Source organism: Pantherophis guttatus, chromosome 2, assembly GCF_059756535.1.
Source record: "Pantherophis guttatus breed Tessera chromosome 2, ASM5975653v1, whole genome shotgun sequence".
Taxonomy (NCBI): domain Eukaryota; kingdom Metazoa; phylum Chordata; class Lepidosauria; order Squamata; family Colubridae; genus Pantherophis; species Pantherophis guttatus.
The window spans coordinates 187,865,861-187,937,949 of NC_142064.1; the positions used below are offsets into that span (position 1 = coordinate 187,865,861).

At 37.4% G+C, this 72,089-nt stretch overlaps 1 long non-coding RNA gene across 1 annotated transcript; it reads right to left on the reverse strand.

Annotated features, from left to right (window-relative positions):
* Positions 1 to 13,481: 13,481 nt before the first annotated feature.
* Positions 13,482 to 56,062, reverse strand: LOC117656820 (uncharacterized). The gene is made up of 4 exons (XR_004589018.3): positions 55,777 to 56,062; positions 35,431 to 35,481; positions 33,948 to 34,113; positions 13,482 to 13,749 (listed from the first exon to the last, which is right to left on the reverse strand). It is a non-coding gene; the product is annotated as an uncharacterized LOC117656820 (long non-coding RNA).
* Positions 56,063 to 72,089: the final 16,027 nt, after the last annotated feature.

Genomic DNA, 72,089 nt, shown 5'->3' on the forward strand with positions numbered 1-72,089 from the left:
ACATTGGTTTCGGCTTTGATGAGGATCCTATCTGAGATGTTATGCACTGTTTGTTTCATGTGTGGCTGTGAGGGGGGAGGGGTTTGTTTCTGGCGTTCTTGAAGTCTTCGGAATTTGTTGGTGTGTGTGTCTGTCTTGAGGGTGGTCTGTGTTTCGGCTCGCCAGACGGCAAGTTCTTTGGATTTGTACCAAAGTGCCGGGTGGATCTTGTTGCTGAGTTTGAGGTGAAGTGTGAGGAGATCTTTGTTGATTCGGTCTAGGAGGAATCTTTTTGTATGAAGTTCATTTCTGATTAGGGCCAATTCTGTTCTTTTCAGGATGCATTTGGTGGCTGCAGAGTTGGGGTGGTATTTCAATTGGAAGCATGTGGGGATTAAATTTTGATCACGGCAGTTGCGTAGGAATGTGAGGTCACATAAAATGGAAGCTCTTTGGACTTCAAGTTTTTCATAGGTCCTGGTCAGATGGTGGATATCCTCCCCATAGAGGTACGATATTTGTTTTCTGAGGTTTTCGCAGGTATTTGTATGTAGGTTTTGGTTATTCGGGTTTTCTCCCATGTAAAATTGACAGTGTCTTGGCAACGTTTCGATGAAGTCTCATTCGTCATCTTCAGGCTGGTGTTTTCGGCTTTGTGCTTCTAGGAACACCAGCCTGAAGATGACGAATGAGATGTTTTTCTTTCTTTTTCGTAGATTTTATGTGTATTTCTCTTTAGCCAGGTTCTACCTACGTAAACCAAGATATTATGCAGCCCTAGTTCAGTGAAATCACAATTCACTAGTTTCTGGGCTTTTTTTCTTCTGGCAGCCAGCAGACCATTTCTGCCCATTAGGAGACTATGATAGATCTATTTTGGCCTTATAAGGCCTCATCACTTAGCCACACTCTCATCTCATGTATCCTCCCTGTAAAGGTACATATGTATGTGTGTGTGTGTGTGTGTGTATATATATATATATATATATATATATATATATATATATATATATACATATACATATACATATACATATACATATACATATACATATATATATATATATATATACATACATACATACACACACACATATATATATATATGTATATAATATATGTGTATATGTATATAATATATGTGTACATATATATATGTACCTTTATATGTTTTCTCAGGTTTTCGCGGGTGTTTGTATGTAGGTCTTTGGTTATTCGGGTCTTCTCCCACGTAAAATTGGAAGTGTCTTGGCGACGTTTCGACGAAGTCTCATTCGTCATCTTCAGGCTGGTGTTCTCGGCTTCGTGCTTCCAGGAGCAAACGAGTCCCTAACACGACGAATGACACCAGACCCACACTCACGAGAGCCACACAGGATGTCACCACCACACATCCACGCAGAAAGCAGACTCAAACCCACAATGATAATGAGCCACGACCAAGGACCAGAAGCCAGACCGCAGCTGCATCATTAGCCACTTTAAACCCCTCCAATCCATACATGAAGCAGACTGACACCCACCATGAAGAGCTCGCACAGCCACAAACACAAAGCCAAACAACAACAACGCAGCTCACAAGCTCAAATCCCCCTGCAACTCAGACTAAGCTGAGCACAACCAAGCCCCCACCCAAACAGAACACACACCCAGCCAATCAGAGCACAACCAACCCCCCATCCAATCAGAGCACAGCCAAGCCCCTAGCCAATCAGAACACACCTCCACCCAATCAGAACACAGCCAAGTTCCCACCCAATCAGCTCACACCCCCACTAGCAGTTAAAAGGAAGAGACAGCTGCGATCTCACATTGCTCCTGGAAGCACGAAGCCGAGAACACCAGCCTGAAGATGACGAATGAGACTTCGTCGAAACGTCGCCAAGACACTTCCAATTTTACATGGGAGAAGACCCGAATAACCAAAGACCTACATACAAACACCCGCGAAAACCTGAGAAAACATATATATATATATATATATATATATATATATATATATATATATATATATATATACACATACACACACACACACATATATATAGGTACCTATATATAGGTACCTATATATATATATATATATATATATATATATATATATATATATATATATATATATATATATATGCTACTTGCTGCCTAATACTCTGGGGATTATAATTTTATGCATAAGAGACATGAGTAATTTATGACTAGACAAATGAATTATTTTATGAGGTGGACTTACCCTATGAAAACAGCCATGTCAGTCAAATTTTATCAAAGATGAACGAAAAGTTTTTTTTCTGACAGTTCAAAACAATTTATCCAAATTGAAAGGATAAATATTGAGTGTTAGAGTAGATACACATCAGTGGGTTTAACCAGCCAGATTCCACCTGAAAATACTACTTTCATTAATTTTGTTTCTGAAATGTTCACAAAAAATACAGCTTTTTTTTTTGCTATAAAATAGAGAAGAAGAAATATACTACTTACATATTTCTGTCTCCTGCAACTCTCTAGACAATTTCTTTTCAGAAGAAATTATTAGGAATATGCAGGGATCAGGCAGTGTGATTCAGGGATATGATCTGCAACTCCAGAAATAATTGAGTCTGGTTTTGTTAATCCAATCCAAATTGCCTCCAGAATCAGGGAATAAAATAATAAAAACAGAGCAAAACTCTCCCATAATCTAGTATGGAAAAAATGCTGTCACTAGTGATTAAAATCTTCCTTGTATTACAGAAAGTAAGAGATTTTTTTAAAACTTGATCTTTTTAGATGAGAGTTCATAGTGATGAAAGTTGCAATGATAATAGTGAAAAATGACTTTACTGAAATTCAGGAAGTTAGATCAAGAATTTATGTGCAAGGGAAAAAAGATTTCACAAGGCATAATGATATTCCTTCTGAGTGCACTGGAGCTGATGGCTGTGGTTATGGAGTCAGTGTAAAGAATTAGTTCTCTGGGCTTTTCCATAAAATCACTGAATTGCACATCATTCTGCAGAGACCTTCATGGACAAAGAATTTAGAGATATATTGTCACATAACCAGTTCTGAAAAATACCAGGTGACAAAAAGATAGCAAATAATACAACAGACTCCCTCTCAAGTTATTTTCTCCTGAAGACACCTGTGGCTGTAGTGATTAATAGTAGTTTGATCAGTTAGGTTTGATATCAGATTAGTTATCAATGGACCCAATACTTGCCTTCTGTTGTGGCCTGCCGGTGGCCAGTGGAGCTGGCAGCAGAGTCAGACAGTGAGGAAGTTGGGGAGGAACATGGGCCCGTCCTAGGGGCTAAACAAATCTTGGACGAGGGCTCTGTGTCGGAGGCAGAGAGGGAGATAGACAGCAGCGATGCAGAGAAACAGCTGGAGCCCATTCCCAGTGTGTGCATGCTCAGAGCTGCCAGAAGACAAGAACAACTCAGAAAGCAGGGTCAACTTGGGAGTAAAGCCACACCTTGGAGATGATTGGCCCCTCCCATAGGAAACAAAAGAGGAGTGAATGGGGAGGGGGCTTTTGCAGGAAACAATTCGTACGTTCGGTAGTTTCAAGAGTGGAAACTTCTGTTCGTGACTGTAAGAGACTCTGTGCCAAGTTTTGCCTTACTTTGTGCTTGGAAACAAGTTATGTGGCAGCTTTCCAAATGAGGTAAGTTGTGTTGAGAAATATTCCTTTGAAAAACTGTTTGGACAAACCTTGCTGATTGTGAATGAAAGTAATTCACAGTCGTGTAAATAAAAGAGGTTTTGCTGGGACCAATTCCTGCTTCCTGCTTTTTAAGGGAGCCTTCCCATCTTAACTACTCAACTAAACACCTCCTACCCTATCCCCATTTCTTCTTCTTTGATGACATTACCCTCAGAAAATAATGAAGCTTCAGAAACAGATCAGAATCAGAATTTGAGGGGACCCGGAAGTGGTACATAATAGTTTCGATTATCTGTCTGTTCCGTTCTACTCTGTTTCTACTCTGATTTATTATCTTTATTTATTCTACTCTGTTTTATTATCAGATTTTAGTCAAATCCAATCCAATCTCTAGATAATATTCCATACTTTCAAAATTACTCCACACAATTCCTCTATGCCTCCATTCCAACCAGTAGTACCATGAAGCACTCAGAAAGAATAGTAGAGAAACAAATTAACAAATTAACTTTCATAAAATAAAGAAGGGAGCTGATTTTACATATCATAGTAAGTTGTATTGCTTTATGGCTTCCATTACATGTTAGCCTGAAAATGTACTTTTTCAACCCATGATGGTAAAAAATAATCTATTATTTAGTAATAGCAGGTAAATCAGTGAGGAAGGTGAAATAACAGTGTGGAGGGAGAAGAAGAGATTTTCTTCTCCTATAATAGGCATTTTGAAATTCTTTTTCCTAAGAGTGCCAACTCATTTAAAAAAAAATGAATTCCAAGGATATGGTTTCCAGTTGATGGTTTTGACAATTATGGCAAATATGATTTGATTTGACTTGTATTGATATATATATGCATTAGATTCAGTTTATAAGATAAGAGGAGACATAAACGAGTGAAATTTACTTTTCTGAAGTATCCCTGAGTGTGGCATAATAGGTTTTAATCCAAACTTACATTAATTTCTGATAGGTTTTGATACATAATGTAATGAGATCCGTCACCCACAAGTCATCTCATTGCGAATGAAATATGAATAGACAGTCACTTCATCTGGAATGTGGCAAATAGGTATTGCTCTTCATACAGAAAAGGACAGGAGGTAAAAAGAGTGTCCCATTTTATGTAGTGTTCAGTTTTCATATTAATATGATTAGGAGTATTTGCCAATGTAATCACAATGACCTTTCCTGCACTGAAAATACTTTGCTGGACAAGAAAATGCAGAATGAATTGTATTCTCAATTAAGCTAGATTCTAGTTTGCAAGGTCTTCCCTAGACTACAACTGTGCTTGCTTCTATAGGAAACTTGTCAGCCTTAGTGATTCATCCTGAGTTTTTAGAGAATTACTGATCATTGATTTGTCTTTTTTGAGGACACAACTAGATATCATGAGAAATATAAGATTGCCAGGATAAATGCAGTTGGGTGTCAAATCTGTCGCCCCTTTCATAATATGTGGACAATGTAACCTCTGTCCTGAGATAATTATTCTATGTATTATTTCTTTCACATACAGCAATTTATACTGGGGAACAAAATTGATCATATCAGGACTTGGGATACATTTTGTGAATTATAGTTTATAGCAACCGTTCTATTTTTTTCATAACTACTGTATAAAGTAGAGATACACAGTAGGTTCAGTCAGATTCCAAGCAATGATTCAAGTTCCATTCCTGTCAGAGTGGAAAGTTCAGAGTGAAACTTTCAGAGTGAAAATTCCATTCCTGTCAGAGCTGAAGAAGCCTCCTGAAAAAGCACCTTTGGGACAACCATGTCCTGGATGACTGAGAATCTCTACAGACTTTCATCCATTTATGTGTTTTCTTTTTTTAAAATAATGCCAAGCAATTTAAATTTCTCTACTGTACACATTTTAATTATGAACTTTCACCCTTTGCCTATACAACCATATATCACACTGGACCCAAATGGAAATCTGAGGGTCCTTCCATGGTCTCTGTGGGATGAGTTTTGCGACTTGACACTTGGTAATTATAGAACTGCTGAAGCCAGCATTCCCAGCAGTCTTGTAAGCTGCAATTTAGTCACTCAATTAATTCTACACCCCTGAAACTTCAAACAAGCGATCATTTTAGTAATAATAAGAATAATTCTATAGCTTCCATCTTGCCTTTGGAATCAAAGCTGTTCCTTTTAAAAACAAAAGGGAATTAATTTGAAAAACCATGTAAGGTAAAGCAATAACTTGTTAATGAGTTATTGATTTTTTTAATTAAACCTTACTGTATCATATTTCCAATCTAAATGAATACAACATTAAAGTAATTAATAGCATAATGATAACTAGTATGACTTGAAAGAGCAATTAATCTTTGTCACATAGTCCTCAAGAAGTTTTTATACCTTTTTAATCAGAGAAGGCTGATAGAAATTTCATTCTGAAAAGCCCACTCTCATGCCATCCGGCAGCCTGAAGAATAGCAAAAAGTAATCCATTCAAAGTTTTTTTTTCTTTTTAAAAACACTTATGAGGTCACTGACAGGCTAATGGCTGATTGTTGTATCTAAATATCACATTAGCCTTGTCAGATAAATACAGCTACGAAAGTATTAAAAACCCTTTAAATAAAGGGATGTTAGATATGTAAATTTATAGAAACCTTATCTGTAGATATCTATGGATATTCTCAGTCATCCAGGTCATGGTTGTCTCATAGGTGCTTTTTCAAAGGGCAACTGGACTTTGTGGAAGTCCTCATTGAATCATAGATGTTTTGCTTCTCATCCAAGAAGCTTCTTCAGTTCAGTCAGAACTGAGCGAGCTTCTTGGATGAGAAGTGAAACATCTTCCTCAAAGAAAAAACAAAGTTCAGATGCCTTTTGAAAAACCATTTTAAGACTTATCTTTATCTTTAAGACTTATCTGTGAATGCAGTTGTAAATTAAGAATTTGGAAATTTGTCAAGCGCCAATAGATGACAGGATTTCTCATTGACCCATTAAAAATGACATGGATTTATTTGTATGTGTCATGACCCTCCCATCAAGTGTAGTGTACACAAGGACTTTTTTTTAAGGATTTGCATCAAGTACAAATCACTGCATGTATGGATAATGACCATAACTCCTGGATCACACATAGTGTGTGTGTTTTATGTCACAAATGACATTTTCCAGCCCCATAAGGATTTCAAAACCTGGAGATAATTCACTGGAGGAAGGGGGATTCTGTCAAGAACAACTTGGCAGCTGCCCAACAAAAAACAACACTAAATCCATGCCCACATTTAGACAGAAATACCCAGGAAGAAATTGCTAAGAATTTGTTCTTCGTTTCTGTAAGCAATTGTTTTGGATTGAAAATAGCAACCATTTATTCAGAAGTTTAGATTGGAAAAAAAAAAAGCAATGGCATGCACATTACATATGGTTCAGATAAGGAAAAAAGAACTTTTCTTATTTGTCAAAATGGAAAAGATTTTCAACAAAGTTTCCAATTACAACATCATTTTAAAGGAAGGAAGAAAATGGGAATACAGTTATTTTTGTATAGTTTATTTTCAAGTTATTTTTAAGTGTCCATCTAATTTATCCTGAAGGACTTAAAACAGTCTTCTTGAGGTGGTGTTGTCAATAGTGTTTTATTGACAATAGTGGTCAATCCATAATAACTGGTGCTTAAGTCTGAATATTTATGGAAGGAGGGGTGGAAGAAAACTCCAAATGCCTTTTGCAGCAGAGCAATAAAGACAAGCATTATAACTTTGACAGGAAACACCTTAAAAGGAATAAAGATCTTGCAGTACAGAGTACAGAATGTGCTACTGCAGAAAAGAACCAGGCAATATTATCTTCCCTACTGAGTTATTCACCCCTAGCCCATTTTCCCATCTCTTTTTCTGTCTCAGTTTAAATTTTCTAGCCTATAACTTTAATTATTTCTACTTAGAGGAAAAGAAATAAAAGGAGAAAATTATCTTGTTTGTATGCAACAAGGGATGTAAAGTCAGAGGGATTTATTCACATTTCCAAGAATGGATTGTTTTAATGATACAAAAATTAGAATATTTGGCCACTTTCATGGAATTTTATTGCCAAGAAAAGAAATAAAATACTCTCACTCTGATGGGGCCCATTTAGGAAACCTTTGGTGTCCTCCCCTTAGTGTTTATGACCACTTATGGGCAACAAATCCTACAGAAATCCTTTTGCGAAGCCAGCCTTCTTACTGGATATTATGTATATTTTCATTTAAAATGGTTAGTACTTCTCACCAGACGGGCAGCTCAAAACATCCAAGGAGTCATTTGTTCATACAAAACAGACTCTGCCTAGGTTCTTTGATGCCTGCAGAGTAGAAAGCCTTCTAAAGAAGGAAGCGGCAAAGAAAACATGCTGCAGCAGCCCAACTGCCCCGTAGTCTTAAAAATGTGTCCCTTCAGTTGTATTGCACAACAACGTGAACTGATTTGAGATTTCTTGCAATCAGAACAAATCATTGTTTAATATTAGTTCTTTCCTTGTTATTTAATTTATATTCCATCGTGATTTAATGTATACCTTCAAAGCTCTACTTATGGAGGAATGTCTTTGTGAAAGGGTAGATAACTTGTAGCTAAGAATAGATTGAAGCAACTGTTTCTTTATTTGTTATGCTTGGCTCCTCTGTTTCTATGCATGCATAGAGATACACATTTAAAAGGAAAAATAGAGAGGAAGATCCCTTCCTTGTCTTAATAGATGCCCTATTTCCATTTGAAATACTGCCAGGGGTTCATCAAACTCAAGATAGAATTCCAAGATGCTCTTAACCACTCTTGTGTACCAGTATTTTAAAGATTTTGAGAGGTTACATTTTGAATATACTGTAATTTACTCAAATCATTTCCTTAGCCGTATATATAATTAATATGTATATAGTTGCTAGAGTAAGATCTGGATACTTTAGCAACTTCAGAGGCACCTAAAATACTTGGATAATAGATGCTGTATTTTAAGTAAAATCAACAATTCAATTAAGCACAAAACTCAGTAATACAATGAAGGTTAATATCAGCAAATGATTTGCCGAGTGTGAAATTGAAATATCCACTTGCAGCAAATCAGTAGGCCTATTTTTAAAAAATGTATATAAGAGTCTATACTCATGTTTAAAATTACCTGAATATGGAATTAATGTCAGCAGAGATAAGCATCATTACAAAAATGTAGGCAGTATCAAAACAGGATCACAGTTTCCTACTGATCTTGGTCCGATCATACTTAAAATATTGAATAAGTTGCTATCATTAAAAAACAATCTTTTGTCCCAGTCCGAAACCAATATTTTTGTTAAAGCTAATTTGACATAAAATACTTTAAAGCACGGGTGACAAACTCATGGCGTCATGTTGCCATCGCATGATGTATCACAACCTTTTTTCCCTTGGCGGAGCTAGGGTGGGCGTGGCCTGCACATGACACATCCCGGCCCATGGGCCATCAGTTTGACATCCCTGCTTTAAAGGAATAAGCCATTCAAATGCTAGAAAAGTCAACAGAGCTGGAAGTTCTGCAAAGTGCTTGGTATTTTCCACCATTAGAGGACTGTACTTTATGCCAAATTTTCCTGTCCTAATGAAAAATCCTCTCATTAGTCTTCTTAACAACCCCTTTTTGAACATGTTGATGTCGAATTTTATGGTACATGTGTCCACAACTGCATGCCCTGGAGATCGGTTAAGCTTTAACAAATCATTGTGGTATATTAAAAAGTAAAGACACTTTTACATTCTGAGAAGTCAATCCATTTTCTTTTATTTGGACTTGGATACTTAAATGTTATTAATTTCAGGACTAAATAAGACTGGTTTCAACATCAATCGTCTGTTTCTGGTGCCAATTTCTCTTCCTCTTATATGCAGTTGTTCTAATCAACCCCAGCTGGAGCCTGAATAAAATCATAGGACTCTTGAGGATTTCTCACACTCAATTACACCTTTAAATCACCTATATTTGCATTTACATATCAATGTATTTGACAGCTTCCATAACCTCACAGGAACAGATGATGCATAAAGCAATACAGCCCCTTTTTACATCTCTTTCATGGTTGAAATGGGGATGTGCAGTCAAGTAGGGAAGTGGTCATATTTATGATGCAAGCCAGTTGAAGCATTGAATTTTCTCCTTGATCCCAACTGGTTTAGATTGAATTTAAATAGTAATTACAGTGTTATTCTTTTAAATTTAAACTTGGATGTTCAGCTAAATTCAATCCTTCAAGTGTTTTGGGGGCAGTCATCAGAGTGAATATTGCCTACCTCTTTGATTCACTGTTGTCTTTTGAACATTTCTATACTTTTCTACTAGTTTATGTATATATGTAATATAATAAGAGCTGAGGGAAAATCCATCTGATGATCAGCTCTCTGATCAAGGTCAATTTCATAAATCTACTGCCACTTATTTCATTCACAACTTTTGATTTGCTTTAAGCTTTCTGGTACCCCAAGCTACTGTTCCCTGAATGAATTAAAGGCATTCTTCAGCTTTCACTGTTTCAAAGACAAATGGGCTTTAAGATGGTAAGAAGCACTAGAGATAATCAAGCAGCAAAAAACAGCTATAGCCAAGATCAGCAGATACAAAGCTCACTAGAAGCAGAATCTGCAATTTCAGCCAAAGCAGAAACATTTTCACCTATTGATGGAGAAACTGTAGTGAATCCAGACAAAGGAAAAAAACAAAACAGTGCAGCTCTGGCTGCAGCTATGGGACAACCCAAAGAAATACAAACAGAAATGCAGTTTTGATAAACAAGATGGATAAAATAAAAAAGCTGAAATGAAAAAAAAAACACCTTATAATACAGCAGAAGAGGTAGAGAAAAGGGCAAATAAAGAAAGGTAGAGATGAACAGTGAGGTTTTTGGTTGAAACAGCTGACTGGTCTACACTCACTCATTGCCAAGCAATTTAACATATTGCAAGGAGATGAAATTGAAGATCTTATAAAGATACTGCAAAAGAGGTAATAGCAGGCAAATTTACCAGCCGATCAACAACTTTCAAATTGCTAATTGGTCTTGTAGCTGATGCAGCCCAACAGCATTCAACAACTGAAAACAAACTAGGTTTGTTCTGATTTGATTTCCACCTGAACAGAAAAGCAACCACCCAAACAGCAGGGGAAGAAAAGAACGGTGGCTAGTCGACAAGATGATTTTGGAAAACTGCATGGGAAGATTACCTTCAATGTAGCTTGAATTAATTATAAAAAGGCCTTCCCTCCTCTCCTCTCCATTAAAATGTATTTTATATATTAATAAGGTGGGTAATTTGGAACCAGTCAATGTCAATGCAGCCTATTTCACAAGGTGGCTTTTGTGGCAGAAAAAGGAGGGGAAGAAATGTGGTTGATATCACTTTCAGTTTTTAAACAAAAGATAGGATGGAAATCTAACAAGCAAACAAACTAAAAACAGTGGCAAACAAAAAATGCTCCAAAATGAATAAAAAACTTAAAATTGCATTTAAGATAGGAAATTGACTCAGTTACAGTGGTAATTTTTTTGATCCTCAAAAAATCCCAATCATGAAAAAAAAATGATTAGTCATCTCCATAGCAGGACCTGAAAAAGGTATTTCACTGAAGATGTGAGAACAGGAGAGTAAGAGATAGGCCTTCCTGGAGCTAACTCGAATTAAGACATGTAAGTGAACATCTAAAATTGGACATGGAAAGCAATTGGCGAACAAGATAAGACAAATGGTAAATATATGATCATAGGAAGCTATTATTAGTTTAAGTGTGTGCTAATTATCAATTGCCACGTGCCAAAATCATGATAATGTAATATGGATACACTATGATGGGAACAAGGTCCTGTTGTAACTTCAGTCACTGAACAAACAGTAAACAAGCTTCAAGTTTCTCTTTCTTTCTCTCCCTCCCTCCCTCCCTCCCTCCCTCCCTCTCTCTCTCTCTCTCTCTCTCTCTTACACACAGATTCAAAGTGGATATTACTGGATACAATGGAAAAAAATGTTTCTTGGATCCTTGATCTGGGACAGCAAAGATGTCACTTAATTGTGCCTTAACTTTAAGTTATCTAAATATTACTTTTTTTTACAAAGTCCAAGTTCCATTTATTTTTTCCATAATCATAATTTGTGCTTTATGATATCTGTTGTATTGCAGTATCAGAATATTATTTTACAATACAAGGATGCTTGCAATTTCATCAATAATGTGCGGAATCAAGTTTATGTCTTTTGGTTATATTTCAACACTTTTTGTTTTGTGTTGCTTTTTTATTATGTTTAAATCATCTATGATCTTCTTTTCAGATTATTTGTAAAGACATTATAGATAGAAATTAAGGACATTAAGAAGAGGTATTTTGAAAGTTTAATGAGATAGTAAGGCTACAATCTCATGGAGAAACTATCTAAGAATCAACACCAACTTAATAGCACATGATCGTAATGAATGCTACAATCAGGCCCTTGCACTTCATGGAATTGACTTATCTGTGGAGTCCTAAATACATTCACCGAAAAGTAAATTGCAGTGAATTCAGTGGACTGTTCATCTGGCTGGAAGATGTATCATTACTCTTCCATTTCTAATATAAATCTTCCCTACAGCTCTTCCTCTGCAAGCAACACAAAAGAGAAGAAATGGTTGCCAGTTAAAACTGTATTCCCTACTGACCACTGCTGTGCCACTGACATGGTGGTTGCATCTCCAAAACAGGAATAGATAGTGGATTTCCCATTGCTTCGTGACAACAGATTTCAATTAAGTCACAGTTGCTCTCTTGCCTGAGTAACCAGGAGTAACCAATTGTTTTGACCTCTTGGGAAATAGAGACATTCTCACAAATGAATTTGGAGACTGTAAAGCCTGTAGAATCTGAATCCTTATCAATCAGCCTTTCATGCACAAAGCAGCACAATGAGGCATGAGTGATGCAATTTCCTCTTTTGCCAATTCGCATCATGTCATTTCATTCCTGTGACCAAGTAGGGTGATGGAAAGGGAAGAAGAAGCAAGGCAAGCATAACTTCTATTGTCACCTTCACCCCATTTTTATATTAAACATCTCCCTTGTGGGATCTCCAAAGTATTTCATCTGGTGTAATCTCCAAGGAGGATGGAATGGCATTAATCAGAAATGTTCTTCTCCCTGAAAATTGGGCAAAACTAGAATTTCTTAAACAAAATTCTCTGGAGATTGTTTTGTTGGCTCCAGAAATGTTGCAATGGCTTTAATATAGATAAGTTTTACTTATCTAACTAATGTATAGCTATGTTTATTAAGAGACATATAGCTATGTTTATTAAGAGACTTTATTAAGAGTTTATTAAGAGAATTTATTTATCAAAGCACCTGAGGGTAAAACAAGAAGCAATGGGTGGAAACTAATAAAGGAGAGAAGCAATTTAGAATTAAGGAGAAATTTCCTGACAGTTAGAACAATTAATAAGTGGAACAACTTGCCTGCAGAAGTTGTTAATGCCCCAACACTGGAAATTTTTAAGAAGATGTTGGATAACCATTTGTCTGAAGTGGTGTAGGGTTTCCTGCCTGGGCAGGGGGTTGGACTAGGTCCCTTCCAACTCTGTTATTCTATTTCTATTCTAAGACTGCCTGACTTTAGCTACGTTTAACCCAAGGTTGCTAGCTCAAATTTATATGATAGAAAATCACACTGTATGGAGTATGGCTTAATTGTGTTGTTGTTGTTTTTTTAAAAAAAAAACTCTATTAATATAGTAACACAACAAGTTAAAGACAATGATTCCCATATAAAATTCAACAAAAAGGTTCTAGAACGTCCAAATGAAATTCTGCTCTTAATCTTTCTTATTCCATTTAATTCAGTTTTGATCAAGTTACTTTGTTTTGTTTTGTTTTCCTAAAGGGGGAATATTTACAATGACATTATCAGGATGGAGTTCAGAGGAAGATTTTTTTTACCTTAGTGAAAAGGCTGCTGATTGTATAATGGATGGCAGAAGACTCATACCAATCCTCTCTCTAGCCATTTCCAGCAGAAAATGATTTCCTGCATTTTTGTATTTTAATTGAAACCCAGGAGAAGATATCAGGAGGGAATTCTTCTGATGTAGATTTTTCAGATCAGGAAGAAAAGACAAACAGGAAGGCTGTAGAATGAAACAGATATAATATAATATAATATAATATAATATAATATAATATAATATAATATAATATAATATAATAAACATAACGTAACGTAACATAACATAACATAACATAACAACAAAATAAAGTTAAAGAAACAGGAAAATGTGAAAGAAATTTAAAACTATACTGAGAGAAAAGAAGAAATGAACCCGCAAAAAATATTCTTGTTTTAAGAGAAATAAAATATGGGGAAATGGAAGAACAATTTCAGCACAGTAAATACAGTAGTCTATTCTGCTAAGAATATATGAGTCAGATCCACATAATTGTTCTTAGTTAATTGAGTAGTAAATTAGCATTTGAATAGTCAGAACACGGAAGGCAAAAATTTTAATAATCCTAGCTTTGTCAATATTCTGCAACATTCTTCCTAATAATATCAATATTTTTTAAATAATAATAATAATAATAAATGTGTCATGGGAAGTTCAGAAATACAGAACATAACACTGAAAAAGACAACAACAACAACAAAACAACAAGAGTTGCTGTGTTCCTACTTGACAGAAAAGATAAATCCTGAACAATGGAAAAGCAAAGATATTTGCTTTGAGGATTACAGAAATTGAAGATTACATGGTAGGAAATCCTAGGGATTCGTTGGCAAAGTTGGGGAAAGATAGATAGACCCTTGTCAGTGTACCTGAGTTATTTCTATTGTTAGGCAAAACAGCCTTTCAGGAGTGGCAGAAGAGTTACTGTTTAGGATATGGAATGGAGAATTCCTAAATGAGGATTGGATTTTGGAATGTCTTTATGTTACAATTCCCTTACATAGGGCTGCCTTTGGGTTGTATTTGTGAGCAGTTAAGTGAAATCTATTTTTTTTTTATTTAGACTGCAATGGGCCTGTCCAGAGGCAAGGAGGGTTAACTTAGGTCTCAGAATTCAGCAAATAGAGGAGCTGAACTAATCCTGGTCACATTCAAAAGACAGGAAGAAAGGGGGATGCAGCCTCCAGTTTCTTTGTTATTAGAGGCAAACCAGCTTCGTATCAAATTCATACATTAGACTTTCACACTCAATGCTGACTCATGCATTAAAAACTAGAGTTCATTTTTTTTTATTTTTGTGATTTTTTTCCCTGGCTGATTCTTTAGTGTTTTCCAGTATTATCTAAATGTGATCATTGAAAATATTTTTATATCACTAAGATAGATGCCAGAACTGTTTTTAAATTATTATTTTTTTATATACCCATGAAATTCTACTATTGGTTGATGGAGAGATTAGGTAGATTAAGTTTTCAACTTTTAGTTATGACCTAGATTTTTTTCTAATGGCTATTTGTGTCTAACCTGGTCTCTCAGGTCTTTGAATGGTGCATTCATCACCACTATGAGTCCCTCCACCTTGCTGTTGGCTATCCTTTCCTTTTCTTCAATCCACCTTTCCCAGCATTTGAATCTTCTCCAGAGAGTTAAGACTTTGCATAATGTGTCTGAAGTGGGATAATTTGAACCAGGTCATTTGTGCCTCATGTGAGAACTCTGGTTGATTTGTTTGTTGATCCATCAGTTTGCATTCTTGGCTGTATTCTCAGAAGTCTTCTCCAACACCAAAGTGCAAAAGCCTCAATCATTTTTCTATCCTGCTTTTTCAAAGTCCAATTTTTGCTTCTATGGAGTGTCTGTTATGAGGAAGCTAAAGTGCCATTTCATCTCATAGTAATCTCCTGCATTATAAGATGGGCAGATGTGTTGATCTCTCATGACTTTTAAGAATATAACATAAGTAACATAAGAATCCTCTATTGAGCAAACAGTATCAAGCTCAAAACACGCTTATGTTGTTGCAACCATTATTGCTTTTCAACTTGCCAAAGAAGAGGACCGAAGGGTGAGATGGAATGCAGTCTCCAGACTTCAAGAGGCAGAGCTGTGAGAGCCAAGGATACTTTGGTAGGTGTTGGCCAAGACCTGAGACTTTTTCTCATAACAATACAATGACTTTCAATTGGACAATGTGACTTGCACTAATAGGGGGAGGGAAAAATTTATACTGTAATTATGTGGGTTTGCATAGGAATTGGGTAGAACTGGTTTTGCCTTCATCGATTTTGAAATGATGCACTGAATAAAGTTTTGCATTCAGACATTGGAAGGACTCGAACGTACTTGCTTTGGTTGGGTTTGTCAGTTGGAACGTTGACAAACAGGTCTAATAATTTTGTGTCTATCTTGTAGAAATGTGTGCTGGAATGAGACAGACTCAGAAGGCAAAGATACAGCAGAGGAAGAAAATCTCAATACAGCCTTAATTTGTATCTTTGGAGATTTGGGGTGCTGCTTTTTCAGATGAAGAAAGAGAAAATGAGGCTGAACAATGGTGCCTCATTGGCATAGGTGCGTTTCAGCAGGTTCTGACCAGTTCTGGAGAACTGGTAGCGGAAATTTTGAGTAGTTCGGTAGTAAAAATTCTGACTGGCCCCACCCCCATCTATTCCCTGCCTCCCAGCTGATCGGGAGGAAATGGAGATTTTACAGTACCCTTCCCCTGCCCCGCTCACCAAGCCACATCCACAGAACCAGTAGAAACAAAAATTGAAATCCACCACTGGGTGAAGGTATTGGTTTTTAGTGACAAGCATTCTTCAGGATATACCTAGTGATCAAGTGAGCAGAACTACTCAAAATCAGAACTGTATTCCTCTTATTTTTACTTGCTCTACATAGATCTCATATAACATAAGGAAGAGCCGCAGTGGCGCAGTCCTCCTTTTCTCAGGGTGATTATTAAATGTTTTTGAATACTTCAATAAGTAGCATTCATAAAAGAAAAATCTGTATCTAGCCTGGTATACCTAGCACTTCATACTGAGTTTCACATCATATAACTTTCCTGGAGAATTCTAACTTTGCTCTTCCTTTCTGTATGTGACATGGATAAGTATATCTAATAATTGCTTTTAAAAAATGGTCTGATTGTGTTGCTGACCCCCAGACAATTAGTTGTACTCTTGGAAAAGCTATTATTATCCCTTATAAATCATTCCCTCTTTTATGTATAATTTATTTGTCTAAAATTTGTATTAGTTATTTACCACATTGTCATCATGGATTTCATTGTATTCTGGTCCCAAGGAAACAAAACTAGAAGCAATTGTTCAAATCAAAGATTTTTTTTTCAAAAGTAATTTGTAAGTCTATTCATCAGTTTTGATGGGATTTGTAAAGCCTGGAAAGGTTTGGTTTGACTGATAATTTTGCCCTCTTCAGCCAAAAAAACACTCCAAAGTAAATGACACCATTTGTGTTTCTTCCAAGTTAGGCAATGGAATGAATGAAGTTCTGCTTGAACAGTTCAGGAACCACATCAATGTGAGGTTCAGTCTAAAGTGAAGCAATCCATTTCTGAAGTCCTAGGTGAGCTCTCAAAATGAATTATGTGCTCATTCATAGTAACCTCGTGAACATTTTATGTCTGCCACAATTCTTTCCATAATTCTGAGGTTCTCATTTACTAACTATTTATATCAGATTAGGGCTATTGTCATAGGAATTCTTAAGAATATATTGACTCAACCTTCCATCCTTCTGAGGTGGGTAAAATGAGGACCCAGATTGTTGGGGGCAATGTGCTGACTCTGTAAACCACTTAGAGAGGGCTGTAAAGCACTATGAAGCGGTATGTGTCTAAGTGCTATTGCTATTATTTCAAATAATTTCCATTAGCTGTAAGGCTCAACCTTATGATCCACACCCTTTCTCAAGCATCTCCGAATTTTGATCCCAAAAGCCATCCAAACAATTTGAAATGAGATATGCCTTCGATTCAATTGTAAGTAAGCATCTTCTTGTGAACCATCAGCAGGAACACACATGGCAGGGAGTAGAATAAATAAAATGTCAATCCTAACAAAACCTTTTATTCTGGAGTGCTGGGAGGTGACAAGGCAGGAGATTTGTCTTTTTCTTGGCAGCTTTTAATTGTGTGTTCCTGTAATCCTTAAAAGAAAACAACAACCCAATTCATATCAACTACCACAATAGAGACGGGTCAAATCCCCAAATTTGTCAAACTCTGCTTACAGGATGTTCCTGTCAAGCAAATAAAGAAGGACAAAAGTTGTTTTCCAAGATCTCCTTTTCTCCCATAAGTTCTGAAATCCATTGGACAAGATCAATGCCTGTCTGGAATAGTCTAGAAGGAAGTGGCGCGATGAGAGTTTGATTTATTATTTTATATATACGAAATAGCATGCAAAATATATTTGGAGTAACCAGAAACATAATCAAGAGATTTGGAATGTATGAACAGAAAATATATATGTTTTTTAAAGAGAAACAACTGAAAGCAATACATATCTATTTGACCGATTCAGCCAATTACCCAGCACTATCAACCATGAAGATTTATCAGACAGAGAAAAAATGTTCTGTCAGCCTTAATACATCAGTTACCTACACTTCCAGAAAAAAGCTGTGTTTTCAGTGAATATTCAATCTTTTTCTGTAAACAGTACTCAAGCACCCATTGGGGGACCCAGTATAAATGCATAACTTGACTTATCTCTTAGAGAAATAAAACCATGCTACTCTGCATGTAACTGCAAAATCTCCTTAGTCATGAAAAAAATGTTATATATGAATCAGTGGTGAAATGTAAAATTTGTTACTACCAGTTCTGTGTGCCTGGCTTGGGCAGGGGGATAATGTGACTGGGTGGGCATGGCCAACTTTTTTTTTTTTACTTTTAAAAGCATTTTTTTTACAACCTCTGAAGAGGTTGTATAAAAAATGCTTTTAAAAGGCTCCGACGATTAGGCAACTCAGCTGAGATCCTCAGAGCCTTTTAAAAGCATTTTTTCCAGCAAAGGTTCTGACGATCAGGCAACTCAGCTGGGATCATCAGAGGCTTGTAAAAGCATTTTTTTCTATAACCTCTTCAGCTGAAGAAGTTGTAGAAAAAATGCTTTTAAAAGCCTCTGATGATCCCAGCTGAGCCGCGCGATCATCAGAGGCTTTTTTTTTCTTTTAAAAGCATTTTTTTGGCCGAAGAAAAAATGCTTTTAAAAGTAAAAAAAAAGGCCTCTGATGATCATGCGGCTCAGCTGGGCATGGGGTGGGGGGGCAGGGATTTTTGCTAATTGTTCTCTGACATTTTCAGAGTCCTGTCCCTGGGATCAGCAGCTGTGTTCTGTATCTGGGGTGCAGCTATTTTGTTTAAGAACACGATAATGAACCACCCGCTGCTATCATTACCGGATCGCCGAACTGGGAGCATTTCACCCCTGTAATGAATTATATGTATATAAATTGTATTTCCTACATTTGTATCCTAATAGGAGGTGCAGTGGTTAGAATGCAGTTTTGCAGGCTAAACTCTACCCATTGCCAGGAGTTTGATCTTACAGAACACAGAATAATAAAGTTGGAGGAGACCTTGGAGAGCTTCTATCCAACCTTCTGCTCAATCAGGAGATCCTATACCATTCCAAACAAGTGACTCTCTGGTCTCTTTTTAAAAGCCTTCAGTGATGAAGCACCCACAACTTCTGAAGGCAAGCCGTTCCACTGGTTAATTGTTCTCACTGTTAGGAAGTTTCTCCTTAGTTCTGGGTTGCTTCCTGACTGACTCAAAGTTGACTCAGCCTTCCATCCTTCCAAGGTTGATAAAATGAGGACCCAATATGTTGGGAGCAGTATGCTGACTCTGTAAAGTGCTCAGAACACTTTAAAGTAAAGTTAATAGTGCTGTAAAGCACTATGAAGTGGTATATAATAATAATAATAATAATAATAATAATAATAATAATAATAATAATAATAATAATAATAATAATTTTATTTCTATACCGCCCCTCTCCTGAAGGACTCGGGGCAGTGTACAGCCATTTTAAAACAAAAAATATACAAATATCAAAATTTAAAAATATTAAAAATATTACACAATTTCGGCCCGGATTAAAACCCCACAATTTAAAACTCCCAATTTAAAATAATTACATAGTTAGCCCTGCCTGGCGAAACAGCAGGGTCTTAAGGGCACAGCGAAACACACGGAGGTCGGAGATCTTGTGTACTTCCAGGGGCAGTTCATTCCAAAGGGCAGGAGTTCCCACAGAGAAGGCTCTCCCCCTGGGTGTCACCAGCCAACATTGCTTGGCCGACGGCACCCTGAGGAATCCCTCTGTGTGAGCGGACTGGCCGGTGGGAGGCTATTGGTGGCAGAAATCGGTCTTGCAAGTACCCGGGTCCTAAGCCATGGAGTGCTTTAAAGGTGGTAACCAACACCTTGAATCGCACCCGGAAGACCACTGGGAGCCAGTGCAGCTCACGCAGGAGAGGTGTCACATGGGCGCAACGAGTCACGCCCATAACCACCCGCGCGGCCGCATTCTGGACCAGTTGGAGCCTCCGAGTGCTCTTCAAAGGAAGCCCCATGTAGAGAGCGTTGCAGTAGTCCAGACGGGACGTGACAAGGGCATGAGTGACTATGCGCAGGGCGTCCCAATCCAGAAAGGGCCGCAACTGGCGTACCAGGCAAACCTGATAAAAAGCCCCCCTGGCCACGGCCGTCATATGCTCTTCTAAAGACAGCTGTGCATCCAGGAGGACACCCAGATTGTGAGCCCTCTCTGTGGGGGGCAAAGATTCACCCCCAATAGTCAGCGATGCCACCAGCTGACTATACCGGGATGCCGGGAGCCACAACCACTCGGTCTTGGAAGGGTTGAGCCTGAGCCTGTTTCTCCCCATCCAGACCCGCACGGCCTCCAGGCAGAAGGACGTCACATCAAGGGCATCATTGGGGTGGTCTGGGGTGGATATGTACAGCTGGGTATCATCAGCGTACTAATGGACTCTCAATCCAAAACCACGGATGATCGCACCCAGTGGCTTCACATAAATGTTGAACAGAAGGGGTGAGAGGACCGACCCTTGCGGCACTCCCCAAGCGAGGCGCCTCAAGGTTGACCTTTGCCCCCGTGCCAACACAAACTGAGAGCAGTCGGAGAGGAAGGAGGAGAACCACCGTAGCACAGTTCCTCCTATTCCTAACCCCCTTAACCACTGCAGCATGATACCATGGTCGATGGTATCAAAAGCCGCTGAGAGATCTAATAGGACTAGGACAGAGGAGCAACCCCTGTCCTGAGCCCTCCAGAGATCATCCACCAATGCGACCAATGCCGTTTCTGTGCTGTACCCCTGCCCAAAGCCCAACTGGTACGGGTCTAGATAGACAGCTTCATCCAGGTGCTGGGGAAGCTGTTGTGCCACCACACTCTCAACAACCTTCGCCACAAAATGAAGGTTGGAGACCGGACGGTAGTTTGCTAGTACAGCCGAGTCCAGGGAGGGCTTCTTGAGGAGGGGCCTCACCACCGCCTCTTTCAAGGCGGCAGGAAAGGCACCCTCACTCAAAGAAGCATTTATAATCCCCTGGAGCCAGCCTCATGTAACTTCCCGGGAGGCCAGTACCAACCAGGAGGGACACGTGTCCAATAAACATGTGGCAGCACTAAGCCTAGCCAGAATCCTGTCCACGTCCTCGGGAGCCACAGGGTCAAACTCTTCCCAGGTAATATTCTCAAGACCTACCCCCGTTTCCCCCCCTGGACTCACCCACTCAGAGTCCAAGCCTTCCCGAATCCGAGCGACTTTATCATGCAGGAATTGCACAAAATCCTCAGCTCGACCCTGCAAGGGATCTTCCTGCACTCCCCCCCCCCCGAAGAAGGGAGTGGGTCACCCTAAATAGAGTGGCTGAGTGGTTCTCTGCAGATGCGATAACAGCGGAAAAATGGTTAGATTTCGCCGCTTTTATCACCACTAGGTAGGTCTTGATATAAGACCTCACCAGTGTCTGGTCAGAATCAGATTGACTAGTCCTCCAAATGCTCTCTAGGTGTCTTTTCCGACACTTCATCTCTCTCAACTCCTCGGAGAACCAAGGAGCCAATTGAGATTGGCATTGGGTCAGAGGCCGCAAAGGCACGACGCGGTCCAAAGCTCCGGCGGCCGCACTCTCCCAGGCAACCACCAGGTCTTCAGTCGAGTCATGTGCCAGGGTCTTAGGAAACGGCCCAAGCTCCGTCAGGAACCTTTCAGGGCCATCAGGCACCTGGGACGGAACCATCTGGTCGGTTCCGTCTCCCTGCAGCAGGGGGAAGCGGCTTGAAAGTCTAAGTGAAGGAGAGAATTATCTGTCCATGACAAGACTTTGATGACTAAATCCCCTCTGCCAAGATCATTCAACCACTGACCAGAGATGAAAATCAAGTCCAGAGTGTGTCCCCCGGTGTGAGTGGGGCCTTGAACTAATTGGGTCAGGTCCATGGCCATCATGGAAGCCATGAATTCCTGAGCCACCTCTGACACCTCACCGACGGAAGGCAAGTTGAAATCCCCCATAACAATATGTCTGGGGGTATCCACTGCCACCCCGGTGATAACATCGAGTAGCTTGGGCAGGGTTGCCACCACATGGCAGGGAGCCAGGTACGTGGTTAGCAAACCCATCTGTACCCCACGACCCCACTTCACAAAAAGGGACTCACATCTGGCTATCTGAGGAACAGTGGCCTCCCTCGGACAAAGACTTTCCCTGATAATCGCCGCCACTCCCCCGCCCCTTCCCTGAGCCCTCGGCTGATGAAATGCTTGGAAACCTGGTGGACACATTTCAACGAGGGGAACCCCCCCCTCTTGGCCCAACCAGTTCTCCGTAATTCCCCCTCCATAATAAGATCACAAATGAGAGGGGCTTTATTAACTACTGACCTGGCATTACATAACATCAGCTGAGGACCCAGGGCCTGAGATCCTGTGCAACCCAGGACTTGAGTCGCGCATTGAGAGCCGGAGTGCGCAATCGCTCGCAGACAGCGCATGCATACCCCTGGAACCTGATGTGGCCCCCTGCACCCGCCATACCTGCCCCTCCCACTCATAGTTCCAATTAAACTGCCCTTTCTTTTGCCCCCTGGTTTACCAGTCACATTACCAACTTCCTCCCCTCCGCTGCACCCATATAAATCCAAGTGCTATTGCTATTGCTAATCCAGATTGCCACTTTGCTACAGTGGGTTCACCAGCCTTCTTCTCTTTTTTTTTTTTTCAATTTCTTCTTCCTTTTTTTCCTTTAACATATTATCCAAGTTGAAGATGATTCCTACCAACCTTCAGTGCTTGTTTATAGCACTGACATTTTCAGAGTCCTGTTGCTGGGATCAGCAGCTGTGTTCTGTATCTGGGTGTGCAGCTATTTTGTTTAAGAACACGATAATGACAGAAATAATTTGCTTTCAAAAACAATGTATCTATCCTGTGGTGATCCTATCTAGATGAATAAATGTTTGCAGAGAAGAAAAGTTCCTTTGCTGTTGCTTTCTGTAACACAAGAAATTCTGAGATTTTTTTTTTTTTTAAAAAAGGCAAAGCCCCATGTTGCTTTTTCCACAGACATATGAGATCTATTCAGACAACTGATGGCACCAGAGGGATATTATTATGGGCTTGCCTTGATGTACTTTGCTTTGAGAGACTGCCTCTATCAATGAAAACCTAGTAATGTTGAGGAATGGACAATTTTTTAGATGGTGTTAGTATGTTTATTCTAACCACCATGACTCCAATTATCTGAAACTTTTCTCTTACATCTTCACACGGTAGATTGCAGTTTAATTTTAATGGTTCTAGTCTTTAAGATCAATGGTGGAGAACTTTATCATAAGAATAATTATCACCCACTCAAATACAACAACACACACACACACACACACACACACACACACAGAACCCCAACAATTTGTTTTGTATTCAACATGATAAAAAAAAATTAAACAAGTTGTTTAATTATTAAACAATAATTAAGCTTTCCAGAACATTGAAAGGAAAAGAGGTTGAGTGCTCAACTTTCCTGTCCACTACAGGTTGGACTGAAAGGAAATTATCTGCTTCACTTGGGTGCAAGTTATATTCTCAGTGCCTTTATGCGTCTCTCCCCTAATTTTTTCTATTCCTTCTGCATTTAGTCTTATTTTTACTACAGAATATTTGGTATATGATTGCAAGGCCACTGGTCACAGATAGTAATCTGTTCCTTCCCTGAAAGAGCTCATTGCTTTGGAGGCTCTTGAACAGATAAGCCTTTCCTAAAACTAATTAATGATTGACTATCATCCTTAAAACTTAATATCAATGCTTTTTCTGGTGGTGCTTTCATTTTCTCATTCTTTCCTTGCCTTGGGCTACACAAGATTTCTTTTTTCTTTCTTCTAGAAACTACTTTTTCTATTTTATTAGGTACTGATGCACAGCTTCTATTCGTTTTTCCCTATCTTTAATGGGATTTATTCCTAAATATGTATTCTAAATACTCCTTAGAATAAGTGTGCTCATGTACGTACACAAACATTTTACAGAGAGGAAAAAAAGAATTTCTTTGTGTATGTGTACGTGTGCGTGCATGTGCAAAACAAAATAAGGGCACTGAATTTTGTATCAAAGATACCTTTACTGCTTCAGCCACCTCAAATATATATTTCTATCAAGTTCAAATATGCATTTGGCTAAACCGAAATGTGTAAAACAATAGTGTACAGCATGTACTTAGTGAAAGAGTTGCACTGTACTTTCTATAGAATTCCCACAAACTTCTAGATATTGCTTTTAAGGCTTCATAACAGAATGGGCCTTTTTCTGTTTAACCTCTTTCTGGCACTGTTATCCTTCAGCAAAATTGAGTAATAAGCTGAATCACTGGCAATCTGTTTCAAGGCACCTAGGCCAGAACCATTTGAAGCAAAAGGTGAAAAGGGACAGAGCAAGTTTAAAGGACAAAACATACTTTCTTCTAGGGTCTCTGAACTTGGTCAAAAGTCACCAGAAGGAGATAATTTACCATTTACAAGCAGAAAAACCTCCATGTTTTCCTTTTCATTTAGCCTGCAGTATCTGTAAACTGTTCCAGATAGCTGATAAACTGTTGGGAGGGGAAGAAATCATTTAAAAAAACTCACCATAAGAAATCCTGTTTGTTTTCTTGTTCTCTTAATAGAGATTTAAGAAGAGGAGAGGGAGTGATGGCAGAACGCTTTTTTTGCAGCTGTACTGTTTAGCAAGAAGCAATAGTTCATTAATGGTGGACATTGTTCTCAAAAAGGCACGACTTAGAAGTTGCTCATTTCCTAGCATGGCGCCATTGCCAGCGAAGTCTGGCTTCATTCACTGGTGGCTGGAGTTGTGACAATAGCCAGCGTGACAACAGCTACATTGGAGGAGATAAGGTAGACAAGGTGACCTACTGGAAGGCAGTGAGCCAGTGCAGAAAAGTCACCACACAAAGCCATGTAGAATCTGAAAGAAAAACTGTTTAATTTTTGGCACTCCTTTACTCATAGGGATGTGTTTTAAGCCAGGAGATCAAAAGGATGGTCTGGTTGCATTTGTGGAAGAATTAGCCAACTCTATGTCATTGCCCCAAGGACGCCCGAGGGTAGGATTCCTTCCTTACCCAGTAAGACCTGGTCAATCTCAGTAGGATTCAAACTCAACATAGTAGATGTGCTAGTCTCCTCCATAAATGGGGAAATAAATTCTCCATCCAGCTAACAGTTCACAGCCCTGTCCCACACCCACAAGTTCATCACATAACCCAATAAACTCTTCACATTCAATTGGATACAATCTCCAGGCAGTCCCCAGCAGATGCAGACAAAAGTGTCCTTGAATACGGAAAGTTATGACTAATTTTCTACTGCGCCAACAAAACCCCTCTCCCAATTTCCCAGGCTAAAATATGTGGCAATTAGGAACTGTCTTCCAAAACTGACACTCTGAAATGTACCTGTGGTGCTCCAAAGCAGATAGTGTGACATATTGTGGGACAGTGGCCTCTGAGTGCACATAAGGGAAACCCCAGAAACTTTCTGTATGCAACTCCACCATATATTGACTATATAGACAGTCTATATAGTTAATTTGTATTTGGCTTTGTAAATAAATAATTTCATATTTGCTCATTGAGAATGTCATTGTGATGTGCTTTTTAACTTTTTTGCCATACACTAAATAAATAAATAACTCCTTTACTTCCCTTGATTTGAATTCCCAAAACAAAGCTCAATGCAAGTCAAGGAAGAAATAGGAATCAACATACATCCCTAAAGATGAGCAGCAGAAGATGAGGAAGATTCAGAATAGTTTCTTCGGTGCCCTTGAAGGCAGCTACTTTGGGCTGTTGATGATGTCTTGTGTAGGGACAGCATTTATGGTAACTCCTAGCCTGGGATGGGAAACCATAATTATATGTATGCATGGGTGTGAATCCAGCTACAGAGAAAGAGATGATTCAGCATAACCATAACGGGAAAACTGCCTTTTGGTAGAGGGACTTTCTCTGTAGCTGGATTCACACCCATGCATAAATATAATTGTGGCTTCTTTGGTAAACTTGTTGTCCCCCTCAATCCATAGCAAAATAGTTATGGCTTAAAAATGAACTTTTATGACAGAAACTGGTATGAAAGCTCTAATATGAATGGGTGGTTTGCCACAGTGTACATTTCTCTTCCAGGTCTTTCAGTTTCTTGATATTAAAATTTGTGTTTTATATATTTTAGAACCTGTGTACACAGACATTTATGATTGAAAATGTTATGTCTTGGAAACCCTTAACTGGAAAATGGATCAATTAGGAAACTGGTCAAAACAGAAAATGCCCAGAATCAAAATAGTAAATTATTAAATTATTGATTTATTCACTTTTAACTGTATATGTTGATTTTTGCTCAGACTCCCTTGTTCTCCTCCACCTTAGCAAATGCTAAAGCCACAGTTTAATTTGAACATCATGGTTTTTGTTGACTGCAGGAAGAAACAGGAGGGCAGTTTGAAAGCTTTGGGTATATGCAAGCAAATCCTAGTGTGATCATTTTTCTTTCAGTTAATTTCTTATTTTGGTCCTACATTTAAAAAAAGAAGAAAAGAAGAAGAGAAACAACAACAAAAAAAGGGGGTGGGAACCATGAGCTAAAGACTTATGTACTGCCCGATGGCACCTCTAATGTTTATTTTGATCTCGAGCTTGTTTTCTTCAGAGTTGATCATGACATATTTTGTTTATTCACAGCCTGTCGATATGAGAAAAACCCTACTGCTATGCCTTTTGAAACACAAGCAGGCCATTGGCTGGCAGAGTTTTCCCTTCATTATAGTCTCACCATGATGTGAAATTGTTTTCACCAACATGCATTGTTGAACATAGTCTGCAATTATTTCAAATGAAGAAAAGGTCAGTTCAAGTGTGAAGACTGCAGGAGACAGGCACAGATTACCTAGAACAGTACTTCACTCTTGGTTTCTAAAAAAAAAAAAAATCCGTGTTTTCAAAAAATCCACAAATCTGAGATTATTTTCCTTGTTTCCCTCAAGTAGGTTTTGTCTCCTGAGAAGTGTATGTAATACAGAAGTTGGAAAAGAAGCAAAGCCACAAAGGTTGAAATTCAGCAGAAAAGAAATGTGTCAATTTTATGGTAACTCTTCATTAAAAACAACTACAAGCATGGGTGAGAGAGCTATAAAAGGGTTGTCATTTTGAATGAAACCTAGTTCTTGGGGGGAGGGAATGTATTTTTCGTTCATCTAGGAGAATCTGCTATTCTCAGACTGAATTTGTTTCTTGTTTTATTTCTTTGGCAGCATTTCTAACAGGGCAATAAAACAATGGAGGAACTGAAGCCATAGTTTCCTAATTTAAAATTCTTCTTCTGCCTTTGAAAAAGTTCCCTATCAAGCAAGGAAGCTTAAATGTGAAAGAATGCAGTGCAAAACTAGTTCAAGTCATGATTTTATTTATGAAGGATATATTTTACTTTTCCATTAAACATATTACTCAGAATGGATGACAACAATTGGAGGCAAAAAAGAGAGAACCATTATAGCAGATAAAACAGGTACATTAATAGACAGCGAAAAATTTGTTGACCAAAAGAAGATAAGAATAGAAAGATTAGTGAATTATTCCCCTAGCGGAAAAGTTTTGTGACTGAAAAATCTGGAGTGGTTAATGAAAGAAACCCAGGTTGAAATGGAATGAAACAGTGGATGCCTGCAGTATGTATTTTGTAACATGACTGTTCCTAAATACGCACATTTATCTAGGCAAAAGATCAGAATTGTGCAAGAAAAGTTGGACATTGAAGAAGCAGAATATGAAAAACATTGATGCTTTTGAACATCGGTGTTGGAGAAGGCTTCAAAGAATACTATGGACATCCAAGAAAACAAATTGATGGCTCATTGAACAAATCAACCCAGAACTCTCACTCATGGCACAAATGACCAAGCTCAAATTATCATACTTTGGCCAAATAATGCAAAGACCCAGCTTTCTGAAAAAGACTCTAATGCAGGAAAAGTGGAGGAAAGAAAAGAAGATGATGATCAGCAGCAAGGTAAATGGATTCAGTTCAAAGGCAATGAGTGCACTGTTTTAAAATCAGTAATTGATCATCAAATAGAAAAAAATCTATTTATGTAGTTGCTAGAAGTTGAAAACAATTTAATGGATGTAACAGAATGTGTGGATGATTCTGGGGAATGAGGAGAAGAAATGCTGCCTAGGAAACAATCAGAAAAAAGAGGCAGGAGTCCCCTGAGGTTTAACAGTTAGAGAAAGAAACTTAGGAAGGACCCACCCTAATAGATCAAGCAGTGAAAAGTTGCAGTGGAAAGTTTGTACTTTCAGATCCACAAGATGTAGCCTTAGAATACAGAAGAGTCTCATCTCATTTTCTTTCTGGCTTACCTGGGAGAGCTGACAGTGTCATATAATCAATCTATCTAAGCAACTTTCCTATCACCTGCCTAAAACAAGGAAATGAAATGAGAAATAAGAAATTTGCCTGTGAAGATACTCTGAGGAGATGAAAGGTTTTTATACCCAGTTTTAACTCTTCCTCTTTTTCCCAAATCTCTCATGTCATATCTGGGTCTTACATCTTTGACAGAACTTTTCTTTTTCTTCCAAGAACACTTTTCCTAGTACTATTATTTAACAGCCAAGCAGGCATTCTGAGGAGGAAAAATCCACTTTTTAAGGGTGATGGAAACAAGTCCTCAAAAAGTAGCTCCTTGGAACTATCAAGAACTTTGCACACCCCAGAAATATGCAGTCTTAATATGAATGTAATCAGGGGTGAAATCCAGCAGGTTCTGACAGGTTTTGGAGAACCGATAGCAGAAATTTTGAGCAGTTCGGAGAATCGGCAAATACCACCTCTGGCTGGCCCCAGAGGGGGGGGGAATGGAGATTTTGCAATATACTTCCCCCAGGAGTAGGGTGGGAATGGGGATTTTGCAGTATCCTTCCCCTGTAGTGGGGAGGGAATGGAGATTTTGCAGTATCCTTCCCTTGCCACGCCCACCAAGCCACGCCCACCAAGCCACACCACGTCCACCAAGCCACGCCCACAGAACCAGTAGTAAAAAAAATTGGATTTCACCACTGAATGTAATCCATATGTTGCTGCTGTGCTCTTTTGTGACTGAATTATTTCAATAGTATTGCAATTTTCATTTGTTAGAGAAATTCCATCTTGCTCTTTGTGGTTTCCACAGTACATTTTTTTCCTGACTTCTTCTTGCATGGAGACACTGAAAGTTTGCATTGATATGTCCATCTGTTTAACGGACTACAACTAAGTGATGACAGTTGGATGATATAATGCAGCAACTAATTTTTCCAGGCCATTACTTTGTTGCTATAAAGTTTAGTGCTGAATGGTTTGACAACTGACAGCACCCAAAGTGATAGAGATCTGTTTGGTTGCTTCTTTATACTCAAGATGTTTCTTGGAGAGAAAAACAAAATCTGCTGACATTGTTGGATTCAGAGATGATACCTCCGGATTTTAATTAAGAAAATAATATTCAGGGTAATAGATATTAGCAATAAACATGTGTTCTAAATAAGAGACTGATGTGTCACAAACAATGTATCATGAGATAAATCTTCATGCCTTGATCTGATCACGATTAGTGATTGTAGGAAATTTTGGAATATCTTTTTTTTCCGGAGACCTTTAATACTTGAAGGTTCTGGACATCTATATGAAAATTGAGTTGCAGATTATGCATTATGTTGAAAACAAAGACAAGAATTTAAGGGAAATATAAACTAAAATAGTACTAAAAGTACAAGACTGCTAAATTAGAAGTATTAGTAAGTAGACTTGCTTTCACATGGAGCAAGCAATGTTTCCCAATTTTTTTGGAATTGCAAGTAATAATTGGAGAATCAAGAGAAAAGATGCAAAAGTAGTTTTAATAAAATTATCTTGAAATATTTATGGTAGAGTAGTTCACTGAAACCAATAAGGCTAACCAGGAACTGAAATATTAAAAGTTAATTATTATAGTACTCTTAGATCTATTCTTTTTTAAAAAATAAAATGTTTAGCTAGAAAAGAGAAATCGTCTGTTTTATCAAATTTCAAAGTAAATATCAGTAATTTAATGGATATCCATAGGTAGCACATGATAAAATTATTAATTATGTGCATCAAAATTTTATGTTCATTATGATTTGTAGCTTTTCTCCAATATTTTGGGTAATCATGAGTTAGTACAGCACATAATGCTAATTTCTTAATATGTTTAAATTCTCACAAATTCTGTCCAGAACAAAAAAAAAAATGTGACTGATTTGCAGGTGTACATATATTGATAACCTGAATGTTAAATTATTTATTCATGTCATAGATTCAAATATTTTCTGGATGGCAACGAAGCAGGCACTGGGTATAAATCAAATGGTTAAGCAACCAGTTCATTTAAAAGAGAAATTAAAATAGGCATTAACCTGTTAGTGCTATATACTGTACAGGTGGTCCTTGACTCACAACCATTCATTTAATGATTGTTCAAAGCTACAATAGCCTCAGAAAAAGTGACTCACAATTAACACAATTGTTGTACCATCCATACAGTCACATGATTGCAAATCAGACCCTTGACATCCAGCCCACATTTATGATTGGCTGCAGTGTTCTGTGGTCATTGCGATTGTGATTTGCAACATTCCCAGCAGTCCCTGCCAAGCAAAGTCAATTAGGGAATCTGGATTCACTTAATGACATGTGTTTCACTTTAACAATTCCAGGGATTCGCTCAATGACCACAGTAAACATAGTCATAAAATTGGCTCCATTCATGTGATGATTTGTTTTATGACTGCACTGATTTACAATAGACATTTCAATCTCAATTGTTGTTATTCATTGAGGATCAGCAGTTCTGGTACTTTAAGGATTCTACTTTTCTTAATACTTTTTTTCACTGCTTACCTATAAGTAAAACTAAGACTTGACTAACAAGGTTCTTCATTGTTTTCAGTTTTGCCCTTACCTAATTTTATGGTTCTCAGGTCTTCTCTTCTCTTCTCTTTGGAATCATCAATCACTGGACTTCTGAATAGCATCAGGCCTCTTTTTGGAAGTCTTTGAATCTTCCTTTCATCATTTGAATGCTTCTGTTTTCTTTTGTACAAATGGACCCCAGCAGGAGTGGGTTCTAATTTTTTTTTCTTATCGGTTCTGTGGGTGTGGCTTATTTTGTGGGCATGGTTTGATGGTCATGTGACAATTCCTTAGGATTTAGCAGAGGTACTGGTCTACCAAGCTTTTAACTGCTTGCAGAGTCGTACTGGTCTACCCATTTGCTTTTGGAGCCTCCCGGTCTACCTATTTGTTTTTGGAGCACACCAGTCTACCCATTTGTTTGCACTGGCCTACCACCACACTGCCTTTTACTGCTGATCAGCTGTAGGGCAGCCCTTTGAAGTGCTATGGCAAGAGTTTAAACAGTTTTTTTCCTTCCAGACGATCAGCTGGGACTCGGGAGGCAGCAAATAGATTGGGGGTGGGGCCAGGCAGAGGTGGTATTTACCGGTTCTCCAAACTACTCAAAATTTCCACTACCGGTTCGCAAGAACCAGGGAGAACTGGTAGCAACCCACCACTGGACCCCAGTTCATCCTTTGATGAACATTTTGCCTCCATCCAGTGAACTTTGGCTTTAAGACAAGAGGTAGCCATTACATACATACAGCTCTCAAATTATTTTAAGACAGGCCCATAATACAACTTCTCCAGGCCAGATGGGTCACTTTTCCAATACTGCACCACCAGAACTTATACGCTCCACATTTTTATGAACAACTATTCAGGTCCCTGATTATTTAATTCATTTATTTAAGAAATTATGTCTCTAATGCAGACATCAATACATTAGAGAGGGTCCAGAGATATTTTACTAGAAGAGTACTCAAATCTTCTGCTCGAAATAAAGTTCCCTATACCACCAGGCTTGAAATTTTAGGTCTCAAACTACGCTGTCTATGTTCCGATCTATGCTTAGTTCATAAGATTATTTACCAAAAAAAAGTCCTACCTGTAAATGAGTACTTTAATTTCAACCGTAATAACACAAGGGCTATCAATAGTTTCAAACTCAATGTAATTCACTCTAATCTTGATTGTAGGAAATATGACTTCTGCAATAGAATAGTAAATGTCTGGAAAACCCTACCTGATCCTGTTGTTAGTCTCACTAATCCCCATACCTTTTACCTTAAACTGTCTACCGTGGACCTTTCATGTTTCTTAAGAGGTCCCTAAGGGGGCGTGCATAAGCACACCAGTGTGCCTTCCATTCTTGTCCTACTGTCCCCATTTATATGTAATCATTCTATGTCTTTATAGCTATGTTTTGCCTATTTACATCCTTTTATTTGTGCCAATTTTTTTCATGTGTTCATGTCTATGTCTATACTGTTACTTGTTTCCTTGTACTTGTTGAGAAATAAATACATAAATACATAAATAAATAAATAAATAAATAAATAAATAAATTAATTAATAAATAATAAATAATAACACAGCTAGAGACGAGCTTCAGGAAAGTAGAAGCTAGAATGTGAGTAGTTCTACTCAACTATCATTTGATATCTATTTGATATCGACATACCTTTTTTCCCCTTTGCCTTCCCCATTAACCAAGAGTGATGATTTTCTTTTAATGTAATAAAGATATGATTTGATTTAATTCAACATGTAACTTTTTGTTATAAATTGATCTCTTCTGGTTTTAGTATTTGTAGGATTTAGCGAAACTGAAAATGAATAATCCAAAAAATGGATTCTCATTGTGGACTGACAGAGTGGTATGGAGCTCTATCATCTCACATTTATACTCTAGAGTTTGAGAAATTAGGATAATTGGCATGTACTTATGTGCTTCCAATAGACATAATGGAAGAGTATTTCTAGAAAATACCAGTAAAAGACTGATTTTGCTTTTATGAGTATTTAGCCTATTTCTTTCTATATTGTTCTCGTTGCAGTAACAATAGGACTGCTCTTCTTGTCCCCTGAATGTCTGGGCTACATTTACATCTTTTAAGCATTTTATCTGTTAGCAGAGAGAAACATCCATTACACATTTATGGTTGCTAAGTTTTATGCTATAGTTCATTACTTTCAAAGATTACTGATAGCTCAGTGCTTATAATACAGTCACTGGGTTGTCACAGTTCTTTACTTATATTACTTCTATTTTACTTTATTTCCTTTCTTTTAAAGATTTAATGAGTACACTTTTGATAGCGCTGGTTTTGTGACTGTAATAAAATGAAATTAAATAAGAGTGGCTGTTTCCCTATAATGCACATTACCGGAGAGATAAATTACCCTACTTGATATAGCATGTTTTCTTGCAACAACAGCAGGTCCTCTAAGACTATGAAACTATTAATTAATGCTGTGTAATCAGGGGTCATCTCATGATAGATATGGCAATGTACAGAGATGAAGTAATAATATGGTACGGCTATACATCATTGGCTCATTGAGACAATATTCTGAGTGCAATCCTGTTTTTTCTCTATGCAGAGTGCAATTCCCATGTAGCTTACATGAAAGATAGTACATGGCTCTGAATGCCAACCTAATGCTAACCTAATATCCTCCCTGTTTAAATTTTGGGAGATGAGACGCTACTATTTAATACCTCATTGCATTTATATAGAAAAGGGCTTGAGTGAATGTTATGTTGTGGGAGATGCAGTGAAAATAATGCTTTATTTAAATGTAGGTTTCCACAGTGTCCAGCAATTGGAAAGAAAGTTATTACATGCATTAACTCACCTTTGAGATCTAATATTTTCAGATGTTTATATTCTTCTGAAGTTTATCTCAGTCGCATAGGAACTAAATAAAAAGTGGATTTTCTGTTCTTATTTATAGCGAATAGTGAAAGGACTTATTGTTCAGCATTGGAAAGGCAAGCATGTAGCTCCAGCTGTTCAGTGATCTGCAGAATTAATATAGATTACCTATGGATAAGTGTAATGAATTATATCTTTCATTTATTGAAATGTTTGTACAAGTTTATGCATGCATGTACAGTAGTGGCCAAAATTGTGGAAACCTTTTGGGAAAAGTGTATTTTTGCGGTTTGATGACTAATAATACCACTTTTTTGGGGGGGGGAGTTTCAAGATAATCATATTCCACTGTTGGAATGGCCTGGGAATAGCCCAGACCTTAACCCAATTGAAAAGCTATGGAGCCAACTAAAGAAACTTGTTAGTCAGAAGCAACCAGCAATAAAACACAGCTAATAGAAGCAATCATTCAATCTTAGTTTCACATTATAACAGCTGCAGAACTAAAAGACTTGGTTCACTCCATGGGAAGATGTTGTAAGACCATAATTCATGCTAAAGGTTACCCAACGAAGTATTAACTGACATGGTATTTTTTTTGTATATCTCGTTTTTTCTACGTGTTTCACTTTTCTTCTTTATACTATAACTGTTATTCTAATAGCAGATCCTTCATAAAAGTTATTGCATTACATTCTTGATTAAATTATCTTTCCATTGATATATAATTTTATGGTACTACTCCAAAAAAAGTGGTGTTATTAGCTAGTTTTAGAAAATACACTTTTCCCAAAAGGTTTCCACAATTTTGGCCACTCCTGTATGTTCGAATATATGCCCTATGAGATTTTTTTTCTAGCTTTCTTTTTTTTTTCTATTACAATTGCATGTATTTTTTTTCTTTATTTTGTTTCTATTTACAGTAGTTAATTAAAAAGGGGAGGGGGGAGAATGGCAATTGGGCATTGAAGCATGCAGTTTTATGGGCAGAGTTTGTCCATCCCATCTATGGAGTGAACAATGAAGCTTCCAATTTGATGTATTTGAAAATGAGTAAATTATATTATATGTCCAGTTCCCATTCAGATCTTACATTATCTCCAGAACATCTAAAGAGCACTTCAGGAATTACAGTCTGCTCAGATTAAAATGAGAAGCAAAGCAATTTCTTTCACTAACACCACTCCCATCCCAATGAAACATGAAAACTTAACCAATTTCCTTGAGAGTTAAGGAGATGGGAAGGAAGGAAGGAGAAAAAAAAGAAGGTAACATTTATAGATCTGCACCACCACTCCTTCTCATAAAATAATGATAATTCTCGTAGCAATTTTGATTTTGCTACATTCATCATTTGATACTTCAAATGGCCAGGATAGTATCATTGCCATTATTTCAAATATAGATTTTGTTTTCAGTCCAACAGAGGCTGAATCATCCAAAGAGCTGAATAGAAAACTCACCTCTGACAGCTGATCAATAATTCAGATGTTTCACTGTTTCTCCTCTAGGAGCTGAATTAGAAAAGGAAGGCAAAATAAGATAAACCATCAGCAGATTTCACATATTTGGCATTTTTGGGACTGATTTTTTTTTTTAAAAAAAAGCCCAGAGAGGAAGGGTTGGAAATAAATAAATAATACCTTCTCTGTCTTCCTCTGTGATTAATGCCACTTTTTTCCCTAAGATATGACACAATATGGACCCTTCCTGAAATGCTTTTGTATTACAATCTGCCTTGTCTGCATAAAATATATAAAAATTTAAGGTGTTACCTGTTGCCTCCAAGGTTACCAAATATAACTCAAGAGTTTTACATTTTTGTTAGACTGGGAAAGAAGAGCACTCAAGGTGAAAACATGGGCCTATTATCTTGAAGGGCTATTAGAAGTGGCATCTTGAAGTGAACCACCTTAACTGAATTATTTCCACTGGCATCAATGTCAGCATTGTCGCCTATGTGTAATGGATATGACATTCTATACTCCAAAAGATGGGCCATTCAACTTTATAGAAACAGCCTTGCAAAGTGTTCTGTCTTTCACCCTTTGAAGGAACTGAATGGATATGATGAATGCTTTTCCTATAAACTCTGACAACCTGATATCTAAATAGATGGATTTGCCATTTCCTTCTGGTAGGAGACAAACTAAGCCTGCTCGAAAGCTGTGAGGTGATTTTTTTAAAAAATGACGCAAATGTTCATACATTTAATGGTTGCGTCAAAAGCCCTTTGTGCTGTGTCTGAGAATTTCTCCTTGACCGCCTAAGCATAGAAAATACTTCTTTGGTTTTCATCCAATAATTGCAGCTAAGAGATGGCTACACAAAAACTCTCCAGGCTGATTTTAAATGTGCTCCAGGAAATTGCAGAAACATCTGAGCTTTCAAAATTATAAAGTTATACACCTGATTTGGCCAGTATACTGTAGCTGGTTAGTTAGTTGCTGAGAAAAACTATTTTTTTGTATCTCCTTGCTAGTTTTTCTAACTCCTGGGGATTACAGGCAGCACTGGGTGGAAACAGGGGCAAAGCAGAAGCAGAAGCAAAGGAACATTTCTCAGAAGATGTATCTTTGATGTTTGCATTTTCCCTATGTCTAAATCACTTCGAAAAAGGTCACTTTGAATGTTATTCTGAAAACCTTTTCCATCACATTCTGGGATGACATTGTGAAGGATGACAAACAGTGGCTATTATAGTTGCTGTAGCTGCATGCACTGGCATCTGAAAAGTAAATAAACAAGCATACTTAGAATAAAAAGCGAGTCCAGAGGTATTTCACGAGAAGAGTCCTCCACTCCTCTGCTCACAACAGAACATCTCATGCCACCAAGCTTGAAATTTTGGGATTTAGAGCTATACCGCCTTTGGTCTGACCTAAGCGACCGCCTTTGGTCTGACAAAATTATTTGCTACAATGTCCTACCTGTCAATGACTACTTCAGCTTCAACCGCAATAATACACGAGCACACAATAGATACAAACTTAAGGTAAACCGCTCCAAACTCAATTGGAGAAAATACGACTTCAGCAACAGAGTGATCAATGCCTGGAATACACTACCTGACTCTGTGGTTACTTCCCCAAACCCCCATAACTTTAACCTTACACTGTCTACTGTTGGCCTCACCCCATTCCTAAGAGGTCTGTAAGGGGCATGCATAAGCACATCAACGTGCCTACCATCCCTGTCCTACTGTCCTCATTTATTCGTATCCTTATCCTGTATTCATAATCATGTTTATACTCATATCTGTTATCTTACATGTGTTTGACAAATATATTAATAATTTCTTTTTTTTAAAAAAGGAAGCAGGATACATGCATAAGAACATTCTTGAAGCATTTATCCTAGACAAATTAAAGTGTTTGCCTTTCCTCTTTCAATGATTAGGCCTACAGGCAGAGTGTAGAATTTTGAGGCACACTCAGGCACAACTCTTACACTTGCCCATCATTTGCAGTGGGAAAAAGTTTACAGAAAGCAAACATGAGAATTATGTTGAAAATTGCTCTTTTATAGGCCACAGTTTGTCATGAAACAACATATGCATTGATCTTGATATGTCAAAGGTCTTTCTCTTTGAAAACTGCTTTGGGACTTTCCTCCCAATAAATATAAGGAATCATGAAAGTTAACAATAGGGTATAATTGATTGTCCTTTCTGCCAGGTATTGAACCTGTCTTGAAAAGCCAGGAGGGTATTGGTTTTGCCAATGAAGCTAAAGCTGATCTAAAGCACCAAGTTGGTCCTGCAATTATTATTTTCATTTGAGAATTCCAACAAAAGGCCAAGCAAACAGAAACCTTTCCTCATATTTGGTCAGGCATAGGAATTAAGGAATTAGAAATAAAATATTGGGCATTTAAATGATTTGCTAGAACCCTATCTTTAAACATGAGAAATCAATGTGAAAATCTCTACTGAGGAAAGTGCCTTGTTGTGGCCTTAATTAAGCCAAACTATATCCTGAATTCAACATGTTACTGTGGAAAGTAAGAGATGGATTAATTCTGATTTTCTTTTCAAAGTATCTGGACCATCTGTAATGTAATAACTTTACGTAGTTGGAAAGCAATTCAATATTCTCCAAAGGTCCCTACAAAACATCTATTGGATTAAGCCGCAGAAAAATGTAATGTAATTTTACGTTGTGGTTTAGTGCACTATAGACCTCATTACCACAAAAAAATTTAAAACACAAGAAGCTTCATTTTAGGATTCTTAGTATCCTCATGACAACCCAAAGAAAAACTTCCAGCAGGTATTCCTATACTGCTACAGTTTCCTATTTCTTGTGCCCATGTAATATGTAAGGTATAGTGGTTGAAGTTGTTAGAATAGGACCATACTTCTCAGGTTCAAGGTCAGCTTCAACCATGTGTCAGTACCTCTGTTCTTGATCTGTTAGGGTTGCCAGGTGTCCACTATTTGAGCGGACAGTCCACTTTTTCACATGTTCACTATTTTTTTTCACAAAATAGTGGACATTTTTTTTATTCAAAAGCTTTATGATGAAATGGTACGTAATCTAAAGCTGTACAGTCTAAGAGAATAAGGATAGGAGAATCGCGTTTTGTCTTTTTTTTTCATAAGTTAGAATGAGACAAAGATCGAATGCTCATTGCAATAATCACATTTTACACAACAGCACAAAAAATGCATGAAAGCAGTTATCTTTTGATATCAAAAATGTAGTGCTGAAGGTTTTTGCTGAATTTTTGAATTCTGTAAAGAAACGAGAAGAGTTGAAATCATTTTTTGAGTTTTGTGAGTCAGAATTCCATGAAGTTTTGTGCCATGTTCCAACACGTTGGTTAAGTTTGTTTAAAGCGGTCGAAAGACTTCTTTTAAACTGGATATCTCTAAAATTGTATTTTATTTGTCTTGGATCTGATGAGTGCCATAAGGTTATCTGGAACCTTATTTTGGATCAGGAAAATGAACTCGCAAAGGACAATGAACCAACAATTTCAGAATTGTATTTATATTTCATGCACTTCTTCATGTCAATAATGCAAGACACCCTACTGAAGCTGGAAAGCAAGAAAATTCTTGCATGTGATCTTCACATTATCATGTGTAAGCTGCATGATTCTTTGCAAAAAAAAAAAAATACGATGAGCATTTTTTTGGAATGAAAGTTTTATTTGCCTTACGTAAAAAACATTTGCCTGAGAATGCCGTGCAAAAGTTCAAGAAAGAAGCCATCAACGTGTATCAAAGAGCCATTGTGTACCTAGAAAAGTGGTATAATTTCACCGATTCAGTATATAAAACACTAAATTGTTTCAATCTAATTGATTGCAATAATCCTCCAACTTTAGAAGAAATGACGAACATCTGGTTATTATCACCATGGCGAGAAGAACTTCCACCCAACACTCTCTTCGATGAAATTTCTGCCTTAGAAGAAGTTTATGTTCATCTGCAGGGCGATTCATCCCTTGATAAGTGGATGTACTTTTTCAAGAAAGAGCCAGCTCCGAGTTTACTGAAACTGTTCCAGTATTGTGTATCAATTCCGGTATCAAATGCAAACGTTGAACGAATTTTCAGCGTCATGGGAAATTTGTGGACTGACGAACGTAACCGACTGCTTGTACCATCAGTTCGAAGTGAACTTTGTATATTTTTTAATATTTCTCAATGTTGTACTGAAATTAAAGAATTATTCCTTAAACACAAAGAATTGATCAAAGCTGCGCAGTCAGATAAAAAATACACACGACAGCAAAGTAAAATGTAATTTAATATTTTACATATTATTATAATATATTTGATGTTTTGAATTTTAAGTAAAGTTTTGAAGTGATTATTTTAATACTTGTTAAAATGTTTGTAAGAAAATATATAATTTAATTGTAAATTTTTTTAAAATTTTTTTACTACTTAGCCCCCCCTTCCCGCGCTTGTCCGCTATTTTTTGGAAGCAGACCTGGCAACCCTATGATCAGTAGATAGGATAAAGCAGACTGGCCCTATGCCAAGGCTAAGATTTAGTCTTAAGACGCCACAATATTTTTTAAAATACTGATTAAACAGAATTAAGTAAATACATGATGATGTTTGGCAGTTTACAGCTTATAACTATAGAACTAGAAAGCCTATTCTAATGAATGTAAAAGAGAGAGAGAGAGAGATTGCCAGCACTCCCCATGAATGTTGATAGTTTCTCCATTAAGTACAATTTACATTCATCAGTGACTGACAACATTTGCTGAAGAAAAGTTTGGCTTGGATCCAAAAGTCTTCTTGCAGAAAATATTTCTGCTCATGCCAGGCTCTTCCTGTGGTTTCTGTCAATCTGCCTGTGATCCTAACATTTATTTATTTATTAAATTTACATGCTGCCCACCTTGCCAACAAGTGACTCTAGGTGACTTACTTAACAGCAAGGTAAAGACAAAATAAAACATAATATTAAGATAAATATTAACATTAGAATTAACATTAAAATTAACAAAGGCATCCATATCATACCACCTCCTTTTCGGAGTCTCCACAGATTCTCAGAAGACTGAGGTGAACAGGAGAGGAGAATCCTGTTGCCTGAACAAAATCCTGTTGCATTTATTTATTTATTTATTTATTTATTTATTTATTTATTTATTATTTGTTTGTTTGTTTGTTTGTTTGATTTATATTCCGCCCTTCTCCAGAGACTCAGGGTGGCTTACAATGGGTTAACCAATAGCCTTCATACTTTTGTATATACCTGATTAGTAGGGCTTTCGGGCTCCCCCTAAGCGGTGTTCTTTTTTATACAAAGTCACCTTATTGCCCCCATAATCCGAGTCCTCATTTTATCTACCTCGAAAGGATGGAAAGCTGAGTCAACCTTGAGCCTGGTGAGATTTGAACTTGCAGTAATTGCAGGCAGCTGGTGCTACTTAATAACACTTTAGTCTGTTGCGCCACCAAGGCTCTTTTCTTAAAAGCTTGGAAAAAAAAAATAGATTCTCTCTCCATTTTCTGAATGTAAAGTAATTAACTACTTTACATCATTTTGTTATGGCTCGTGGCTAATCAGAATAAAGTAACATAGAGGTGAATTAATACCAAGCATATAGCGTGACCAGGAATCTATCATATTAATTCAACTAGGTTGATTTTGTGTGTGTGGGTGTGGGTGTGCATGATCGTGTGGGGAATTTATGTGGCTAATTAATTCTAGCCATGATAATCTTCATTGCAGTACTTCATTTCAAAGTAGGCTTGAAACTGCTTTATTTTCATAAATTCTAAAAGCAAAGCAACCACATTGTTTGGCTTCTCTTCCAAGCTTTCTGTGGTCACAGGTTGATTTTGCAAGGTGGCACAAAATGTCTTATCAGGTCTAATCTTAAAAAGCAGAATTATCACAAAAAGCACAAAGCTCTTTGAAAGGCAAATCCAAATTACCTTACATAGGCCCATAGTTTATACACTTTGTCATCTGGACAAACTCCTTAGAAATCACATTCAATGGGGAATGCTAAGAGAAATAAAGCGAAGTGAATGGTCGTTCATCTTTAAGGAATGGAATAACTTCATAGCAGTTCTTTTAAGGAAATTGAAGAATATGGCAACTATCAAATCAGGGCATTTGAATTGGCTCGCAAGAAAGGAAATCTTTAAATTTAAATGAGTAATCTATTAAGTAAGCTTAATAATCCTACTCATATAATAATACTACTGATAACCCTACAGGATTATCAGGAACTGGTTATGGTTAGTCTAGTGAAGCAAAGGACCAGGGGAGACATGATAGCAGTGTTCCAGTATTTGAAGGACTGTCACAGACAGGAGGGGATCAACCTGTTTTCCAAAGCACCTGAAGACCAGATAAGGAATAGTGGATGGAAACTGATCAAGGAGAGATTCAACCTAGAAATAAGGAGAAATATTCTGACAGTGAGAATAATCAACCAATGGAACAGCTTGCTTCCAGAAGTTATGGGACCTTCATCACTGGAGGCTTTCAAGAAGAGACTGGACTGCCATCTGTCAGAAATTGTGTAGATGTCAGATCTAAAGCTGACCTGGCTGGGACCGGTCCCTTTTTGTGGTAGCTTTGGTTTCTATCATGGGTTATCCTCACCTGTCTCCAGGCTGACACAGCTTGGAGTTGAAGGGAGAGAGTAGAGATAGGTGGAGCATTGCAACAACAACAACAAAAACTTAGCTATCTCATGCGTCAGAGAATTCCAATGGTCAGCTGGCTAGAGGAGGAGGAGAGAAATCACCAAGCAACCGGCTGGTATTCCGATTGGACAACATGATTTATTGTTTTGAAAAAAAAAGAAACTTTTACTTTTAATGGGGTGGAAAGGTGCAGGAACCTTCAGTACTGGCTTTCCACCAGTTTGTGCCAAGATGATGTATCTAAATAAACCTGTTCTTTGAGGAAACGGATTGCCTCGGAGCTCTGTTTACCATGGGTACATTAATGGGGACCTGACAGTAGGGTCTCCTGCTTGGGCAGGGGGTTGGACTATATGACCTACAATCTCCCTTCCAACTCTATTAATCTGATATCTAGAGAGAAGCCATGGTAAGTGATCACCCATTGCCAAGAACATGGAAGTTACAAAGGAAAGCTAACTTAAAAAGTTACTTAGTAGGTACCTTCGTCCAAGTATTCTTCAGTAAAAGGTACAGGTGGTTCTTGCTTAGCAGCTACATCATATAATCATCATTTGCAAATATGCCAATGATAAATGGTAGTAAACAGTAGTAAAAGAATCAAAAGAAAGGACGAGGCCAGAACTATGAAAAACAAAAGAATAATTTTCTCAACAAGTCAATTTATCCAATACTTTTGGAAGCACTCTCTTGCTGTACCAAATGTAGGATATTGTCACAGAATTATATATTTTTAAAAAAACAATTTGTTGGCGAAGTGGGGTAAGCATTCTGTTTTGAAATAGCAAATCGAGCAGATTGAGATTGAGATTCAAAAACAGGATATGCCAAGAAGGCGGGGTACTATCAAACTTACTATATGCTTCCACATACAGACTAAAATATTCTTGTTACATAATAAGCCTTTTTAAAATGTATTTATTTTTCCCCAGCATTATTCTGGGCTGTGATAGATAGGGAATAATGATATTGAATGATTACAGCCATATTTCTCAATCTTGACAACTTTAAAATGTGTGGACTTCAACCCCCAGAATTCTAGATGGCTGGGGAATTCTGGGAGTTGAAGTCCACTCATCTTCAAGTTTCCAAAGTTGGAAAATGCTGGTTTAGAAACATGTTTCTAAGCAGTTTTCTTGGACAGCTAAAATCAATAATAAAGGTTTATTTTCCACCTGCATCATCATTGTTCTTACACAACTAAAAACATGTTAACATGCACTATCTCTCTCCTGAGTTGGCAGAAGAATTATCTTCCATTGCAGCTTGCATTACATTTTGCTGAGAACATAAATTAAAGAGCTCTCTCATTTGCATAAGAAATGTTCTTGTATTCTTCTGTGCTACATTCTTTGTCACCAGACTTAATCTGATTTTTGCAATAGTAATGTCGGCAGATATTTATATTAAAATAAAAACTGATAGGCACCCAATATAAACTTCCCCCCTAAAGTTGTTGTTGTTGTTGTTGTTGTTGTTGTTGTTGTTGTTGATTTAATCTTCAATCCAATTCACAGTCTGGGACTGGTAAAAACGTAACAGTTCAAATCCTAACCAAGGACCTAAGAGCTGTTAAAGTAATGTCTGAGTATATAGGCAGTTCCAAGTAAGGTGAGGCTTTTTTTCAAACTCAGAATATTCAGGTCTCATAAATTCTAAATTTCCACGTATCTAGGCAAACTTTTGGGTATTACTCCAAGGTCTCCTATTACTATTGGTACAACCGTTTTTTTTTCCCTCCACAATCACTGAACTTCAATTTGCAGATCATGGCATTTCATTATTTCTAGCTGTTTCTCTTCAATTCCTGCCTCATCTGATATTGTAATTTCAAGGAACCAGATTTTTTTCTTTTCCACAATAGTGATGTCAGGCATGTTGTGGGATAGATGTCTGTCTGTTTGGATTTGAAAGTCCCATAACACATTAACTTGTTCATTTTCAATTTGGTGTTCCCAGTAATTTTTGCTGCATTCAAACCTACACTTCTGAGAAAGCTTCCATTTTTGGAACTTGATCATGATATTGTAGATAATCAGTTTGTGAGATTTTGCTTCAGCCACTGATAAGGTGATCCACTGTTTCAACTTTCTCATTGCATAAGCGACATTTGCTGTTGTTACTGACATGTTGAATTTTTTACTTTCATGGAATTGTTCTTGGGCAGCCAAAATGAAGCCTTCAGTTTCTTCCTTCAGCATCCCTGATATCAACCATTTCCATGTTAGTTTTGTATCTACCTTTCCTTCCGTGTCCTTCAGGTATTAAATGTGCATAGGCTTCTTTTTCCAGTTACAAACTCAATGCTCAAGAGGTTTCCCTTGTTCATGTCCTTCAGCAGAGGCTCTTTTGCTTTTTTTATGTAGTCATTTAAGCTGTGTTTTTCCTTTTTCACAGTCTGTTTCACCTGTAAGAGTCCTCTGCCATAAGATCTAGGCAAGTACAATCAATCAATATTACTTTCTGGGTACAGAGATGGTACATTGTCATTAGTTTTCTTTTCTTTCAGTCCAAATTATCAAGCTGAGTCCAATCAATTATTCCAGCTGAGTATCGTATTGCAGGCACTGCCCAGGTATTAATTGCCTTTATGATATTTCCTCCACTTAGCTTTGATCTCAAGACTTTCGCTTTATGCATTTTGTTAAAGTAGCTTCCTGGACTTGATTGTGCAACAAGTCAGAGGCTACCAAAACTCCTAAGTACTTGTACCCTTCTTCTGGTGTTACTGTTTTTATCAACTCTTCATTTTCAAGTTGAATCCATCATCTTCAACAATTTTTGTAGCCTTAACAGCAATTGTTGAACATTTGTCAATGCAAAATTGCATTTTATTGTCTCTATTAAACTCCTCAGTGCTTTTCAGTAGTGGGCTCAATTCAGCTTTTGTTCTTCCAAACAGTTTAAAATCATTTATGTAAAGCAAATGGGAAATTTTCAACTCTTTTTAGCCAATTCATAGTCATAGCTGTTTATTATTATTATTCTTAATCATTGCACAGTCAGCCTGATGTTCAAACTGGGTTTGGCATTTTAGCCTACCTTTTGAGTTCTTACCAAGGACTGGGATAGGTAAATCTGGATGTTTGACGGTGTTACAGATATTGTCGCAGGATGGAAACGGTTCCAAGTAAAGTCGCCTTCTGCAATTGACTGATGGCAGATTTGTTAATGCCTATGGTGTTCAAGTGGTGCTCCAGTTGTTTTGGGACTGCACCCAAGGCACCTATTACGATTGGTACTACCCTTACTTGCCTTTGCCATAGTTGTTCTATTTCCATGTCTTTGTATTTTGTTATCTTCTTCAGGTCTTTGTCTTGTATTCTGCTGCCTCCAGGCACTGCCACCTCCACTATCCAGACTTTTTTGTCTTTCTTATCGACAACTGTTAAGTTGGGGGTATTATGTGGCAGGTGCCTGTCTAACTGGATTCTGAAGTCCTAGAACAATTTAACTTCTTCATTTTCTATGACTTTTTCTATTTTATGGTCCCACCAGTTCTTGCTTACAGGTAAATGATATTTCTTGCAGATCTTCCAATGCACCATTGCTGCTACTTTGTCATATTGTTGTTGTTGTTATTGTTGATCACACGGTCAGCCTGGTGTTCAAACTTGGCACTTTTATCCACTTATCAAGTCCTTTCCAAGGTCCTGGGATAGGCAGATGTGTTCTTTGAGGATGTTAATATTCTGCAGTTGATGATTTTGTCAATGCCAACAATATTAAACTGGTGCTCCAGTTGCTTTGGGATTGTATCATATCCAAAATGCCTAGTACTATTGGTACTATCTTTACTTTCTTTTGCCACAGTCTTTCCATGTATTTTGTGGACGGTATATTATGAAAACAAAAGCTTTTAAACAGAACCTTAAAATAAATATAAACAAAGCCATGGGAGAGTACTTTCATGGTCTTATATGCAGTATAGTCATTTTGTGGACTTTTACTTCTTCTGAGACATTTAAATATATATCCAAATTATTGCTTTAGTTCTGGATTTGTAGTTCATCAGACACAATTTTTTTATTAAACAAGTTCAGTTTCAATGTAACACTGTAATGAAAGCATTGTATTTCTCAGTAAATCATTTTTAATTAATCGCATAATTAATTTTTTAATCAATTAAAACCTGAAGTCCAAAATATGTTTACTGAAAATGTTAAAACTTTTCATTGAGAAAGTAATGATCCAAGTCACAAACCACATTTAATCACAAACCATATTTAATCTGAATTAGGAAGGCTTTATTTATTTATTTATTTATTTATTTATTTATTTATTTATTTATTATTCAAATTTCTATACCGCCCTTCTCCTTTCGGACTCAGGGCGGTGAACAGCCAAAATAAAACATTTATACATAAAGTACGATTAAAAATAGATTTAAAATAATTAAATTTGGCCCATAGTTTGAATTACACTTCTTCTCATTGATATCATAATACAGTATACTGCCGTGATGGCAAACCTATGGCATGTGTGCCACTGGTGCCACAGGTGGCATGCGTAGGCCTCTCTGCTGGCACGCGAGCCCTTGCCCCAGCTGAGCTCTGCGCATGCGCCTCCTCCTGCTGGCCACCTGATTTTCAGATCTCTGCAGCACTGTTCAATCAAAATGCAGTTAAAACACTATACAAGCCATCAAGAATATAACTATATACATTCAACAGGAACAGGAAGTGCCTCACAGGAGCAGATAGAGGTACTGTAAATCCTAGAGAGGCAGGAAATGCATCACTGAACAATGGAGATGAATGCTAGAGAGGAATAAAGCTGCATACAAGACATAACACCTGTAACAGTGTAGACATGCAGGGGGGCAGGGGGAGCGCGGGAGGGATGCAGCACACTGCCCCACACCCCGTTTTTGGTCCCAGGAGGCTTCAGGGAGGCCTGCTAGACCCAAAACCTGGTGTGTGGAGGTTGTGTGCACATGCAGGGGGGGAATGCACACGGGGGATGGCACACATGCGGGGGGGTGTCATCCACACATTGTATTATAGGTGTGGGCAAGCGCGTGCACACTGTCGTGTGCATGCATGCACTTTTGGCATACAAGGACAAAAAGGTTAGCCATCACTGGTATACTGCAATGGGTTATTCATCTGAGAGGCAGCTTGCAAAGTCTATTCCATGTTCATCTAAACTTTGAAATGCTTACTTATGTTCTATACATAAAATTCATTTTTTGAAGATAGTCACAGTGTAATGACAAGTGTCAGTGACAAAGATCTACTAAATTTATATGTTATCTTGGGACAGTTTTTCGTTTCATTAATGCCTGAAGAAAATTTCTGCTTAATATTCTAGCCCTCATTAAAATCATGTTTCACACATCTAAGAGTTATGTGTATTTATTTTCTGTTACTATAACAACAACAACAACAACAAATAATAATTGTCCACTCCCTTTTCTTCCTACCTAATAAGTTGTTTCTCTTTAAACTTGAGCATATTGTAAATGCCCCAGAGAAATTTGCTAACACCTGTTAAATAGCTACCTGGTTCTGCCTAATTGCTTAAAACCTTAAAAAGGAAAATGTTTATTTCAACTTGGCCTAAGCCTTCCTGGTTGGTTTTTCACCAGCTTAGCTCTATTCTCATGCTACCAGATGGGTAGACTCTTTGGCTCAAAATAAATGTATTCCTTCTTGGTAACAAAGATATTATCACCTCAGAAATTCAGTTAGCATGTCTACACTAAAGAGCACATATGATAGGAGTTATTCCAGGCCAAAGAGAGCCCAAGAGACATATGTGGCATCACTTCCAAGCCTTTAAAATAGGGGTGTTAAACTGGTGGCCCGCAGCCCAGATGTGTCACATGCAGGCCTGCGGGCCACCAGTTTGACACCCCACATGCCTCACCCCAGCTCCGCAAAGGGAAAAACATCACGAAACATCATGTGATGGCAACATGACACCGCAACTTTGACGGTGACGATGCTTTAAAACAACTTGAAACAGTGTTATGGTGACTAGATATGACAAGATATCCAGGACATGTACCATATTTTTCGGAGTATAACACCTTTTTCCCCCAAAAAAGAGGGTGAAAATTTGGGTGCGTCTTATATTCCGAATGTAGCCCTGCCCAGTTTCTCAAACAGAGGTTTCAGAGGCTGAAAGAAGCATAAGAAAATAAGCTTCAGAAAAGAAGCCCCCAAACAGAGCTTCAGAAAAGAAGCCCCCAAACAGAGCTCCAGAGGCTTTTTTTCTGAAGCTCTGTTTTGGAGGCTTTCAGAGGCAGGAAAAAAAAAGTTGTTTCTGAAATGGAGTTTCAGAGGTTTCAGAGGCCGAAAAAAAGCAAAAAAGAAAAAGAAAAAGAAAAGCAAGGTACAGAGCTCACAACCAAGGAACCTATTGCTAAAATTCACCTCTGGGAACAACTGATTGGGGGGTATTCTGGGAAGCCGATCCACCTGCCAATCAGCTTTTTTCTTATTTTCCTCCCCAAAAACTAATGCATCTTATACTCTGAAAAATATGGTATATGCTTTAAACTTTATATTATCTTGGAGCAAGTGGTTCATACTTTCCACAAACTTTTGAAATAAATTATGTGCAGTAGTTGAACCCTGCTTGCTTCTTCACATTCATATTACAGGAAGTCTATTTTCTATTTTAATGTACAAAATATGTCTAAGGATTCCATTTTCTACTTCTATTGACTTTTAAACATTTTGTGTTGCTGCCGACTCAATCAATGTTGTTGGGCTGATATAAGAAATGCCAGCATCATCAAATGGGAAGTCTATTTCCAAGTCTATTGACCAGGGCAGAAATTAACTGAGAAATGGCATAAAGATTATTTTTTTAAAAAAAAAATCTTGGCCTTGGGTTTCTTATATGAAACATAAATACAATCTTTTGCTGCAAAGCACAGTTACTTATGCAGCATCTCTTTCTTTCTCTTTCTCTTTCTCTCCCTCCATTTAACTCCATACAAAATAGAGAGTTTATTATATTGTTTTTGCAAAAATCTAATTTACACAGAATAAACTTCATTTGGTTTACATTTATCCCTGATTCTTAACATTTTTATTGAAGCCAACTCTTATACTTCATAACTAAGATTTAGGGTTTAACATATTATACAAACTCAACTGGCTATAGCTCAGTCAATAAATCATATTTAAACATTTGTAGCACAGTATGCATGCTCACTATGCGTTCTTATCCTGGAGAGACAGATATAAATAAATAATAATTTATTTAGCAAGTAGTATTCTATTGTTCCATTTAATCACTTTGTTATACCATTGTAAAAAAACAAACAAAATCCCTCTAACCAACACATATTTTCCTAATTAAAAGATCAATGATAAAACAAATTGTGTGTTGAAATAATTTGTTCTACCAAGCTTATCTTGAAAGGAGACTAAATGAAGAAAGGTTCTTTTATTTTAAACCAGGCTCCTTAGAAACATAGAGTAAATTAAGAGAGATTTGCACTTTATACTGCAAGTATTTTAAAGGGTTAGGCAGAATTCTACTTTTCAGAAAAGATAGGAGTAGCCTGGGGAAATCCAGGAAGTTAGCTGTTTAATTACTCCATCAGCCCCCATAAAAAGGCAGAAATGAGCAACAACAATTCTAAGTAAAAAGCCTACTATGGAATCCTCCTAACTTGATTCATTCCACTGACCAACCTCTCCAGTTGTTCAGATCAATGTGAAAAAAAAAATGAGGTTAATCTTCCAAGTGTCTGCATATCAGAATGTTGGAAGAAATGTCCTTCTAGGTTCAGTTCCAAGTGGGGAAAAAGACACTGGAAACATGGAGACTGCTTGGAAAGATGGTTTAATGGTGGACAGGAATCACATGCCTTGAGTTCCTGAGCAAAATTACATGACTTGAGTTCCTGAGTAGGAAAAAGAAGGGGCAAAATGCTGGGAGTGCCTTGGTCTTATGCCCTCTGTTGTGGCCCACCTCAGAGTTTCTTGTTCCTGTATAAGAAATGTATCCTGATTGGTTGTGAGACTCCCAGGAGGTGGGGGTCTTAGCTAGCCTTGCTGGCTGATGTAATCTTCCCAGGTGCCATGTGGGGAGTTTCTGTTGCTGGGTGGGTCCTTTGTGTTGCAGATGATGGTCCATTGACAAAGGTGGGGGGAAATGAGTGAGCTTGGCTGAGGCCTTAATGGCCCATTGACAAAGGTGGTGGGGGATGAGTTTCTGCCTCTGGCCCATTGACAAAGGTCGGGGGAAGCCAAAAGCTGCAGGGAACTGCTTTGTCTTTAAAACATGTTTCTCCATTTCTTATCCAGGCAAATATAATATTCTGCCTTTTTAATATTTCCTAAAATATTTCATTCTTCTAGGAGAGGGGTGAGTGCTAACTTCCTACAAGTAGATATGGCAGATAGCCATTGCAGTTCTATCATAAGCATTCACTATAGAAGTTAGCACTCGATTTGTGTGTAGTGCAATGTGTGAGTTCTCTCACTGTCATTTGTAAGCTGTAGCTTGCTAGCTAGTTTTATGACTATTGTTAAAACCAATTATGACTTGGCACAAATGGGAACTCGGGTCACCCAAAAAAAGTAAATACAATATATGAACAGTTTATGTACTCCAATGCTTTCTGTGCTGTAAAATGTCCTTTGAATCCAATTTTTAAAAACTTGTAGAGATTTCTCAAGAAAAGGATAGCAAAAAAATCTGGTGTGGTTCTGTTGATGGGGTGAAATCTCCAGCTAGATTTGAGGGATGTGTTAAGAGGAGACCGAGCTTAGAGTGCCTGTGCTACAGAAAGCATCCAGGCTTGACCTCACCGGAACCCCTGAAGCGTTACCTAACATTTCCCAAAGGAATACAGTCAGTATATCATAGGTGTATATCATAGGTGACTAATGCTAAAGCTTCTGCCTGAGATTTATGAGTGGTTCTGGTTGCTGGTGCCTCACATTAAGTTTCCTTAATACCTACAACATCAGTCATATGCCATATTTGCAGTCAAACTACTGATCCAGAAATACTCAGTATAAGCAAGTCACATCTGAGAAAGAAGCTGATTTCCATTAAGAGGTATGCTGCTCTTGTCCATCTGAGTTTTTCGATATAATTTATTCAAAATGGCTATATTTTGTTGCTGTATAACAATAATATATATTGCTGTATGACAATAGTAATAGTAGCTTTTTTCAAATAGACTTTTCATTTTTTTAAAAAAATCCAATTTGAAAAATGGCAATTATAGTAAATGGATAATGGGACAAGTTGCTTAAATGTCTCTATAGAATGTGAAGGGGGGGGGGAAATCAAATTTTAGTTGGTAACTTCTTATATACTATGCCTATAGTGGCCACAGTGTTTATGACTTACTACTCTATTGCCATTCCAGTACAGAAAGGCCTTGGTTAAAAAACAGCAACCCTACACTGTTAGGCAGCTTTCCTTAATCTGATGTTCTAGCGATGTTAGAACTCTGACTTGCAACATTCCCACAGCTGACAAACTGAGACTTGAAATTAAACATGTGAAAGACAAATATTGATACAGCCTACTTTAAGAGATGATAGAAATGTAGGCATTTATCAGTTCTGGAAAAATATTATGAATGAAATGGCAACCCTGAGGTAAAATTTAAAGTCAAGATTCCTTCAAGTCACACTTGTCCCCTAGTTATGCATGTATATATTAAAAAGAGCCTTGGTGGCGCAGCAGACTAAAGCACTGTTAAGTAACACCAGCTGCCTGCAATTACTGCAAGTTCAAATCTCACCAGGCTCAAGGTTGACTCAGCCTTCCATCCTTTTGAGGTAGGTAAAATGAGGACCCGGTTTGGAGGGGCAATAAGCTGACTTTGTATAAAAAAGAACACCGCTTGGGGGGGGCGAAAGCCCTACTAAGTAGGTATATACAAAAGTATGAAGGCTATTACTTAACGCATTGTAAGCCGCCCTGAGTCTCCAGAAATGGGCAGCATATAAATCGAACCAATAAATATATTGCTTTTTCTGTCAAGAACACAAACAAACCCAATACATTGATTATCCTGCTTCATCTGGTCATGAAAACAAACACAATGAACAAATAAGGGAGAAACAGAAAACTTGGTTTAGCAAAGTCTTCAAAGCAAGCTAATGTTCTAATAATGGATTTTCTTTAATTTCAGATTTTTAACTGAGTTCCCAGGGTTTTAGTCAAAATTCTACTGCCAATCATCTACATTGGAGTCTTTGTAATGTAAGAAGGGCTTTATGACATTAATTTTAAAACTTGGGCACTTTATTGGGTTATTGACTAAACTAGTAAGACTTGCATCTTTCAGAATTGGAAATTGGCTAGATTTACAGCAAAGGAAGGGAAATCTCTACATCTGAAGAAAGTGCATTCAGAAAGCCTCTGCTAGGGAATAGGATGATTCTGTGTCATAATCTCATGAACGTTTGCTCATCAATTTCCATCTCAGGGAGGTAATTCAATGTCTTTCTCAAAAAAACAAAAAATCCTTGGGAGTCTTCATTAAATAATACCCAGGTCATCTGAAAGTAATTTTGATTCACACAATTCATTTAAACCAGTGATTAGTAAATTCCAATTTTGGCGGCAAAACCCCCTCCATCAATATATATTTCCTCTGTCTTTACCCTAAAAAGTGAGGATCATCCTACGTATTACATGTCCTATCACTCTTTAATTCATAATTTGTTTAACAAAGGAAGGATTTGTTAGAAGAATTATCACATACTTTATGTAGATCCCTGCCATAACAAACATCATTTCATATGCAAAGTATATAAATGCCAAAGGTGCCTTTGCACCTGATTGTATGGCTATCAATACTAGAAAGGTTGTATAAATGAATCTGCTTCCCCCCCCCCTTTTTTTTTTTTTTGCTGTTCAGAGATGCTGCAGTGTGCATCACAATCTCCACCAATCATATTCACCCAAAGAAACTGCTTTTATGGGAAGGAAACTATCACCTGAAAGCTATCAGCAAGCCAAGTTGCATATTCAGGAGAAGGAGGATTTCTGCTCTGCTCCATTTCCAGATAGAAGGAAAGGCATTTAATAAAAGAAACTTAATAATGTGTGGTTATCCTAAGGTGGCTTTACAGTCCTGGCTTTCATGGTTCAAAACTATAATGAAGGCTTTTTTAAAAAAAAAATTCAGAGGATAGGAAATGCTGGAGGTAATGCTGTTGGTTAAATAAAGGAAGAAAAATGCACCTTAGGTTGCCCCCCACATTATTAAGTTTCCTTTATTGAATGCCTTTCCTTCAATCTGGAAATGGAGCAGAGCAGAAATCCACCTTCTCCTGAATGTACAACTTGACTTGCTGATAGTTTGCAGGTGTAGCAGCAGTGGCAGACACAGGGTGGGGGCAGGAGCGACTGGCCAGCCCCTGTAGCTTCTCCCCTGCAGACGAGCCAGTCCCTCAGTAGCATCTCCATGCGTGACGAGCTCATCTCTCCGATGGCGGGTCCTCCTCCTCCTCCTCCTCCTGACTGCTCCAGCATCCCAACCGTAAGAGGAAGCATGAAAACCACCACCGCCCCCTCACCCTTCACCTCCAGTGGTGGCAGCAGCAGTAGGTGGGGCAGCTGGGAGGCCAGCCAGCAAATGCTGCCCTGCTGCTCCCGAGCCAGCCAGGCACTTCAAACCACAGACGTGCATTGGTGCCATGGGCTGGAAAGCTGGGGCCATGCAGGAAGCCCACTTGGGCGGGGATGGAGGGAAGCCCGGCTTGCCCATCCTGGCTGCAGCTCTATTCCCCTTTCTCTTCTGGCTTCCAACACTGGCCAGCTTGTCTTCATGCATGTGCGCACCGGGAAGATGATCTTCTGGTTTCAGGTGCACGCAGGTTTCAGGTCTTCACAAGCACATCAGTGGTGGGTTCCTCCCAGTTCGGCCCAGTTCTGCCGAGCCAGTAGTGGTGACAATATGACATCACCGAACCGGTTTTGCCCCCCAGCCCCCTGCATTATTTTTACCTTTTATTTGGCCCCACCCCCAATCTATTGCTGCCTCCTGAGTCCCAGCTGATCGGCTAGAGGGAAAAAAAACTGTTTAAACTCTTACTGCAGGGCTTCAAAGGGCCGCCCTACAGCTGATCAGTGTTAAAAGAAAACAAATGAGTAGACCGGTGCCTGCAAAAATAAGTAGGTAGACCAGTGTCTACAAAAATAAATGAGTAGACCGGTGCCTGCAAAAATAAGTGGGTAGACCAGTGTCTGCAAAAATAAATGAGTAGACCAGTGCCTGCAAAAATAAATGGGTAGACCAGTGCCTCCAAAAACAAATGAGTAGACTGGTACAGCTCTGCAAGCAGTTAAAAGCCTGGTAGACCAGTAGCTCTGCTAAATCCTAAAGAATTGTCACATGACCATCAAGCCACACCCACAAAATAAGCCCGCCCACAGAACCGGTAGTAAAAAAATTTAGAACCCACCCCTGAAGCACATGCATGTCAGAAACTGAAAGACCTGATGCCAGGCAGCTGCTCTTCCAGTTTCTGGCGCTGTTGCACACATGAAGACCAGCTGGCTGGCGCACCGGAACCTGGAAGAGCAATGGGTGACATGTTGTGTGCCCAGAGAGATCGCTCTGCATGCCACTTATGCCACAGGTGCCATTGGTTCACCATCATGGCACTAGGGAATTCCTGGAGCTTGGCATTGAGACAAATCAGCCATCAACAGGCACATAGTGATATAAACAACATATACATACCATTCAAAAGAGATAATCAAAAAAACAAAAAGGAAACAAAAAGACCAAAACACCTCCTTACTAGGAATCAACATCCAGATGAGAAGAGATTAACATAATCAAGAAGACCAACAATCAAAAAGTAAACAATACCTCAATCACAGAACTACTAAGTTAGGCAACAAAGATAGCAGTAAATAACAGCCTAATCAAGGAATCACCAATCATTTAACAGGGCAAGCCACTAGTATAATAAAAAGAGTAAACCCCAACTCCCTACTGCCACTATTGATGTTATGGTAATGAAAACAACCAAGCTCAAAGAGTATCACAGATCCTACAGTTTAACCCTGGGTTACAAATATTCTCTTCCATCAGATTGTGATGTAAATGATTCTGCCACCAAAATGCAACTCGATTCTGATGGGTTTTTTGAGGTCCTCTTTTCATTGCTATTTAAAAATTAAGGAGGAAGCTCAAAATATGTGGAAGACCACATATTTAACATTAAATAACATATTATTTGCAGGACAGATTACTTTTCCACCTCACACCTATCTTTTTGCCTGAAAGGACAACACTTTCTCAGATCATTATGGCTGAGTTTTAATTGCTTTGTTCTAATTTTTATGGTTGTCATAATGTCAATTGCAAGTGTCTCTAGAACAACCTCTAATAAATCAGAGAAATATTGAATCCCTCAGTTCAATCCTCATGAAAATATCCCAATGCCTATTGTAAAATAGATGATTTTAATAATTAAATTGGCTATTATATAAGTTGCAATCAGGTCCCAGAGAAGGGACATAAATAGGAAGAAAAAATTTAGAGAGAACAATATCTCAGGTGGAATTTCTTCTGTAGCCCAATGGGTCTTCATGGTAACAACTATTTTCCATATGTTTTATGGGTTAACATTAAGAAGCTAAAACCATAGTTTGGTGAATAGGCATGCCAAGTTTGTAGCATTCATTTTAAAAAGTAAGATATTAATAATAAATCAAACTTTCTTACCACTTATGAACAAGTCCAGGAAAATTGTATCTTTACTTCAACCCGTTTGGCCTTCTTTACAAATATCCTTGTTATGATGGCCTAGTTTGTTCAATTCATATTGTCAGATCTGGCATGTCTAGCCATCTCAATGTTTATTGATTCTTCTCTGTCCTTTCCAGTTCTCCTGCATAGTGTTTTCTTAAGTGGGCCATGCAATTTGCAGAAAATGTATCTTTATTACTTATGGTGCTTGGCCATATTGCTTTGCTAAATATAAAAATGGTGCCTGGAAGGAAACAAAGCCATTATGTGGAATAAATGAAAGGACAGAGTGCTGTTACTAATGTGTGTGCAACCAGAAACTGAAAAGGCTGCTAGCGTCACACCCAAGTGATAGACTGTGCTGCTTATGGCAACATAAAATGGCTCCAACAATAGGAGAAGAAAGGAAAGGAAATTGCTGTTGCAGTGGGGGGGAATATCAAAGGAAAGAGCCAGGAGCATTCTCCAAAATGTTTCACTACAAGAATCTTTACCACCCTCAGCTGAGGCAATCAAGGCTAATGGGCACATTAGCAGACCAAAGATTATATTTCAAAAGAACCGTGTAGCAAATCACACCCTGCGGCTTCGGGACCATCCGCCCTCCCACCCCCAAAGCCCTGAAAAGCCACTCACCTGGCTCCTCTGCCACAGGAAGACAGTGGAAAGGCTCATAAACAGCGCAGACAAAAATTTACTATGGGACTGCAAATGAGCATCTAACAGAGCTGTTAAAAAAAGTTACTTTCTGAAGAAGAAATATGGCTTTTTGGGTTTTATGGTCTTTCTTCTGAATGCTCTTGTTCCATCCCTATAAATCCAGGTTTCCAGATTAAAGGGAAAGCCATCTTGTCCCCTGCTAAATAATACACGCCGTGAAGTGATTTTGCTGCAAGGCATGCACTAACTCAGTCTTCCCCTGCTCTCGTACAGTTTAAAGACTCACTTAGCTAGACATCTCCAATCAGATTTCACTATGTTAAATCAGAATCCTTCTATCCTTAGCTAGTATGTGTATGTCACATTAATCAGATTTGATCTGGAGTACTAAGTTCTAGATGCTAAGAGTGACATTGCTAACCAGGAATGCATTCAGAGGAGGACAGTGGTGATAGTCAGGAATATGAAAAACAATCCCTTGGGGAAAGTTTAAAGGAATGTGAAATGCCTAGCCCGAAGAAGAGAAGAATTTTCAAATATTCAAAGAACTGGAATTTAGGAAGATATTAGACTTGAAGAATGATCTAAAACCCTGAACATGAAAAATGATATTTGAAGGAGTAGAGCCAATTGTCTGCTTTCCCCTTTATATCCCCTTGATTTATATCATACATTGCAGTAATTTTCTGGTATTACATCTGCTTAAAAAATTACACGGAGATGTCAAAAAGTCAAGCTTAGTAAGAAGGAATCTTTAATCTGTTTACTAGAAGTATAACTATTTAAATAATCAATCAATGAACATCATCAAATAGAGATGTACTAGTAGAATATTTAAAGGATGCGGTGGCTCAGTGGCTGAGCTTGTTAATCGAAAGGTTCAGCGGTTCGAATCCCTAGTGCTGCATAACGGGGTTAGAAGAACAAAACAGATCTGAATGTTAGGACTTTTGACAGTGTGTGGCTGTTATGGTTCTTTTATTTTTGTTCCAAGGCATCAAATAACCTATTTGAATACAATAATTAAATGTGCAGTGCAGTATGTATGGGATGGGGTTGGGGAAAATCATGTGCCAAGGTGGGGATCACTCAGTTTTCCAGTGTTTTGCATTCTTTAATAATTTGAGATGTCTTTTCCGTTTGTATGCAACAATAAAATAATTTCTGCTTCAGAAAAAAAAAAGGCCATCCAGACATGAGGTTAGCTATCCAGATTTATTTTTAGGTTGAAGCAGAAAAGCATAAATAATGAGCCTTGGAGGTATATTAGATGAAGGATTTGAAAAGAATAAACAGTGAGAATATCTGAAGACACTAATACTGTATAAAGATGGGGACAGTGTCTTCTTTTTCCAAAAAAGCCTTTGTTTGTGAACCCAATTTATATACTCAAAAGTTTAACTTGGAATATACAGAATTTATTTCTCGATAGGAAATGCTGTTTTTCATGTTCCCTTTATGTGTTTGCCTCAGGCATCTGGATGGCCTTCTTGGATCCAGAAGGTTAAGGGGGACTTTTTCCCCTGTTTCACCAGGATTCTTTCTATATTGCTAAACGTCGGGGGGGGGGAGTTTAATTTGAACACAATGCAAGTAAGAGCATTGATTTTGCATGCTGTCTTTTTAAATAGGTTGAAATAGAACAAAAAAAAAGTATCTAGGTTTTTAAAAATATAATTACTGAATTTCCTTATGTGTCAAACCCAACTTAGTCAATAAATAAATTGTAAGTTTTATTGTAAGCTTTCCCTTCTAACCTAATTTTTGTCCCTTCAATCAACGCTGAACTTCACTATTCATTTAATTTATTAAGCTTAAATATATTGAATGAGAGTGTTGAATTTTTTAGGGAAAAAAACCCTTCCAGTCTAAACTGATAACCACTTAGCATTTATTTTTTTCTAAACATGTTTGTTGTAGATTAAATTGAGACCAATTTGCAATTTCCTTTTCTTTCAGCTGTAATCAACATACTGGCAAGTCCTCTGGAGCAGCCAGCTAGCGTGTGATGATCTCTGTGGGATGCCACTCTATTTTTACCTCAACTAGGCACGCTTTCTATTTGTGCAGACAAATGTATCATTGTTTCATCGCTTTGGATTATCTTGCAAACACTTATATTAATTCTAGATTCCATATGGCAGGCATTATATGTGTGGTTAATTGTCAGCAAGTGACAGATATTTTTGCATTCCATAGCTGGAATGTTATGTCATCATTCAGTGAAAGCAACCTTATCCCTTCTGGGCATTGGTGGGACTAATAAAATATATTTTGTGCTTTAGAGGTTTCTTTCCCCATAGGATAATTACTAGGCTCTAATTATATAGTATCATTATATGTATGCATGTTCCAATGAATATAATGGGGTGCAGTCCTAGATATATGGTAAAGGTAAAAGAGTCCTTGTGGATTTTACTCTGCTAGTTGCTGACTATAAGGGGTGGTCCTCATCTGTTTTCAAGGCCATTGATCCAGAGATGTCCAAAGACATTTCCATAGTCATGTGGTCAGCATGATGTCACAGAGCGCTGTTACCTTCCCATCAAAGTGGTAGCTATTTATCTACTTGCATTTGCATGCTTTCAAACTGCTAGGTTGGCAAGAACTAGGTAAGGAACTAGGGCAGGAACTCACCTCGTCACATGGTGCCCAGATCTTGAACCTAGTCTGCCGCCTTTTCAGATGACAATCCCAGGGTCTTAACTGCTGAGCCCCTGTGCCTCCCCCTAGATACAAGTGGATAAAAATTTTAGTCTAAAGGAGGCTTTTTCATTATACGTAGTAGGGCTAACTGGCTTCACCAGAGGGAAAGTAGAGGTGGGATAAACCACACAAAACTTGGTATCAGACATTAAGAGATGACTTATGGACAGTGGACATCAAATAGCTTTAAAGCGCTCCATGGCTTAGGGCTGGGGTATTTGCGAGACCGCCTTCTGCCGCCAATAGCCTCCCACCGACCGGTTCGCTCGCACAGGGAGGGCCTCCTCAGGGTGCTGTCGGCCAGACAGTGCCGGCTGGCGACCCCCAGGGGGAAAGCCTTCTCTGTGGCAGCACCTGCCCTCTGGAATGACCTGCCCCCTGAGATACGCACGATATCAGACCTCCGGACTTTTCGTCGGGCCCTGAAAACACACTTATTCCATCTAGCTGGGCTGGCTTGATCCCATCCTCTCAGTTTTTAATTTTAATTCGGTTTTAATTGGGTTGTTTTAAACTTGGGCCAAAATTTTTAATTGTTTTTAAAATGTTTTTAAATTTTATACGCTATGTTTTTATCTTGGCTGTACACCGCCCTGAGTCCCGCAGGAGAAGGGCGGTATAGAAATAAAATAAAATAAATAAATAAATAGAAAGATGCCAAAGATGCTGCCGCGAAAAGAACTCACTGGAGGAAGCTTTGCTGCCCTATGTACTTCATGTGAAAGGAACCAATGGTAAGTATGGCATAATGTCTAATTATAATAATATTGACATAATAATGACATAATAAGTATGTCCACTCTGTAGCAGACAAAAAAGCTCTACAGAGAATCATTAAAACTGCCCAGAATATCATCGGACTCCAGCTACCAGCCCTGGATGACATCTTTGAATCTCACTGTTTGAGGAAGTTGCATAACATTCTCAGAGACTCTTGCTATCCTGCTTACAATCTTTTTGGACTGTTGCCTTCTGGCAGAAGATACAGAACAATTAAAACTCGGACCACACATTTTCTGAATAGTTTTTATCCCAGAGCTATAATTGCACTCAACCATGAACTAAAGGGCCACCAGCAGTGAACTGTTGGACAGAATTACTTGGTCTGTTGTGTGGAGGTTTGGGTGGTTTAGGAGTGGGGAATTGTGTTGTGTGTGTGTGTGTGTGTTTGGGAATTGTTATGTGTGTTGGACCTGGTCTGTGGGTGTTAAGTGAATTTTGGTATATGGATATATTGTGTATACACGTACAATGACAGTAAAGTTGTGATTGTGATTGTGATTGTGATTGTGATTGTGATTATGATTATGATTATGATTATGATTATGATTATGATTATGATTATGATTATAGTGTTGAACGACATTTGACCCAGACACTACATAACAATGACACTGTTGGTTTTGAGCCTACCCTGAAGCCTAACCTATCTCTCTTTGTGGATTCTCCAGGTTCTCTCTTAAACCTGCTTTAGGGCCACTATTAGGAATGACAAGTCTTTGGGTGACTCATTTGGGGCAGTCAGTTTATCCTAGGCCAACCTATTTCACTGGTTTGGTGTTGGAGGGGAAAAAGTGAAGTTCCTACATAGATAAAAGAGGGGTATAAATATTACTTATACAATATAATAGGGAAGAACTCAGTATAGAAAATCAGATTCAAAGGGCAAAGTGATCCAGACAGCTGAGGATATACATACAACCCTGCCTGCAACTCTTTAAAATAGCTGTGTCTTTTCCTGAGGTGGTAAAGCTGTTCTCCTCGGTAGATGCATTTTCTCGAGAAAAGAACATGTTTGGTTTCTAATATTCCCAAAGGTGCTTCATGCATGTCAATCCATACATGCTCTGATTCACATTGTACCTGTTAATCTGGAAGCCCTACAATGAACAGAGCCTATGGAGATTATTAGTCATCCAAGTCATGTTTGTCCCAAAGGTGGTGGATTTCCCCCCCACCCCAAAAGGTAACTGGGCTTTCTTTGTTTTTCCTTGAAGACATTTTGATTTTCATCCAAGAAGTTTCATCAGGTCTGACTGGATGGTGGGGTAGATAGAAGGATTAGTTCCTTCCATTTCTCCTCTAACAGCAGAACTAATTCTTCCATCCCCTCTTCACCATCCAGTTTTTCTTCAAGGAAAAACAAAGAAAGTCCAGTTGGCTTTCGATAAAAACATCTTTGAGACACACAGCCCTGTGCTCCTAGTGGAAAAGTAGGCTTCCTGCAACAAGCCACCAGACAAATTATTTGGTTTTAGACAGGTGGGGAATTTGGAATTAACCAGAGTGCAGTTATCAGACAGAGTTTGCCTTAAAATATTACATTCATATACTTTTTAAATGAAATGTGCTCAAACAAAATAATGTTATTTATTCATTCATTCATTTTTATGCCACCCATTTAACCAAATATGACATATTAAAATATGTCCCTGCAAGGAACAAAAGAATTTGTTTTTGTATTATTAAGTCAGTTTATTATGTATTTACCATGTTTACTCATGTAAACATGCCTTTCCAGTAGCTGGGCTCCTTGATTAGCTTTTAGTAGCAAAGAACATATCAATATCGATATATCATACCAATATAACTGGTGACTTCTGAACCAAGGTTTTTGTTCTTTAGAGGATTGAAAATGGTTCCATACTTCCTGGAATGCGACAGATCAAGACCTTGTCCTTAGATATGTTCCCTATAAGCATGCAAATCAGCACAGACCACTGAACAACTATAGAGAGTTTGTTTTTTTAAGAGCAGTCATGTTATCCAAGGAAGAAAAAATAAGAACATAAAAGGGTGTATCTTTATTTTGTAATTATCCAAAGTATTCCTTGAAAGTTAGTCAATCATTGATCACTGCTTACTTCTCCCCATTTACTTTAAAAATAAATCTGAATTGTTAGTGTTAAGTAACACTGTGAACTTTACTCTGACAAAGGGACCCACTCAAGGCTATTCAATGAGCAGTTCCCTACTTACTAGCAATAGCAGTAGACTTATACACTCCTCTCTAAATGTTGACAGGGTCAGCATTTTCCCCAACAATCTGGGTCCTCATTTTACTGACCTGGGAAGGGTGGAAGGCTGAGTCAACCTTGAGCCAGTGAGGATCAAACTCCTAGCAGTCGGCAGAATTAGCCTGCAATACTGCACTCTAACCACTGCATCACCATGGCTCCAAACCTAATAGCCAAAAGAGGCTTTTAGCTCTATTAAGGGGAAAAGGTTGCTTAGGAGTTACCCTTATCTCAATATTCCACAGATCATCCAGGGTGCCAAAATTGTCCAGGTACCTTCACAAAAACATCCAGATTCAGGAATTTATCTAGTAATAGAAAACTCATGCACCATTAGATCATCATTTCACAGATATTTCTTTACTCAAACAGAGGAGCAGAATGACCACAATCTGGCAAATAAGCAGTGGGTATGAGAGCTACTTCCAATTTCAACCAGTTTTTTATGATGCATGCCAGTTCAGGACTTTTATCCAGAAGCATACCCTGGATGTCAGACACATGGCCAACAACTGATTTAGCAATTTCATATTGGATTCATATCAAGTGTGGGTTCTACTTACTTTTAATACCGGTTCACAACGGGGCCACGCTCGCGCTTGCTTTGCTCGTGCTCACACGCACTCTTCTGCACAGACGCAGAAGTGTTCTGATGACATCAGGGTCAGCGGGCAGAGCCTCCCTCTGGTTTTACTACCGGTTCTATAGAACCAGTCCGAACCAGGGCAACCCACCACTGATTCATATCATACTTTCATCTAAGCTTCCTTGGTTCACCCATAACCTGGAAGGAAGGGAAGTTTTCCCACAACCCAATTTTCTTTCCCTGTAGCAGCCTTGCTGCCACCACATGTGATCTCTCTTCCTACCAGGAATTTCTTCAGAATTGACCCTCAGAGTATTGTTTAGACCCTGTCAAAATCAAAGCTTGGATTCTACAAGAAAGCTGTTTTCCATACATAGTTCATAGCATTGAATTAAATATAACCATGTTTTAATGTATGAGTACAGTGTCAGTGAATTCTTGCAGCTCTAAATGTTCAAATATACTCCACTCAGTAGTCTCGAAGCAGTCCTGCAACTGGCAGAGTGCTCCCTCCAGCCAGATTTTGACAGTTTTCCTGACTGGCAGTATCCTTTTCCTAAGGGGGATATACTTTGGGCACAATAGCAGAGAGAGATGGTCAGACATACCCAGATGGGGGAGGGGGATTGCTCTATATGCCTTTCTTAAGTTTGAATACATATGGTCTAAAGTGTTCTTACCTCTGGTGATACACTGCACATACTGCACAAACTTATCTGATGCATATATAAAGCTGATACTAAGAAGCTCAGACTCAGTCAGTGATTTCTTGGAAATCTCAGAATAACAGAGTTGGAAGGGACCTTGGAGGTCTTCTAGTCCAACCCCATGCCCAGGCAGGAAACTTTATACCATTTCAGATAATTGGTTGTCCAATCTCTTCTTAAAAACCTCCAGTTTTGGAACACCCACAATTTATGGAGGCAAGTAATTCCATTCATGTAAAATGGAAGAAAAGTAATGTATGAATGTAAAAGAAAGTTCCCAATTAAACCTGGCATTTCATAATGTAAAAACTGTTTGGTATCATGAAAATGCCCATCATTTAATAGCATCTTGAGTTGTTCTCCCTAAAGACAGTCTTCCCCTACCCTCCAAAAGTAAATACAATTTACATAAATACAATTAAGAGAGTCTAGAGATATTTTACGAGAAGAATCCTCCATTCCTCTATCTGCAATAAAATACCTTATGCCACCAGACTTCAAATTTTGGGCTTAGACAACTTAGAACTACGCCGACTTCGGTCTGACCTAAGTGTAGTATATAAAATTATTTGCCACAATGTCCTACCTGTCAATGACTACTTCAGCTTCAACCACAACAATATATGAGCAAATAATAGATACAAACTCAAGGTAAACCGCTCCAAACTCAATTGCAGAAAATATGACTTCAGTAACAGAGTGGTCAATGCCTGGAATGCACTACCTGACTCTTTGGTTTCTTCCCCAAACCCCCAAAACCTTAACCTTAAACTTTCTACTGTTGACCTCACCCCATTCCTAAGAGGTCTGTCAGGGGCATGCATAAGTGCACCAGAGTGCCTTCCATCCCTGTCCTAATATTCCTTTTTACTCTTACTCTTTTCATGTATTCAAATAATGTTTACCTATTATCTTATATATGCTTGACAAATAAATAAAATAAAAATAAAATAAATAAAATAAAAATAAAATAAATAAAATAAAAATAAAATAAATTCTTCCTTAATTCACACCTAACAAAGGGATTTTTATAATATTTTCCTTTTGATATAAATAAAATAGTATAGCTAATCTTATCAACAAACTGACTTGTTGCTATGTTCATAATCCTATCTGTGAAAATACTCTGATATTGAACAGATGGTAATTTTTTTTTAAATTAAACAGCACGTTCAGCCTCTATAAGTTACTATTATTATTTTTAATGCTATGTAAAAAATTATGATTTTAGGTTGCTTTTTCTATGTTCATATATCAGCAGAATAATGCAATATAATTCCAGGTTTATTGGTCCCTTCTTACTATTTCTCATAAATCATAGGCTTTTGGTGAAGCTGGTGAAAATGCTATCTTGTGATCTCCGAGTAGCATATCTTGATTTAAGAAGCTTCTTGATAGCAACCAGAGTATCTATGGTAAATTTACTTTTATTTATTAAATGCTTTATAGTATTTCCTACAAGAACGTAGTAAAATGATTACATTTGTGTGTTCTTACTCCTGATCATACATGCTAGATATTGACAGAAAACTATATGCTGTTCCTCAGGGAATAGGATATCTGTACAAGAGGATTTAAGATAAATTTCTTCAATAATTGAGTAGATTAAAATATGAAAATCTTCTAATTCCTTCAGGAATTGCCAAATGTTTCTATTAGAACAACTAAGTAGGTAGGTAGACACAGAGACATTTCTATTGTACAGTACTGTGTTGGTGCAAAATTTTTTTTTAATGGGCCTGCCCATTAATTTCCGTTTGGCATGGGAAGTTTGCTAAATTAAGCTTTCTAGACGAAACCACTTTAAATTCTAAAAACATAAATTTGTTTTCAGATGGTAATTCCAAGTTGTATTAATTCATATCATTAACATTTTAATTAATAAAGTATATTAAATATACTTTAATAAATGTCTACAAGGATAAAATATAAAAAATTAAAAAAAAATAAGTTAGGTGAAAGGAAGCTACCAAGGAATAAAGATAAACAAAAAGAAAAAAAATAGCTTCCAACTTTCTTTGATACAGCTACAGATAGATATTAACCTTTTGATCTTAAATGCAGTAATAACCAGTATTTCTACAGTCATAAACATTTCAAATCTTCAAATCTCAAAATTAATCCAGCTTTTCTTTCAATTTCTAGTAAAAATTCCAAAAGTGGTTTATTTTTACTATCATAGAAATAAAGTTAGACAAAGTCTTTTCTTTAATCAAGATCGTTAATTCCATCATGTCAACAATTTTCATCAACTTTACCATCCCTTCTTCCACTCTGGAAATCTATAAGTCTTTCCAATTCTGCATATAAAACTCTCACTGCAGTTATATTTTTTTAAAAAATCCCATATTCTTTCTTCAACTATTAGTCCATCAAACCTAAGAGAAAAAAATCTGTCTTCAACTGTATGCTTGTTTTAAGAATTCTCTGAATTCTTAAACACATTTGATCCCGATACCTCTTAGCCTTCTTACATGTCCAAAGATGATAAAAAATACATTTGGAGTGATTAGATTTCCAATATATGTTTGGCAAACCATTACACATCTTTGACAATTTATCAGGTGTTAAATACCAATGATATCACTTCATGTAGAAATTGTCTTTTCCTATGAAGCTAAAAGTGAATTTCAATCTCTTACTCCTCCTGCTCTCACATTGAACTATCATTACATTATATCTAATATTTTGCCCACTTAATCATACAGTCTTTAATACATTCATTTTGCATATTTGTTTTCAATAAAACAAATCTATATATCATGTCAATGACATGCTAATCATCAGTTCACAAATCCAGTTCAATTCAGTTTTCTCATTTGTAAACCCAAAATTCTTCTTATCGAATTTAAATCTTCCCAACAATATTGACATGTAAAACTCCCCTCTGACAATTCTTCCCTTGTTTTTAATTTAAAGTCTCCTTCATAAAAAGTCAATAAATTTGCATAAATTTATTTATCAGCTTTTTAGGCTGATAACTATAGAGGAGTTTTGGAAGTCAATCTTAGTTTATATCTATTCCAGACTGTCAGTATGGCATGCCTTACAAAATGATTTTGAAAATCTCTATTAACCTTTATCGTATCATATATAGGCATGCCACTCAAACCTTAAATCGGATCCATATCATTCATATTTTGAGCACATGACTTTACATGGTCATTTTCAATTTGTATGGACCTAATTCCTGACATCCTCACAGAAAGCCATTAAAAATAAGATAGGCTCATGCACAATTAATGAGGTTCATGCCAAGTGAACCCAGAAAATAATAAAAAAATAGATGACTATGTAAATGTAACTGAACAGAATATAATCAACAGAAGTGACTAAACCTAATGAAGTAATCATGTCAATCATAATATATCTCACATAAAGTGTGTGTGCAAATGCAAGTGTGATGCATTGTTTTTGCATTTTCTATTCTACCTTTAAAGTTGAAACCAGCTGGGAAGCTTATTTCGGGATAAATTGCTGCATTTTGAAGATGGACATGGATGCCTTAAGCTTCACAGAAGCTTAACACATCTGTTTTGACCTTTAATTTATAGGCCAAAATAATTTAAAATCATGCTGCGAAAAATCAGTTCATTTCCTGTCAAATTGAAAGATGCAAATTCAGGTTTGGGTCATGGATTGCTAACTTCTGATATATGAAAGGTACTTATCCCTCAGTTAAGCAGAGAAGCTTAAACAAAAAACCCTCTTCATTGTGATAAAAGAATCAGAAGGATTCTGGAAGCACTTTTTCAATTATCACATTTTGTTAAAAGGCATGCGAGGGCTTCTATTTTTATTATTTTATTGAATTGTACCTTCTTTGTGCCCTTCATTACTCGATTTTCAATATCTAAGAACGCCTCACATGTTTTAAGTAAGAGCCTATAAAAGTTATTATCTTGATTTCGTTAAGACTTGGCTTTTCATTATGCGCCCAAAATATTTTTAACTTCTTTATTATTATTCCAGTAAGTAGTCTGCTTTTACTTACCATGATTAAAACTTAACAATTGTTAAAACTTATGACCTAAAAAAGAATTGAAAGTACTAGTGACAGGCACAAGGCTTGGAAAGCTTCTCTTTTCAAAGTTTGGGGTTGAAGCTCTGTACATTCAGCAAAATTTCATGGTGTGGAATTAATGTGCTCACTGTGTTTTACTGTGTTAGCTTCCTTTTCTTGAGGACTTCTATTTAGTGGAGGAAACATTTGCATAGTTATTTATTAAATGTTTTGGCATTCCTCGTGAAATGTTTTATTGTAATATGGAAAAAAAAATACAAAAAATAATACACAAGCTTACACAAAATACAATATTTAGAAATTAATTATTCAAAGCATGCATAGAAAGAAATATATCTGGATCCTAACTAGAAAAATATTCCAAAATAACAAACCATTAATATTTAAGCAAATAATCAGTTTGGATCTGTGAATTGTAGAATGAATGATTCTTCACTGAAAATTACAATCTAAAATCAGCCATATGTACTTCAGACAGTTGTTTCCTGTGAGGAGACTTTAAAATAGAATTTCTGGTGGAATTTTTACACTGGGAAACAAGGGAATAACCATCTTGCTTAAACCACAGTTGGAACATTTAAAAAGACACTAGGTTTGCATACTTCTTTTTCTAATCACATTCAGAAATTGTTTATTAACTACTTTTCAGCTCATAGAAACCTTTCAATAGATAAGTTTGAAAACACTGGATGAGTCTGCCTTTGATCCTTAATAAAATAAAGTTTTAACTACAAGATTAAGAACAGCAAAATAGCAAAAAGCTAGTTAAAATTGGATTTAATTTTAGTTATAAATGTATATAAGTTATAAATGGATTATGGATGCAGATATATTTGAAGTAAGATTTTGGAGTTAATTGTAAAAATATGGAAAATTTGCTTTGTTTCAAAATTATTCTACAACAAAAGAAATAAAACATTGTTCAAAAATTGGATGCTCAAAGGAATTAACAATTATAATTAAAGGAGAAAAATATATAAACCTGATTAACAGCTGCAGAATGATGCAAACTATAATCTGGAATGATATATTTAAAAAGTGGAATCAGAAGTTAAAATCAATTATGTCATTAGCAATATTTGCTTTTATGGATAGCTTGTGTTTAAAAAATGTCTGGGAATAAATGGCAGAAAAGCAGCAGGTTTTATCTGACAAACAGTGACTGAGTGGGCAATGAAAATGGATCTATAAATGATAAGCTAAAAGAATAAAATTAGAAATCATTTGTTAATCTATTTCTTTTCTTTAATATTCTTTCTTTCTTTCTCCCTCTCTTTCTCTCTCTCTTTCTTTTTCTTTCTTTTGTGTTTTTTTCCTTTGCACATTTTACCCTTTCTATTCTTTTTTTCTGTTTGTTTTAGTTTTTTATTATTGCAGTTATACTATTTAATTTTTCAGAAAAGAAGAAATACAGTAGTAACTTGTGCCAATCTTTGATTTATTGGTTCAAATAATTAAATTAGAAGCCTCCACATTGATCTAGATGATTTGGAAACTTCAGTGCTTACACAAAAATGGTTTTATTCAAAATAGAATCTGACTTGATTTTATCCAAAAATTAGATTAGTCTCAATCTAATTAGTGATTCAAATTGAATTGGAAGAAAATTTAAATTGAATTGACCCAAATTGAATTTACATGATTTATACAATCATAGTCTCTATTTGGCACTTGTTGTTTCCAGTTGTAATCCTGTGTGACACCATTTTTTTAAAATTTAACTGGCATGATGTGAAGACAAGGTCTTTCCTGTATCATCTGGGAAATCATGATGGTCCCAAGAATGGAATAGTTGTACTTATTTAATTTATCCAGTACAAATTTTTCCCTCTTCATTTTTAATCAAAGGGCATTTTCCATGAATAGGCTAGAAGGGATTTAAGATTAAAAAATTAGGAGGGAAAAGCCAAAAGCAAAGACATACCGGTAGTCAGTACTATGTTGAGTAAACATAACTGGAACCGTGTTTCCATTTTTTTCAGTATTACACTCATGCTATCACAGCATTAGGAAAATAATCTAGAATATTGCAGAATATCCCATCCTACAATGATGCCAAACTGCTGAAATGATACATAAATAATTTTTACATACTTTTTTTAAACAATTGCCACATCTTGAGATATAAGATGTCTAAAAGAGAATTGCCCTAGAACTGTCAAAAGTTTACATAATAATAAAAAGTAGTCCACTAAAGAAAAAGAAAAACTTCTTTACTCTTTAATTAATTTTGGAGCATGTCCATCTATCTCATTAAAATGTTGCTGAAGGGGAAACCTAGTTATAGGCTTCTGGATAAGATTTCTATTATATCTAGTGTAGCTTATGACAATATAGCCATTGCAATAAATTGATGCAAATGTTTCAACCATGTAATGATGTAATTGCAGAACATCACACTCTTATTTAAGATTGTATTTTTATTTACTATCTTTTATTTCTTATCATTATCCTGCCTTTCCAGATACACATCTCCTCATGAATATTAATCATAAGTAACAACTTTTTTATTGGGCAAATGGTGATGATGATTTTGGGTAGGGTCTTAGAAGATGAAATCCAGCTGCAGGATGTTTTTTGGGTGGCATCAGCAATGGGTTTCAGAAATGCTTACCACTGGTTTGCTGCATGGGTGCGCCTCTTCCACACATGCACTTTGCTCGTGCGCACACCTTCCACGCGTGCACAGGTCTCAAAAACGTGGCTAAATAGAATACCACCTCTGGGCAGCATCATCTCTATTCCTCTTCCTTTCTCTCTGGGGATCCTTTCCACAGGCAATTGACAGCATGGGTTTTTCTATTAGAAGGGGTGGAATCCAGCTAGAGCAGGCTAAAGGAGAATTATTCTTATTTCAAGGAACAGAATTTATATAAATTGATGAGCAGCTCAACACTTAATTTGGACTATTTGGAAAATGATGTCAGAACTTTGAAACAAAACTGAAAGATTATATCTTTTTTTTCAAAAAAAATTATTTTAATTAAAAAGAAAAACAAACAAATACAATTATGACAATACACAACATACACAACAGGTAAACGTAGATTGTATCTTTAAGACTATCTGAGGAGTCTGGAAAAATTCTCCTGACTTCCAGAACCTTCTTCCCCAGATTTTCTCTCTATTAATCTTCACACCACCAGCTTCACGCCAGAAATAAAAACCCAATGAACTGTAGGAGAAGCAGTTCTTCCAAAGAGTCTCACAATTACTTTTGCTTTATGATATCAGCTAAATGAGGTAACTATAAGGTAGACTATTCTTAGACTGAAGGAGACAAGTATTCTAATAGGAGGAATCCTTGGTGCTCTCTGAGATGGTTGTTTTCATCTGTACTTGACTAGCATGGATGATGTTACAGACATCAGTGATATCTGCAAGAAAACAACCAATCTCAGAGCACACTAAGGACCCCTCATTTCTACCCAGAGCTACAAATATTCTCTTTTATTAATCTAATAGAACTTCCTCCCATCAAAGAATTATCTCAATAGTATTTCCACCCAGGAGCTATTATTGGTGCTATAATATGTAATGCTAAGACTTCTAAAATAACTTTAAGAACAAAGACTAGTCTGTATTATCCAACTGTAAGACTACAGATGGGTTTCTGTAGCCTTAAGGAAATGGCATACTTTCATTCATCTATACGACTGATAAGATCTTGGCAGACCATCAAGTTTAGTTCTCTTCTGCATAGCTTCAGAAGGTTTTCACTGATATTAGCCTGTTCAAAATTTAGATTGGGTACATGTTTATTTATAAATAAATAATAACCATCCTCTATGATGGGATGTGTAGCTTTGGGACCCTACAGCATCATGTATCTCTCAAACTAACTTCCCATAGTGCTTTGGGCCATCAGCTACCACTGAAGGTAGGATTGGGGAAGGCTTTGGTTGGAAATTCTAGAAGCTGCTACCCTTCATCATAGACAACAATGAGCTTAATGGGTCAGTGGTGTGAATCAGGGCAAGCACAACTTCCATTCTGATCTTATTTAAGCTATTCCTGCAAAAGACATTATCATTTGCTATTAGCCACTAATCCTAGTTTATTTATTTGTTTAATTTAATTATTTATTAAATTTATATGTAATCCATCTTGCTATATTACAGAGTTAGGGGAAATTTCTCCTACTCTTTATTGGAACAGTTAGTGAAGTCATATATGAATTCAATAAGAGATACATTCAACATATTATTATTATTATTATTGCAGTGCTGTGGCTTCCTGAGTGAAACATTAATCTATTTCAGAACTAGTTCATAGCTATATTTTCACAATATTGCCATGATGTTCAATAACTAAACAATCCTCAATGGAACACTTGTATTTTCAGGGAGAGAATACACTTATGGCAATACAGCATGGCAAACAGATGGTGAGAAGTGGGAATTTCATTTGGGAATTCTATTAAAAATCATACAATATTGATTGGTTCTGGATCAGTTGTAGATGTGTACCATTTAGGCAGTTGTAAGATGAATTTCTTTAATATAAGTAGCAATAATCACTCCATATTAATCCTAATGTTCTGTCAAACATAAATATTGGTCATCATTATCAAAACATGACTAATCTTT